Here is a 72,089-nt window from a genome sequence, read left to right as displayed (position 1 = left end):
GAATATTACAAAGAATAGCATGGTTCAAAGTGTATAAAATACCTGCTTCCATCCCCCCCTCCCCGCATATTGGACTAGCCTATCTTCCCTGTCAGTGATTCTGCGCCATGGTGTTAGCCAAGAAAATGAGTACTCCTTTTTCCTTTCCTTTTGTCCATTGTTCCCCTCCCCCAAGGAGGTGGTTATGGAGGTATGCAGGGAACGTTGCTCTTCGGTAGCATATACATAAATCTCAAGAGATTCAAACTCATGCAGTGAAGTGAATAAATACTTCGACATGAACTCAAGTTTATTCTTCTAGTAAAACATTGATATGATTCTACTGAATTTGAGTGCCCTAAGAGATTTTTAAGTCTTACTTTTGTTTAGAAACATTAAAATGCATTACATGTAAAATGTTTACTGCACAAAATTCCATCTTTTTCACATTTAGAGATGCAAATTCCTTAAGTAAGAGGCTGGATGGTCCCGAAAATTTGGAGAAGGAGGTACTTTTGTTGTTTTGTCTATTTTTTCGCCTTTGAGAGGGCCCCACGGAGAAAAATAGTATGTTGAGATAGATTCTGATTATTTCCTACCCATCTTTCTGAAAACACACACACACACACACACACCCTGCAGCCACCTGTATGGGAAGTATCTGGACTATTTGTGTGAAATATCCCTGGGTCTTGTCCCAGAGCTCAGTCTTTGGGAGAGGATCTTTTAAGAAAATCTCCCAGTGGCACCTAGTGGCTCAATCAGTTAAGCGACCGACTCTGGATTTCTGCGCAGGTTAAGATCGAGTTCTGCAATGGACTCTACAGTGGGCATGAGGCCTGCTTGAGATTCTCTCTCTCCTACTCCACCCCTGTTCACATGCATTCTCTCTCAAAAAAAATTTTTTTAATTAAAAAAAAAATCTAAGTTATGTTTTGGTGGGTATAAGAATTGAGTAATTTCTAAGAATGCCAAATTCCTAGCTTAAAGCATTTTTTTGGAAATAACCCTCAAACTTATCATTCCAACCCATCAAGGAATTATGTCAGTGCATGTGGATTCAGGATTCCCAAGTTTTTAGGACTGTTCTAATTCTGCAGTGTGTAGAGGTAACTGAAATCTTATACCCTTAGAGCCCTAGACCTGTAATTTCTATTTAATTAAAAAAAAGAGAGAGAGAGTAAAAGATGTATTTGCTTTTACTAACATATTCAAGGAAATGAAAGTGTATGCTGGCCAGAGATTAAGATGAATACATCACATTCTATGTGTGAAAGACACATTCTAGGTTGAAAGAATAAAACAGATTTTCAGGATTTAATCAGGACAGCAAAACTGTGAATATTTTAGAATAATGGATTTGTTTCAGTAAATTGGCCTTTGAAACTGGGAGAAGTTGGGAAGTCATGGTCTGGAAGGGAGATTTGAAGGCTCAGAGAAAGGCACCAGTCCCCTCTCCTGAAACACTGCCATGGCTGGAAAATTGGAGCACATACGGAGATTCAAGAGCAGAAATGAGACGAGGCAGGAAGGCGCACGAGGAAGTCGGTGGAAAGCCGTTGCTTCTGGATAGCTACTTACTTCTTAAAGTTTGCAGCCAAACTTCGCTGCTCATCAGGAATATCTGGACACAAAGTGGAAAAGAGTGAGGACAACCTAGAGCCAACAGGAGCCCTGCCTGAATGTCCTTCATATATTTGGCTGCAAAGAATTAGCTGCTGCTTCACTTACATTTGCCTCTTGCAACTAGAACCTGACACCCTGTAAGAGGGGGGAAAATCTGGGAAATACAGCTCCAGCTTAACTAAAACTACCATACAAACAAAACTTCACAAAATTAATAAATGATAATTAATTGATCATTTGAACAGCGTGATTAAAGAATAGAGCCAATTTGCCTTCATAAAATGTTTTATTCAATAACTAAGAATAGGAATCTCTTTTCAAGAACATTCTACACATTTACAAAATCTGACCAAATACAAGGACATTAAAAGAAGAAACTTAGAAAATGTCAATCAGAAGGTAATTTTCTCTGTTTACAATAAAGTGAAACTGGAAAACTATAATAAAGTAACTAGAAAATTATGTGACAGATTTTTAAATAATTTATGGATCCAACAATTTATAAAAATATATTTTAGAAGATAATTCTGATTACATGGAATGAAAAGTACTGTGCAGCTCACATTTTGTGAGTACACTAAATACCTCTTGTAGGCTCCATTTTTCTTTAAGTTTATTTATTTTAAGAAAGAGTGAGAGAGAGCACATACAAGCAGGGGAGGGACAGAGGGGAGGGACAGAATCCTGTGCAGGCTTCCAGCCATCAGCAGAGAGCCAGATAGATGTAGGGCTCAAACGCACAAACTGTGACATCATGACCTGAGCCAAGATCAAGAATCCGACACCTAACCCAGTGAGCCATTCAGGTACCCCACTTCCTTTTTCTTTTTTTTTAGGTTTATTTTTGAGAGAGAGAGAGAGCCCTTTGTGGAGAGTAGGGGAAAGGGGCAGTGAGATGGAGAGAAAGAGAATCCAAAGTAGGCTTGGCACTGTTTGCGCAGAACCCAAGGCAGGCCTCGAACCCAAGAGCCAAGAGGTTATGAGGCTTAATGGCTGAGACACCCAGATGCCCCGTTTTGCCAGTTTCTTTCAGGGGAAATGTATAGCCTTCGTTTGGCTATTCAAAAAGAACAAAAGAAAAACTAGGCTAAGCATCCAGAGAAGTTAGAGAATGGCAATATAAACAAAAAAGAAAGGAAAAGGAAAGAAAATGAATTTAAAGGGAGAAATTAATGAAAAAACTTACAGAAAACATTTATTAATGAGAACATGTTAGATTCACCCCTTTTATAATCAGCAACAAGAAATTACACTTCCAGTAACAATAGCCTGTTTTTTTTTCAGATCATTGAAACTCTTGAGAATAGCCAGAAAAAATTGGGTAAAATGCTTTAAAAATTGAAAATATCAGAAAATTACAAACCAAAGGGGGACTTGCAGCCTTTAAAAATCTGTATCTAGGAGAGGTAGGCTGGGTTTATGGTGATTTTTCTCTTTGAGGAAGTTTTTAAATATCTGGAAATTAAGTAACATAGTTCTCAATGCCATCTGGATTAGGGAAAAAAATCTCAATAACATTTTTATTAAAAATTTTAAAAAATTTTAATGTTTATTTTGGGGAGACAGAGACAGACAGACACACACACACACACACACACACACACACACTATGAGTGGGGAGGGGCAGAGAGAGGGAGACAGAATCTGAAACAGGCTCCAGGCTCTGAGCTGTCAGCACAGAGCCCGACACGGGGCTCGAACACAAGAACTGAGAGATTATGACCTGACCTGAAGTCAGACGCTTAACCAACTGAGCCACCCAGGTGCCCATAGGTAACATTTTAAAATGAAAATATTGACATTTCATGATTTGTGGAGGCAGTTAAACCACTGTTTTAAGAAAAAAAAATCTGGATTGCAATGCATACATTAGACAAAATTCTAAAACTCACTTAAGCATCTATTTCAAATATATAGGAAGAAAATAAGCAACATAAACCTAAAGAATGAGCATATAGCAAATGCTATATAGAATAAGAATGAGAAAAGAGCATATAGCAAATGCTAAATAGAAAGCAACCAGACAATAGAGAAAATTAACAAAGAGAAAAGTCTGTTCTTTGAACGAGCTAACAAAATTGATAAATGCCTTGCAAGAAATGATCAAGAAAAAAAGAAATCACAAATTACCAAAATCAGGAGAATATCTTCATGACTTGGGCTAGGCAAAACGATAACCATTAAAGAAATGATAGATACATTAACTTCTTTAAAACTAAGAAATTCTATTCAATAAAAAACACTTAGAATGTGAAAATATATGCCTCAGATAAAGAGATAGTAGTTCCAAAATGATTCATACCCAGAATATATAAATAATTTCTGTAAATGAAATAAAAAGACAGCCTTATTTTAAAAGCAGACAAAGAGTGTAAACAGACATTTTACAAAAGAAGTCCAAATTACAAATAAGCTATGGAAAGGTAAACAACATCGATGGTCATAAGAGAAATGCCGGAAATGCCCGGACGCCCCTAATTGACAGCAGACATGAAATGACTGGTAATACAAGTGTTAGGAGGGGGAGGAGCAAGTGGAATTCTCTATTGCTGATGGGACTGAAAATTAGTACCAACACTTTGAAAATTGTTCAGCATGAGCCACTAAATCCAAGCATTACCCTATGACTGAACAATTTTTAAATACTTATATCCATCAAAGGACATGTAAAAAATACCAACAACAGTTTTAATCACTGTATTCCAAACTAGCTACAATCTGAAAATCTACCATGTAATGGAGAATTGAGTTGTGCTGTATTAATTAAATAGAATACTAACAACAATGAAATCATGCAGTATCATTGATTAGCTTTCACAGAGCTTAAAAGAAGCTCAACGGAAAGGATACACTTGCATGTCTAATGGACATGTTTTATGATGTATGTAAAGTTTAAAAATAGTTAGGTAAAATGAACCTGTGATAGAAAGGTCAGAATAATGGTCACTTTTGCTGGGAGCTGGCATTTGGGAGAATGAATGAAGGAACTTCCTGTGCTGCTGAAAATGTGTTCTATTTTCATCCGAGTTGTGGTTACACAGGTAGATACAGAGAACACCCGTGGTTGTGGTTGTGGTTACGCAGGTGTGTACATAACTATGAATTCATTAAGTGGTACATATTGGTTCACTGTGTTCTGTGAATATTATACATCACTAAAAAAGAGTAAAATGGAAATTATCACCATGAATGGGAAAAGATAGTTACAACATATATTTCTGACAAAGACATATCCAGAATATTTTGGGAAACTGCTACAAATTTATAAGAGAAAGACAGACATCCTGATACTGAAAAGGGTCAAGAGGCTTGAACACACAATATGAAAAGAATCTTCAAGTAGCCAGTAAACACGTGGCAAAGTGCTCAACTTCATTATTATACAGGAAAATTAGGATGCAAGCAATATCTCTCCTGATCATGGTTGTAAAAATTCTCAACAAGATATTAAATCCAACAATATACAAAAGCATTGTACACCACAAGCAAGTGGGACTCGTCCCGGGAATGCCAGACTGGTCAGTCTTCACAAATCAGTTAGTTAATCCATCACATCAGGTCAATAAGCTAATGAAGAAAAATGGCACAATCATATCAATAGATGCAGAAAAAGCATTTGACAAAACCCATTTCCCATTCATAATAAAAATGTTAGGAAAACTACTTTTTTCATCCCAAAGTTGATAATATGGCACGATAATGATATTATTGCTATAATTTTGAGTCCATATATCCTTTAGAGAAACTTCCTAAATATTTGTGGGTAAAATGACAATGATTATATCCTTCAAAATAATCCTTGATGGGAGAGGGGAGGTTAAATGGGACGAGATATAAGTAAAACAAGATTAACAGGTGTGAGGATATATGTGTTTTAAGAGCTGTTCTTGGCATATGTCTGAAGTTTTTCACAATTAACAGTAGAAAAACAACAACAAACTACTGTCTGACTAGCAATTTAACTCTAGACATTTATGTTACAGAAATAACAAAAGAAAAACTTGTAAACTGCAGAGAGAGAAATTTGTGTAGGAAGTTGATAATTCAAGTATATTCTTTCTATTGGAGAATATAATGTAATAATATAATTCACTCTTTATGAGAGGCAAAAATTGGCAGTAACCTGAAAGTAGTTAGTAAAGATTAAATGATTTAACATTATGGGATATAACACAGTCTTTTTATTAAAACTAATATAGAGATTCTACAAAACAGTATTTTCATTTTATACAGTTGAGTTCACAATTTGACTCACATTAGAAGCTGAGATAAGCAACAAGAAATATGATTTTTGTCTATAATTACTCTTAGCTTGATCGCCACCTGCTGGTAGCAAGGAGAAATATGATTTTTAACCAATACCCAGTTTCCAAGTTAGTTGGATCCCAAGAAGTAAACAGTACTTCAGGTGAGTCTCAATAATTCCTGGATAAAAATGTTCAGTCTCTCAGGCCAGCCTCCCCTCTTGTTTCTACAGCGAAAACGGTATCCCAGTTTATTCGTGGAAGGAAATGCGGCATGGGAGAAGAGTCTGTTCTCGCACTGATTTTGGAGTGTGTGTGCTGCTTTCCACTGTTCTTTGGCAAATAACCCTCGCAGGTCTGGCCCCTGGGAGCACTGGCGGCTTCCTATGGCAAGCAGACCTGTGATATCGGCTCGGATAATACACGTCGAACAGCATCTCAGTTTCTGTCATAGCGCCCATCTAGCCCCCTGGCCCAGGGGCCCGCTGACCTCTGTGCATAGTGCCCTCAGCCTTCCCAGTGCGCACATGGCAGCTTCCCAGATTCTCAGTTTAGGATCCCCTATACACACAAAAGGAGGGAGGCTTGAAGAGGACACCCAGATGTTCTGTCTGATCACGCCCATCCACTCTTTGTTACGTTGGGCTGGTCCATATGAGGGCAGGGTCCTCTGTATAACTTCCTAGTTTCCTTTTGGAGGCTCCAACCCGAACATCAGGGCAAGCACTTCCTGCTTTGTGTTTCCCTACTTGTTGCGGAGAATGCAATAAGGATTGGGTGACGTTGGTCTTTAGGATGTGATTCTAGAGAGTGAGAAGATAAGACGGGGGATAAAGCATGGATTTATCAGTGGGCTACCATTATGGGACGTGAGAGTTCAGCCTCGCTGAGAATCCTCAGAGAGACTGTTGAAAACAAAGCTCAGAATTCTTACCCTGAGGGAGGGATGAGATGGGGTCTTTCTCTACCAACTCCCATCGCTCATTGATTAAAGATTGCTTCTAGAAATAACTCTTATGAGGGACACCTGGGTGGCTCAGTTGGTTAAGCGTCGGACTTGAGCTCAGGTCATGATCTCATGGTTTGTGGGTTCCAGCCCTGGGTTGGGCTTTGTGCTGACAGCTCAGAGCCTGGAGCCTGCTTTGGATTCTGTGTCTCCCTCTCTCTCTGCCCCTCCCCCGCTCATGCTCTGTTTCTCTCTGTCTCAATAATAAACATTAAAAAAAGAAAAAAAAAAAAAAGAAATAGCTCTTATGAAGTTTTACCTGGCCCTGCAAGCCAAGTACACTCCTGGGGCTGGAAAAATCATTCTGTAAAACGGGAAAGGGATGCAGGCATTTGGAGTGGAATGCCAACAATATCGAAACTGTCCACCGAAGCCGCAGGTAAACACTAGTCGAGTGAAGAACAATGGTGGGCTTACCAGTGGCATCTGCTTACATCCATTCACCCTATTAGGATACATAGTCCTCTCTGGACTGAAGCCTAGGAAGAGGAAATTGAAATTCATTTCAAATTTATACGCTTTCCTCCTTCTGATTTCGTCTTTTTGTCACGATCCTCCAAAGCAGTGAGATTTCCCACTTGTCATACTTTGCCTTTTACCAGTTTAATTCCATTCTTGCTGAAGATTTTTTTTAAATAGCAAACTGAGAATGTTTTTTTCTATGCACTGAAAAAACTCTATGGGTGACACCTCTACGCTTAGATCTTGGTTTGCAGAGATGGAAGACAAATGCATTTCTTTTTTAAAAAACAGCTTTATTGAAATATAAATACATAGTATGCAGTCCAGTCATTTAAGTGTACAATTCAGTGATTTTTAGTACATTCACAGATATATGATGATTAAATAATTTGCTAAACATTGATTAATTGCTACTGCAGCCTGAAAGTGGGCAGGTGGGGGAGAACAGTAATTATCAACACCACCTTTATGACGTTGTGCTAGAGGACTCATACAGGTGAGTATTAAATTCCAATATAATATTCACATATTACTAAGACCCTATAAGGTACACTTCTGCTTCTGGCATATCAGAGTAACTGGTCCTTGACTTGTCTGCAAACAGTAAACTAGACTTCACTGGTTTGGGCTTCGTGAGAGAGGGGGAAGGAATGAAGACAACTCTCCACTTCTGGCTGTCCACCCGGAAGCACTTTCACAGCTGAATAATAAGAAAAGGAAGCCCAAGCAGGGCCTGGCTTATTGAGTGGAGGTGACAGATGGGTTCAAGGAGCTTGGGAGGCTGATATTTGCAGGATGTACTACTGGAAAGGAAGGATTTACGGAGGAGAAGGAGTTTCAGAAATCTGCATAGGAACTCCCTGGATTCTGTTGCCAACTTCAAAATTGTGTGTGAGATCAGGCAAATAATTACAAGACAACTGCAAACTGAACAATTCTCAAAGCTCATGTTGGCATGAGAGATAGCAGAGTTCTATATATAGTGGAAAGAATTTGTGAACACCTGTGGCAATCAGTAGATATCCTAGAAAAGTCACACCTTAGTGTAACACTTTAGAGCTGTCTTGTGTGAGGCAGATTTAAATTAGCCCTGGATGACAGGCTACTCATAAGCTGATTTAACAATGCTTAAAAATAACTTATGAAAGAATCAGATGGATTATATAATAATATAACTGCATTTCAAAAACATTTTTTAAAGGAAGAAGGAAAAAATCTAGATATTCAACAGTGTAACATTTACAATGCTTAGCATGTAATAAAAAATTATCAGACATGTAATGAAGTGGGAAACTATGATCTATAGTAAGAAGTCATACTAGTCAACAGAAACAGATGCAAAAATGATGAAGATGATTAAATTATTGGTTTTTGACCTTATATTGGCTAATATCTCTATCTATCTATCTATCATCTATCTATCCATTCACCCAAGGACTTAAAGGAGAGTCTGCTTCCAACTCGTCTTATGAGTCCAACGTTACTCTGATACCAAATCAAAAGGAAATATTATAAGAAAATAAAAGCACAAGAGCATATTCCTCATGAAGATAAACACAAAAATCTTTAAATTGATGTTAGACCAAATGGTGTTTATCCCAAAGGAGCAAAGCAAATTTGGTTTCATATTCAATAGTTAACTGAAATAATTGGCCACATTTTAAAAACTAAAGGAGAAAAATCAGGCAATCATGTTACTTAAAATTTTGGAGGGAAAAAAGTGATAATTTAATACCTATTCATGAGAAAAGCACTCAGCACACTTGTAACAAAAGAGAATTTTTACAGTTTGATAAAGGGCATCAACAAAAACTACACTAACATCCAATGAAGGAAAAATTTTGAGCACAAAACTAGGGTTTTTCTTTTAATCTACTTCTATTCAGCATTGTGCTGAAGATCCTAATCAGTAAATAAGGCAAAAGAAAAGAAATAAAGGGCATAGAAATTGGAAAGGAAATAATAAAACTGTATTTGTCAGTGGCATGATTGTATATGTAGAATAACTTAATGAATATGCAAAGAAGCTAACAGAATTAATACTTGAATTTAGAAAGGTCTTAGCATTTAAGATCAGTACATAAAAATAAACTTTAATGAATAGTTGGAAAATGACTAAATAATCTTCAAGTTCTAAAATTACCTGTCTCAGCAAAAAGAATTGTCATTGTTTCAGCTCCCTCTATTTAAAGAAATAGAAAGGACTTCAGCCATCAAACTGTCAGCCCCTAAAAAGTAGATTGAAAACCTCTGTGATTCATGACTCACTTAAAAAAAAAAAGTGACATTTCCATCAGAGTTTTAAACCAGGCCAGTCTGATGGCAAAGCTGTACCACCGGAGCGCCTCTACTGCTGTCAAGGACAGGTGGAATTAACCCTGCCTGCTCTGCAATGGGCATCTCCGTTTAGGAATGCCAATTTCTTCTCAGGATGGTGAATTCTCTTATTTAAAACGTTAGAGCTGCCTTTTTGTGTTCACACAGCATTGCTGTTGTTGCTGTTTTCTTAGACTATAGAGAAGCACGTTAAAAGCTGTGAAGTCCTGACGGGTTTCTGCTCCTCCTTACACTAAAGTGTTTTTGCCTCCAGCCTCCCTTCACCTGATAAGGAACGGGGCTGTAGGCTTGCCTGAGCCTGAGCTCTTCGCTGCCCTTCTAGTAGCCTCGCTCCACCTCTGGAAGACCACCCTAGGGCTGGAAAGAAATTGGATTCTCTGAACCTTTTTCTTTTCTTTTCTTTTTCTTTTTTTTTTTTTTTTAATTCTGGTTCTAAATGGGATTGTAAAGGCTATAAGAGAGGAAATTATTTGAGGGCATTGGTGTTAGGCAGCTTTTCCCTTGGGCTTTCTAGTTCCTTTGGTTGGAGAAAATCTCTAATGAAGACAAGGTCACTGGAAACAATTGAATTGCCACACTATTCTGTGGCACAGATTGTATTCCTAGATTTGATCCATAAGCTGGATCATAGCTCATTCTTTCATTTAACCAACTAAATGCCAGGAGCTGAAAAAAAAAATACTGATTAGCAATTTTTAAGCACCTAACATGTGAGCTATGTGTTTTACATACAAGAACTCATTTAAATCTTACAACAATTGCTTGAGGTAATTCATATTATAAAAGCTGTTTCCTGTGAGGAAACACTTGGGCAGATGGAGGAGCTTGGCCAAGAAGGAAGAGAGAGGGGGCCAGGTGTTCATCCTAGGCAATTTGAGTCCCTCTCAAACTAGACAGAATTCTTGTCTCTGGGGAGCGGATACCTCCAAGGGGAGCCAGCTATCAAATGTTAATTCCCTAAAGTGATTCAGTTATTGTTTGTAATAGTTAACCATTATAGGATTGTAATAAGGTTTGAAAAAAAGGAGGACTATTGGATTCCATTGAGGAATTCAGAGAATGCCTGCCCATGGAAGTAAACCTTACTCTGAGACACGAATGTTTAGAAGTTAGGTAAAACGTGGCAAGGTGGGTGAGCTTTCCAGGAAGAGAGACATGCTCTGTAAAACTAAAAAAATAAATAAAATAAGAAGCAAGCATTTATTGATTGATTAATGACAACCAGGCTATACTAAGCCCTTTGTAAGGATTATCTTTTTTAATTCACACAGTCTTTAAGATAGATATTATTATTCTTATCCTTATTTCAGTTATGCAGAAAATGAAACTTGGCATAGCTAAGTAGTGTATCCAAAGCCACACATCCCATAAAGAAGAATTTGGTTCTAGAATTTGTTATAAAAAAGAAGGAGACTTGGATATACTTGTAATAAATGAATAGTATTTCCTCTGATCTCAGGTCTACCTGAACCCCAGACTGTGACCGCTTTTGGGCCTTAAGATGAATCATTCTAACTTTAGGGTGGGCCTTAAATCCAGTGACCAAAGTCTTTGTGAGAAGAGAGGACTAGAGACATAGAGAAGAAAGCACTGTGAAGACAGCCGCAGAGATTGGAGTAACCATCTACAGGCTAAGAGTCAAGGATTGTCACCAACTGCTAGAGGCTAGGAGACAGACATGAGATGATTTCTTCCTCACAGAAGGATCCAATACTGTTGACACCTTGAATTTGGACTTCTAGCTTCCTAAACTGTGAGAGAATAAATGTATGTAATTTTAAGCTACCCAGTATGTGGTAATTTGTTATGACAAGCCTAGGAAACTTACACAGTACCTTTGCCACAAGTAGAACCTAGTGATAAAGCTTAGAAGTATGTATTTATTCAATATTGTCTATTGTTTGCCTGTCTAGCAAGAGTTATGGAAAATGCACATAATGCAAATATGAACTGCATTTTCAAAAGACTGCAGGGTTGAAAATGACATTTCGTATAAGAATTTAGGTAAATCATCATCATCAACATCATCATCATCATATTAATAATTACTTTTATGTGCCAGGTGCTGTGAGATATGGCTTACATTAATTATTTAACTTACAAAAGACAGGTATAGTTCATTCCATTTGACAAATAATGAAACTGAGACTTGATGAAATTAAAAAAATTTTTTTAATGTTTATTTTCCAAAGAGAGAGGGAGACAGAGTATGAGTGGGGCAGGGGCAGAGAGAGAGGGAGATACAGAATCTGAAGCAGGTTCCAGGCTTGGAGCTGTTAGCACAGAGCCCTATGCAGGACTCTTACTCACAGAGTGAGAGATCATGACCTGAGCTAAAGTCGGACATATAACCCACAGAGCCACCCAGGCGTCCTGAGGCTTGATGAGCGTTAATTGTCTTCTCCTTGATTGTTTATTTCTTCCAATAAATAAAGGGCTGGATCTCACTTTCCAGTCAGGGGAGAAAGGAAGGAACTTCATTTAAGAGCATGCATTTGATCTGGGTGTGGAATGAGGAGCCGAGCCGTGCTGTGCACTGGTGAATGGAGGCAAGGGAAATGGAATTGTGGGTGAGTGGTAGTAAGCAGACAGCCAGAAGAGAAGGGAGTGAGGCTTTTGTAGGTAATAGCGGGCTTCAATTTGTTGGAATGTGTAGAACACTAAAAAGGAAAATTGGGAAATCAGTTTGGAATGGCATATTCAGACCAGCTATTGACTAATGAGCAAATGTCAGGAAAAACTGTGAAATAATTTTTGAAAGAAATCAAAGTTCTGAAAAATTTTGCTAACACAGGTGGAAAGCTCTGAGTGTTGCTTCAGGCAGATAAATCCTATAGGAGTGTGAAAAATGGGGTCAAGACCAGGAAAGACTAGTGGCCAAGGATCCATTTGGAAGCCACATCATAAGAGAGGGCGGACTCCATTCCCATCCCTCAGAAAACAACTCTAAGTTCAAACACCATTTACACATTTATTCAAAAATACCTGTTGAATATTTATGTTCTATCCAAACAGCGCTCTGTCTAATATGGCGGTGTCCTGGGTTTTCGTCCTCACTTAAAGGGAAATGCTCAAAATGTCTGGAGCCCTTTCAAGTGAAGAAGGATGTCCTCAAGTTTCTTGCAGCAGGAGCCCACATAGGTGGCTCCTGTAACCGTAATCTACAGAAAGGAATTCGTGATGTGATTTGATGGCATCTGTGTCATAAATCTGCAGAGGACCTGGAAGCAGCATCTGCCAATGGCTCATGCCATTGTTGCCATTGAAAATCTGGCTGATGTCAGTGTCACATCCTCCAGAAATACTGGCCAGGGGGATGGGCTGAAGTTTGCTGCTGCTACCACAGCCCCTCTTTCTCTTGGCTGCTTGACTTCTGGAACTTCACAAACTAAATCCAGGAAACCTCCCTGGAGCCACATCATCTGATGGTTACTGATCCCAAGGATAGCCACCACTCTCTCAAAGACATGTGTGTGTTAACTTGTCTACATCTCTCTATGCAATGTAGACTACCCTCTGCACTATGTGGACATGCCATTCTGTGAAATCAGAGGGTCTGATGTTGTGAATGCTGACCCAGGAAGTTCCAAGTATGTGTGGTCCCCTGTAGGAACCCATGGGAGGTTATGCCTGATCCCTACTTCTACAGGGATCCTAAAGAGATTGAAAAGGAAGATCAAGCTGTTGCTGAAAGGGCTATGACCAAGGAGGAAGTTCAGGGTGAGTGTACTGCTCCAACTCCTAAGTTTACTGCTACTCAACCCAAGGTCTGAGGCATCCTGGTGCCCTCTGTGCCTATCCAGCAGTTCCCTAGTGAGGACTGGAGTGTTCAGACTGCCACTGGGGACTGGTCTGTAGGCCACTGAATGGATACAGACAGCCATTGTATGGTTTTATGCTGTTCTTCCATAGGCTCTAATGCAGAAAAATAAAAATATAGTTGACTGAATATAAACATGTTTAAAAAAATAGATAATAAGAACAACAAAAAAACCTATTGAGGACCTTCTTTGTAGCTAGAGGAATTTAGATGCCAAGAATAGAATTGAAAATAAAACAGGCACCAAAAAAAAAAAAAGGAAGAAAGAACAAAAGAAAAAGAAAACAGGTACAGTTACTGCCATTTAGGAGTTTTCTCTAGCTGGCTTAGAAAGGTACAACAGAACACAAAGCTAAGAACCAGTGGATACTCTGACAGGCCAGTTGAAAGATGTTCTCATCAAAATCCACAGAGCCTGTGAATATGTTTTCTTCTGGAAGCTAGAGAAGACAAGAAATGCATTCTCCCCTATAGTGTCTGGAAGAATGTCGGTCTCCTAACACCTTGAGTTTGATCTTTTCACGTGTATCAGACTTCCAGCTATGGAGCTCTAAGATAATACATTTGTGCTGTTTTAAGCCACTAGGCTTATGTTCACTTGTTACAGTAGGAAAAAGAAACTAAAACACAGATCGTAAGCAGAAAGTTAAACAAGATAGCTGTTGGTAGTGATATGATCTTGAATGAAGAGAATTAAAAAAAGATAATATGATAGTAAGCCAGTGAATAGTCCCTAAGACAAAAACACAATTGTGTAACTTGTGTTACACTGTGTTCATGGTGTAGATAGAGCAAGAACGAGATTAGTTAAGATGAAGGTGGAGAGACAGGCTTCACTAGGGAGGATTCAGCTAACCTTGATCAGGATGGTATAAGGTGAAATATTAGATTTTTTTCTATAATAAATGTTATGTTTTTTCTATCCCTGAACCAAAGAAACATGAGACCTGCTTCAAGGTGTACTTGAAAGAGACTATCGTCTCTTTAAAAATATTAAGACCTATATTTTTTAAAGAAGTTTAAGGTTCATAGCAAAATCGAGGGAAAAATACAGAGATCTTGTATCAACAGCCCCACAGCTAATATCAACAACCCCAACTAAAGGGGTACATTTATTATAACGGACCTACATGGACACCTCATAATCACATGAAGTCTACAGTTTATATCAGGGTTGACTCTTGCTGTTGTAAATTCTGTGCATTCAGACAAATGTATAATGATATTTATCTATGAGTATGGTATGATACTTCTACTCCCGAAAAATCTTCCACAATCCACCTATTCATCTCTCCCCTTCTTGCCCGGCACCCCCCACAAGCCCTGGCAACCTAATCTTTATACTCTCTTCATAATTTGGCCCTTTCCAGATTGTCATATAATCAGGATCATACAGCATGTGGTTTTTCCAGACTGGCTTCTTTCACTTAGTAATATGCATTTAAAGTGCCTCCATGTGTTTTCATGGCTTGATAATTCATTTCTTTTGTAAGTTCTGAATAATACTCTGTTGTCTGAAAGTATCACAGTTTAGTGATCCATTCGCCCACTGACAGACATCTCAGTTGCTTCCAAGTTTCGGCAATTATAAATAAAGCTGCTATAAACATCCATGTGGAGGTTCCTGTGTGGGCATAAGTTTTCAATTGAGTTTTTTAAAAACTATAAATGGACACTGTTTCCACTTAAGTCTGAATGATTGAACATATAGCTTATGTCCACTTTTCCCTGGACGTTTCTGAAATGATAGTAAAGCTTTTTTTTAAGGTGTCCAAGGATAAAGAGAATGAAACATGATTATTCAGAGGATGTTAACAAGATTTGAGAAGATGGAAAGCTGAGGGACAAGTGGAAAGCGGTCTAGATAGTGGGGAAAGATGAAATTGAAACACCTTTCCGTGGGAAGCCAACAGGAGGCAAACTGACTCGTGCACAAACTCTGGAAAAACCTTGGGAATTGGTGTGACCACGTAACTCTGAAAGCAGGACTGTGGGCCTTGGAGGGTTTTGCTGCAATTTCGTATAAAGAGGATTTACCTACCTCAGCCTGTACATATAGGCAAATATACCTCACCTATGCAGAATACGGATATTTAGCCCTGCAGGATGGATTGCGCCTCAATGAAGGCAGGCACAGCTGAGATCTGAGGTGAGATGCCTTATAAAAATTGAGAGGGTAATGAAAGGTTGCATACTGAATAGCGAGACTATCTCTATCTCCTTTCTTTACTCAGCTTCTAGAATACTGGTTGCCAGATGTGTAATCTTCTTTAGGAAAAATCTTGGAAGACTCCTATATAGAGAAGCTCATGGGAAGCAAGAAAAAAGACATATTGTTGCAATCCAGAGCCCACAACTGAAGGGGTGAGTTTTCGTGTGCGGAGCTCAGTTGGTAAGCCCCCGACCCACACGCCTTCCTCTTGAGTACAAGTGGACCACTGATGACCCCTAGCTGTTTGAAGGAAGAGTCTAAGAGTCTAAGGGTGAAAAAGAGGAAATTAACAGAAAAACAGCGAAAAAGGAAAACTAAAAATAGTAACAGCATTTTAAACATATTAATATTAGCTGCTATTATTTTTAGTAACAGCTGGATCATACTACGGGAAAGAAGACCAATTTTAAAATATTTCATTAGCTGATACAGTATTGCAATATTGTTTTTTTAAAATGTCTATTTATTTTTGAGACACAGAGAGAGAGCAGGGGAGTGGCAGAGAGAGAAGAAGACACAGAATCCGAAGCAGGCTCCAGGCTCCAAGCTGTCAGCACAGAGCCCAACTCGGGGCTCCAACCCATAAACTGCGAGGTCATGACCTGAGTTGAAGTCGGATGCTTAACCGACTGAGCCACCCAGGCGCCCTAGTTGTTTTCTGAACTGAGAAGGCTGCCTCCATCTTCCCTCCATAGCTTCCCACATCACTGCCTGGTTTAAGCTTCTAAGTATGTTACCCCGGTTACTTATAGGGAAAAAATACAACTTTCTAATTAAAATCTGAGTTTTCCGAAATCAAGATCTGTGTGTTATTTTTCCATTTTTCCATTTCCCTGCTATCCAGCAAGACCTAGCTCTTAATCATAACGTAGAAATGTTGAATAAAAATGTAATGGAATTAACTTCAAACCCAAGGCTTTCTTTTGTCTTATCCAATTCTGCCTTTCTAATATGTTGTTCTATAATTACTTTTATATGACTCTTCTCGCATTCCAGTGTTTTTGATTTATATCTAGTCCTCGAATCTATCTATTCATCTTTTTTTTCTATTCATCCATTTATCTATCTATGAAGTAGTTTTAAGGTGACAAATTGGGATTCTCTCAGTAAGAAGTAATGAAAACCCCAATTCAAACTGGCTTAAATATTAGTTAAAAGGAACTCAGTGACTCAAAATTTTGGTTAGTCAATCTAGTTAGAGACTAGGTTTCAGGTGCGGTTTGATCAGATTTTAAAATATTTTAAATCAGCATGCTTTAGGTTAGCGTTTTTAACTCAAAGAAATCTTTTTTCCTTTTTACCACTAGAGGGCAGCGATTAGAAAAATACCCACCACTGTATTCATTACATTTCTGTTGCTACTGTTATTGCTGTTTTTTCTTCTCCAAATTTGTGATAGGGTATGCTTACACCAATGAAATATTCTGTATTTTAAGTATTCTGTCCTGTTAAAAACTATATACTCATACCTTTGTTTTGGAAAATGTCACGCTAAATGTTCTAGAGGTGAAATTTCCCTACCTCCTGCCTCTGATGGCTTAAGTAACTTAGAAAATGTGAATTATTTAAACAAAAAATATCCAGATGCTTGCAGACAAGTAGAAGATATCAATGTTAGATGCTTTTCTTCAAGGAAGATAATATTCCACAATCTAGAATGACAAACATATGCTATTCAAAGGGAGGGAATCAGTCACCTAGGCTCATGGAAATTTTTAAATAGGATCCCTATAGGACCCAAAAAGAGAAAGAAAGGCATTTCAATTAGGTAAGATTTCATTAGACTCTAAGAATGTTACATATCACTTATCTCTCGATCTCTTTATTTATCTGTAAAATATCTTGAGTCATGGTGATCTCTGCCTTGGTCTCCTTCATATTGAAGTGCTGATTTCTTTTATTCTCTTTACAAGTTGCATCTCTTGTCTATCCTAATTTCTCCCAAAATTCCATTATACAATCACACATTTACTCTGAGAAAATATTTTTGAGAGTTTAAAGAGAATTAAAAGTCCTTCTATAATTTTTCACATTACTTTAGTTCTATAGCATGGAATTCAAAATTAGAAATGCTTTTTGGGCATTAGAACAACTTGGTCTCCATTTACTTTAAACTTGGATTTTCCTAAGACTTAATGATATGTAGTGAATAAGAATTTTTTTCTCTGAGTACAGAAAGAAAGGGCTGGAGTAAGATGTATAAATCTTTCCAATGGTAAATTATACAGAGTAAAATGCACACCAAAAGAAGAACACATTGCATCAATGATTATACACATATATTTTTGGTAACTAAAATCTATATTTAAGATTACAAGTTGCTTTATTTAAAACTTACAGCTCCTAGTTTTTTAATCAGACAGATCACAGAAAAATAAAAATATATTTTATACTAAGCCTCTAAATATAGCAGTGCAGCATATTGGCTTATGTACACAGATGTGGAAAAGACAAACTAAATTATATCTTCTATCTCTGGCACTCAAGAAATTGTATAATCATAATTTCTTGGAAATGTCTCTGAGGCTAACACCACAAAGTAAAGTCAAATAAAGCTGAACTAAAAACTGTCCACTTAGGAAGCCTTGATAAGAAACAAGTCACAGATGAATCCTAGAGCTTATTTGTAGAGCCTCAACCTGGAAGATGTGTGTAATTATTAGAGTGAATGTTGATTTATGAATTCAAGTCAAATAATAAGTGATACTGTTAAAAAAAAAAAGCTTTTCAAAGCACCTTTTTCTTCAGGAATATATACTCCCTACACCTATTATAAAAACTATGATGCTGACTTCATTGGGTTACTATATTGCAGAAAAGGGCATAGCCCATCAGACATGAAAATTATCTGTTAAATGAATATTTGTTGAAAAAAATAAATAGAAAGTGTTGCATTTAAGATAGCCTCAGAATTAGACATCTTGAAGAATATTTTGAAATAAATTTGCCTTGAAAGTGCTCTAGCAAAAATTTATGAATAGCATTAAATATGAGGCCTCTAAGATATATTTTTTTTGGTAATTGGGAAGGAAACTTATCGAACTTATATTACTATTTCAAAATATTTTGAAAATTATTATCACAATTCATTCTATTGGGATTAGACACTTTAACTCATTTACACCCTGTGTCATTACTATGCCATGTATAAATCGTAATAGATTTAAATTTCCTTACAATAACTCTTTGGTTAACTGATTCTTACACAATCAACTTATTTCTAAAGACCTGTATACTTGCTCAGGCAATTGCAAATATATTGTGCACAAAAGTGACTTCATATTTTTAGTTGTAGATATTAATTTAACAAGTACTGAAAAGAGAGGGAGAGAGAAAGAATATGAGAGAAAGGGAGTTGAGAGAGAGAGAGAGAGATTCAGAGAAAGAAAAAAAGGAGACAGCTTTAATTACATAATTAAGGACAATTGCTTCTAAAATAATTGTATATCCTTCCACCAGAGGGCAACATTTGCAAGTCATTTAAAGGATCTCTCAAAAGTATTCCCTCACAAGGATATTAAAAAATACAAACCTACACATTGTTATTGGGTAATATCTTCTATAAATTTCAAAGAATACCTTAAAGATAATTATTTAAATAATTTCATATAAAAATACCAATCATAGTAAAACAAGCAATAAATTTATTCTTTAAATATGTAAGAAGATACAACTTTCAGAAAGAACCACAGTTTTCCATAGTATTGGCATTTTTCTCTTTTCATTATTAACCATTTAGCTGAAATACAATAGAACAATCTTATGGTGGAATAAACAAGGGAAATGTGGCTTTACATCAATGAATAAATTAATGAAAAAGTCATACAATTTTACAAGTAGAAGGTATAGTAGAAACCACTTACTATAAGCCTTTATTTGCACATGCAAGGAACTGAAATCTATTAAGTTAAATAATTAATTAAAAATTACAAGGATGAGGGTCACCTGGGTGGCTCAGTCAGTTAAGCGTCTGACTTCAGCTCAGGTCATGATCTCATGGTTCATGTGTTTGAGACCTGTGTCAGGATCTGTGCTCAGAGCTTGGAGCCTGCTTCAGATTCTGTGTCTCCCTCTCTCTGCCCCTCCCCTGCTTGCTCCTTCTCTCTCTCTCTCTCTTAAAAATAAATGAACATTAAAAAAGTTATAAGGATGATAATCTGCAGAATCAAGACCCAAACCCAGGTCAACTGATTTTCCCTTTCATACTCTACACTGTCAATAGTCAAAGTATGATTTATGAGCAAGTGGCCCTGAAAACTTGTTAAAACTGTTGAATCTTGAGCTCCATTTTAGACCTATTGAATTACAATCTGTGTTTTTTTCTAAATGTTTATTTATTTGAGAGAGAGAGAGAGAGAGAGAGAGAGAGAGAGAGAGAGAGAGAGAGAAACAGACCAAGAGTAGGGAGGGGCAAAAAGAGAGACAAAGACACAGAATCTGAAGCAGGTTCCAGGCTCTGAGCTGTCAGCACAGAGCCCGATGCGGGGGCCCGAACTTGGGAATGGCAAGATCATGACCTGAGCCAAAGCCAGACTCTCACCTGCCTGAGCCACCCAGGTGCCCCCAGAATCTGTGTTTTCTTAAATTGCAAGAAACTACACTAACTCCTGCTCCTTCTTCATCACTGCTTGCACGTCTTCAGGCAATTCATTAAGTCAAATTTTTCCCCTCAATAAAATGGGAATAAAATTAGTTTAGTCTGAAGAAAATAAGGAACAAATGAGATTGTGTAAATCAAAGTTGTTTGTAATTTGTAACATGCTACACACATTAATAAATTCAATGAAATCTTTTATTTTTAATAACTTTTTAATAGTTAATTTTTTTGAGGTGGGGGCAGGGTCAGAGAGAAGGAGAGAGAGAGAGAATCCCAAGCAGGCTCTGTACTGTCAACACAGAGCCCAATGTGGGGCTCAAACTCAGGAACCATGAGATATGACCTGAGCCAAAACCAAGAGTCCCTTGCTTAACTGTCCCTTGCTTAACTGTCTGAGCCACCCAGGCACCCCGAAACCTTTTATTTTTAAGAGTGCTTGGATAGAGGGGAAAATTCTTCTGTAGTAAGACTTGTCTAATAATTCCATTTAAAGCACTGTTAAAATTGGGTGGAAGAGAATGGAAGAGGTAAGTGAGGTAAGGGAGTGAGGAGGTAAGGGAGGTGTCCACAAAAAGCAAGTCTTTTCCATATCACTAAATTAAAACCATTTATGTAACTACTAATATTTTTGCATAAAGATAAATTTGGTGATCTTAAGGTTACAAAAGTACATGTTCAGTGTTTGAATTTGTGGATCACACATGAAGAAAATCTATTGGATGTGTAAATAGTGTCTGGATATTTGTTTCTTCTATTGGGAGCTATCAATTTAAGAAAAGCCTAAATGGCATTCTTTGGTCTCAGGTGGCTTAGTAACAATTCTTGTAATTTTCCACACCCAATATTTTTCCCTTGTTTATGACTGCTCAAGATGTCCCCTCTGGCTGGGATGCTTTCCAAGTATCACCGCCCCTCCTCGCTCCTCCTCAACTAATATCACTAGGCTGCCATCATCTTCACAGAGCTAAGTTTCCCTTAAAGTATTAAGACAGACAACGAAACATCATTTTCTAGGTTCTTTTCTATGTAGTTTCACTCCCAGGCTGGGTTATTTTCTTGTCCAATTTCATCCATAATTATTTGTAATTGTATTTATGTGTCTATTTCCCATAGCTTGTGAGATCTTTCTGGGAATATTCTCAGAACCCAGTGCAATTCTTGGCACTAAATGAGTATTTTTAGAATGAGTAAATCAATATTAGCTACAATTCTGATTCAAGTACTTGCCCTGCTATCAAGAGAATGGAAGAGCCAGATGACATTCATTTCAATAAATGTGAATGTAATTATTTTACTCTAGAAACAATGTTTTCATTGGGTTTATATTGCTTGGTGCTGCCACAGATAATCTATAGTTCAGAGTTAGCAATTAGGTTTATTGGTAGTTTAGGTCTCTAGTTATTTGAGGATGAAATGTAAGCAGGAGTGCTGAGGAGAACCAATTTTATATCACCTTCCTAGCTTTACAGATATTTATTTAACTTATATTTTTCACATCACCTCTCAGAATTCAGAATCATGGATATCCTTAAATGAATTTGGTCTATTGAGTTTGGTCACTAAAGATTTGAAAAACATAAATATTTTGAAAAGCACCCTAGATGAGTAAATTCCTAATTAACTTGAATCTTTTATTTGGAAGGAGGTAGGTTGGTAGGTTTTTTTCTCCCTCTTCTTATACTTGATCATCTTTGGGGATAGATACTATTTTGAGGCATTCTGGAGTTTAAGAAAAATCTGGTCCACTGTTTTATAGGGATATATATTTTAATACATGTTTATAAAAATGAAAGATGCCTCTAGTGTTCTTTTCTTCATTATAATTCATAATGAAATATAATAACTATCAAATTTAATAATGACAGATGGCTTTAGCTATCTTGATAATTTTTTTGGCTATCCATTCAGTGTATACAGATCCATTATATTATTTGGCATATTCAGGGAACATTCTTACATGATTCTGTATCTATATCCATACTTTTGAGATTTGGTACCAAAATCCCTAAGAAAAATCTACTCCCCCTGTTGGCTTAAATAAAATCTAAAGATTTTGACCTTGGCAATGTGACTCAAGGGCAGTCAGTTTTGTAATCACTTGGCTGAGTTGCATCTAAGAGGTTTGCAGTTCATGTTAAATGCATTAATAATTAACACTAAGCTAGCATAGCTTTCTTGCTTTGCTTAATGAAATAGATCCATTGATGCTATACCTATGTATATGAAAACAAAAATCTTGCATGAATGTCTTTCCATAATTCTGCTTTAGGGGAAGATGGCATAAGGAAAAGTATCACATTTTAAAGGGATGTAAGCATGGAAATAAATAAATAAATAAATCGTGGAAATATTGATAATAATTTGTTGACAAGTATAAGATACCACCACAAATTTTGTCAGTATATTGATAGTCTCATTGTGTGCTGTAAAGCAAGGAATCATAAAATTCCAAGGAATTTATATTAAACTGCCTATATTTTATTTAACCAAGGGCACTAAGGTTGCAGCTCATCTTTTCTTTCTTTCCCCTCCTTCCTTTCTTTCCGCTTTCTTCTTTTTTATTTTCATTCTGTTTTTCTTTCTCTTTCCTTCCTTCCTTCCTTCCTTCTTTTCTTCTTTCCTTCCTTTCCATCAGGAATTAAAACACAACACATGAACAGTATAATTATGCATTCTGTGTACATATGCTTTATATGCAAGAGAGCCCAAGTGCCCCAGAATTCCACAAACATAAATGAAATATGTTGTAATCTTCCTTCGCTGCAACATTGTCAGAGCTGGCGGTAGCGTGCTGAGCAAAACGTAGGAAACTAGAAGTAACTTGTCAATTTTTAATAAAGTCTTCCTCCCTTGAAGAGTCAAGGCACCATTCTCCCTGCAAACTCAGGCGATGATAACATACTTCCACTTGGTTTTCATAGCAACCGTTCCTGAAGATCCCCAGAATGGTCTTTGGTCAGGGCACCCACCCAGCTCCCCCAGAAAGTTGGCAACCTGGCCTGCCAAAAGCAGCTTTCCCTTTTCCGGAAACTTACTCTGTCCGTGGTGCTGAACAATTCTGCCGAAACGCGCCCTGAGGAGCGCTGTCAGCCGCGCTGAAAAAAATCTTCCCTGACGCTGCCCAAATCAGAACTGTGTATCTGTTATTTACTCACGTCCTCAAAGAGCAGCAAGCTTTCTCCATCTTAATTCGACACTACTGCAAGAGCAGAGTTGCGCCGGCGTGATAGGAGATCATAGTCAAGGAGGAAAAACTAACATCAGCATTGTTCACCTGAGACCTCAGATGCTCCCATGAGTTTTGGAAGTGCTCTGCTCCCTACAGCAAAGACACCATAAAAAAAAAATAATACTATTCTTCTGACTTTGCTTTTACACAAAGGTTCTGTGATATTTCCGTCCTACCGTTTAAAAGCCAGAAGATTTGACAACAATAAGGTTTTCAAAATCGGGAATTTGCATTGTTTTTCAGTGGACTGACTTCCAGGACAAGGACTCATCTGCACCCGCCCAAATACCATGGCAGTGCGTGCGCCCTTTGCCACCGGATCCTCCCCTTCCAATGAGACTTTCTGATTGTGTCTACCAACTCTCCTATTAGGAAACCCGTGGGTTGCATGCAGCTATTCTGTTGTATTCTCTTTCTCATTCCCTCCTCTCTCTCACTCACACTCTTGCTGGAGGCACACCAATACCGTTCTGCTGAGAAGAAAAAAACCCACAACTACCTTAAACGATTTTAAGACAATATGCGCAACTCTCGCCTTTCATAGCGATCACTATTTAAATCTGGCAAGAGCCTACACCAGTCTTTGCAAGAATGGAGTCGGTAAAACAAAGGATTTTGACCCCAGGAAAAGAGGGGCTAAAGAATTTTGCTGGAAAATCCCTTGGCCAGATCTACAGGTAAGAGAAAGCAAACCCATATTTGCCTGGGGCTTAGCATGAAAAAAATCTGCAAGGTTATTTCCATAAACCCTGGTTGCTTTGAGAGATTGTAATATGATCAGAAAGTCTTTTTTGTTGTTGTTGTTGTTGCTCATTGCTCTAGCGGGGCTGCTCTGGAAACCTGCTTATTTATTCAGGAATGTGCACTAAATGAACCTGTGTGCTGTGTGTGTGTGTGTGTGTGTGTGTGTGTGTGTGTGTGTGTATGTGTGTGTGTGTATGTGTGTGGTTTTTGCTTTGGTACCTGCAGATTCTCATTCTTTCCTACCTGGGATTTACCTTCTTTATAATTGAAAAATGACCAGCACCTGTTCAAAGAATCTTTCTTTTGGTGCTCATAGTGACAACAAATTCCTTTAATGCAGACAAATGAATTTAAAAAATACAACCCTAAAAAAAATTAACCAAGAAATTCCAAAGAGTAATGGCAGAAAGAAATTTAGATCTCAGCTTTAAAACCACTCAAGTAGAGAATCTCCTAGTGAAATCTTCCTTCTCTTCTGAAGGAGGAAGAATAAAAATATATCAATAATTAATAGCTGAAGCAGCTCCTCTATCAGAATCCAAAACAATGTATATATGTTTTAATTATTTGACTTCTCCCAGAAGTCTATTTCTTGCATGGCAAATGTCACAGTATTTATAAGAAAAAGCATAATAATAACCAGCAACATGACTTTAAAGCAGCAGAAATGATTTAATTTTTTATCCTCCCTGTCGTCAATGTACTAATTATGCTGAAAATTTTACAACTTTAAATCATTTTAAGAATATTATATAAATACACTTTCCTTAATATTATGAGTAAAATCAATAGGAGAAGGCGGAAACAGAAGGATAAATGGTTCCAAGAGAGTGCTAATTTTCATGTTTGGGAAAATGAAGCCTTTAGAAGTGTAGAGAAAATGTAGAGAAAATAACCAATGCACTTCCTGATTTTCTAAATCTCTTCAGCTCTGGTGGGCTTCATGTAGGCACCATCATGCACCTATGCGGCAGTAGATACCGCAAGGGCCCTGCAGTCCCGCAGCTGCCCTGGAAAAAAGCTGTTCTTTCCAAGCTCAACTGCCATCAGGTGGGGAGTTCAGGTGCACAGTCTAATGTCAGCGTATGAAGCCAATGTAAAAAGGAACAATCACATTAGTTGAATATTTTCTCCCAGAATAAATTGCCATGAGTTCTGACTTTGGGATTGAACTTTAAAAATCAGAATTAACATAGTGGCAAAATCATTTATGACTTATTTGCCAGGTGGTATTTTGTAAAATTTGGAAGTCTGACTTTTTTTTTTTCTGGTAGCCTCAAATTGCTTGGCAGTCAGCTCCCAACCTGTGTATTCTTGGAATTGATCTTAAAATTTCATTTGCTTTACTCCCATGTATGAAAATAATTTGTGTGAATATATCACTTAAAAGGGCACACAGAAAAATAAACTATACAGTGGCTTGAAAAGCATCTGCAAACTGTAAACGGAGAGGTTCTTTGTTTAAATATTGAAAGTATTCATCTCGAGAGTCCATGGTGAATGTACTGTTCACATTCATTCTCTCCTTTTTTTTTAATAGACATTTCACAGATATATTGTGGACTAGAACAACACCCCCAGCTTTTAGTAAAACCATTCCATCTCTCCGCTTCCCCCTTCTCCTTCCTCCTCCCCTCAAGGACGAAAACCAAAAAGGAATTGAATTATATGGGTGAAATCTTGTGAAATACTATGCAAATTAAAAAAGAAACCACACACAAAACAAAGCATAAATTTGAGATCTACTGTGGTGTGGAACATCTTACCAGAGTTGATTTGGGTACGTCTGTGTATCTGGAAGTCGCATTTTACGTCTTTGGAAATGTGCCCATGACATTTTTCAGTGTTTGTAACCGAGATAGTAATGACGCAAGATTGTGAATAATTAATTATTCATGTTCTGGCAGTAGGAAGCTTAGGTGTCGGCCATATGCTGCGGAGGCCTTTGTTTCAAACTCGAGTCACAAGGAAAAGAAAGTACGATGTGTAACAGGAGAGTAAACGTTGAACAGGCACCCTGGGACTGGAGGAATGGGCCATAGATGCGTGCGTGACACTTTCAGAGAGCGTTTACAAGACCTTCTCCGCGTGGGCATCGGTCAGGAGCGGCCTTAGTCCCTGGGGGTCCCCGCGCTCAGCCAGGAGGCAGGATTGCGTGTCTTTAACCCAGAAAGCTTCAACTTAAGCTGGGAAGGAAGGGGTAGCGCGGGTGCAGGGCTCAGCTGGGCTAGCCTGCAGAGGATCGGTCCTCGGGAAGCTGGTGGCTGGATAAAACTCCCTTCGCCAGGGGCGTAAAGCACTGCAGGTGGGAGAAGTCTACACAGTTGCTGACTAGGCGCCGGTCCAGGAACCCATTCCCTCACAAACTACCGACCTTCGGAGAAAGTTAGGCCCCAGCTGCCAGTGTCCATCTAAGCGTTGCGGGGTGGATCCCGAGGGAATGCGGGTTGGGTGCCGCGGGCCAGACGGCATTAAAGTTGAAAAGATGCTGCGGCAGGGAGGGGGGCTAGCAGGAGACCGGAGAGCCAGGGAGGTCCCGAAGCCTGGTGGCGCCCTAGCACCTGAAGGAGTCGTGCGAGGCGGCTCCCCCGACCCCCAGCCCTGACAGGTCCTGGGAATTGGGATGGGCCGGCGTTCGAGGTACCTAACGCGTCGCGTCCTTGCCTTTCCCCCGCTCTGCCGCGCAGGGTGCTGGAGAAGAAGCAAGACACTGGGGAGACCATCGAGCTGACGGAGGATGGGAAGCCCCTGGAGGTGCCTGAGAAAAAGGCTCCGCTGTGCGACTGCACCTGCTTCGGCCTGCCGCGCCGCTACATCATCGCCATCATGAGCGGCCTGGGCTTTTGCATATCCTTCGGCATCCGCTGCAACCTGGGCGTGGCCATCGTGGACATGGTCAACAACAGCACCATCCACCGAGGGGGCAAGGTCATCAAGGAGGTGGGCAGCCACTGGCCGTGTGGGTTCGCAAAGCCGCCTCACCTGTTTGAGCTCCATTCCCCCACTGAAAGAGGAAGACCTGGAGGCTCGTTATCCCCTGCTAGCACTGCCTTGCTAGACTAGGCATAGATCGCGACAGCCTTGGGGCCTCCCTTTTCGCTTCCGGCTCTCTGGGCATTCCTTTTCTCACCTGCAAAGTGGAAAATAGCATCTACTCACTAGATTTTTGTCAAGAGTGACTCCACACCAGAAGTTGGTGCTTAATAATGCACGCTAAATTTAAATCGAAATATTTTTCTTTCACTCGGAGGAAGGAGTAGGCAGCATATCAGTGATAATGTCTCCCCGATTTCCTCCAATTCTTGCCAAACAGTCTTGATAATACAAATGAAACAAAACGAAATCAAATTGACTGTGAGCATTTCGGCAGTGTCCACCGAAGGGCCTTTAGGAGCTGTCCACCTAACTGGCGGAGAGGAAAGCAGCAGCTCAGGAGTGCCTTGAGATCACTGGGCATCCAGTCCCGTAATCTCCTGATGGTTGTGTTGGGGTGACGCCTAGGGAGAGGAAGGTCAATGTCAAAGTTACTGAAACCGTGGGTCTAGAGTCCCAGTTCTGGGATCTGAGCAACCATTAGCAAGGCAGAGCCAAGGTTGGAGGGGGTGGGGAGAAATTCTGGAACTCACTGTGGATGAGAAGCTGTGAGCGCCTCTGGTCCCCAGTATTCCCAGAGACCCGGCAAAGCACATTTAGTTTCAAAACACTACTCAAAGAGAGCAAAAGGATTCTCAATTCCTCAAGAGGGATTATCGTTCCTCCGCTTTTCTGATGTAGATACTTTAAGGTTCACCCAGCCTGGTGAGGGCGGATTTAGGCCTTGACCTTCAGACACACCGCTCGCTAGTTTTTCCGACCACCCCAGAGGAAATTCTCCTCTTCACTTCCCTAGTTTACTTCAAATCTTTCCCGGCTACGCCCATCCCCATTTTGCCTAGAGCATCCTTTCCTGCAGGTCCTCCGACCTCCTTACTTTCCATCCCCAGTCCCCCACCTTCCTTCCTCAGAATTTCCCCGGTGGGATTTCATTCCGGAAGAGACTCCACTACTGCTTTAGAACTGGCTGGCGTTGTAGGTTAAACGGACTCCCGTCAGGGGTCTCTGTCCCCAGCCAGCAGGTGGAATCTCTTTCTGGGGAGTTCTAATTTTCACAACTGGAAGCTGGAAGACTCGTCCTTCATGGAGGTGATCAGATCTGTAGTTGGGGAGCAAAGCCAGAGAGACCACTTCGCCGTTAATTACAATACATTTCAAATGAGCACGGTTTTCAGTTAAAAGAAGCATTTCTTCTCTATATGAAGGTATAGATTCAATTTTGTTAGAAAACGAAAGTTCAGCCACCTCCACCTCCAGAATGCAGGGAGTACCCCGGGGATTGAGGGCTCCTGAAGGTGAGTTTGCAGCCCAAACACTGACTCTCCTTTTTTCCTCCACCCTGTTCCTCCCCTCCCCCCGCATAGAAAGCCAAATTCAACTGGGACCCAGAAACTGTGGGGATGATCCACGGTTCCTTCTTTTGGGGCTACATCATCACCCAAATTCCGGGCGGCTACATCGCGTCTCGGCTGGCAGCCAACAGGTAACGCGCCCCCCGCATCCCCCCCAGGACTGGAGGTAGTGATGCCTAGTGCCCTCAGAAGGGGCATCAGAGGCTGGGGGCAGGGACCACAGCCCCGCGGGGACTGGAACTCTTGGGCGAGGTCTCCTGGTCCGTTCGCACCTCATCTCTCGGGGCTGGAACTGTTGGTGCCTGGTTCCAGAATTAGGCACCCAAGAGGATTTGGGATCGCGAGGCTAGGCGCTATTTGCCGCTTCCTCTCTGCCCTGGCAGAGCCAACTTTTCGACAAATGGTCGACGTGCCCTAAGGCCTGGTAGGAGCTGACGCCGGGCAGGGAGTGACCCCTCCGGGACTGAGCGGCTGGGTGCACAAAGGCGAGTGTGTTGGGGAGGGCGTCACGTGCTGAGCTTTCGGCCGGGCGTCTCTCGGGTGCCCGGCTCCCTGTGGTGCTGACCTCCAGGCAGGGCGCATCGAACGCCGGGCTTCCGAGCCCGCCCAGATGGTGCTCTGGGTCTGAAGGATTTGTTTCTATGGAGGCAGGCGGTGCCGGGGGTCGGATTCCACCTGTTAATGAGCTCCAGTGAATAGGGGCGGGGGTGGGGCTGGCGCTCAGCTGTGTCCCGCGGCCTCCTGCAAAGCAGCGATGGCTGCAGTTGAGCTTCCTAGCGTTTGCTCCAGGAATGCGGTCGGGGTCACCTGCCGAGACACTGCAAAATATGGGGCATAAGGACTGATAAGGTTAGGGATGTCAAGGAACACTACCTGGCCACTGGCGGATGGGAGGCAGCTTTATATGCTTCCTTGTGTGTATTAAGATAAATAAAATCAAGTGCTTCCTAAGTCTAAATTAGAAAACTGACAAAGAATGCATGCATTCTGAGAAAATACGTTTCCAAGTATTCCAAGACTTTAGGTCTTTCTTCTGACCTGTATCTATGACCTTTCTCCCTCCCCTCCAAAGTCAGATTTTCTGGGGAAGAAATCTTGAACTGGGCACTTCTCTAGTCTTGATCTCTTTGCTTTTGTAAACTGGTCCCTCCTCATTTCTCAGTAAAGTCTCCTACGCCTCTTCCAGTGGCTTTTGTCACCTCCAATCCCATTCACCACCAGTGACTTCCTGCCTAAGATTTTTCAGTCTTCTCCAGAGCCTCGGAAAGAATTCTTAGAAATTTATTTTAGATTTAGCAATCCTTGGACCAAATTTTGAACAATTCTTCAAAATGTCAAAAGAAGAGTGCAAAAGATTACGAATAGTACCTTTTGAATATCATCTTTGCCTGGATATCACAGTGGTCAATATTAAGCCCCAACAGGAGACAAACTATTCTTTTAAAAAAGGAATCAGCGTAAAATGAAAATCATCAACTATTTAGAAAACCCAATTCTGTAGATGCTATAAATCGAGTTAAAGACAATATGTTCTTAAATAGTACTAGTGATGTAGTAATGAGTATATTATATTTTTGGCTTTCATATCTCTAATACATAATGTCTTGAATCTTTTTTCCTCTAAAATTTTTTTCTAAAACAATATAAGCTTCCCAGAAAGATAATCCAAAAGTACATATATAAGTATTTTCACTTCAGTAGAAAAAACAATCAAGAAATCACACACACACACAAACAAGATACAGGAAACTCAATATAATGTGAAATGAAACTATAATGACTGTGCCTTTGAGTTTTTTTTCAGAGTCAAAACCTTCAGCTTGCCAATTGTTAAAATGCTAACATTTTCCTGCCAGGAAAAAACACCAGGGATGCCCCAGCTTTCCCTCTTTGTAACACCAGGAGGTCAGTAAACAGGTTTTCCTGGTTTAAAAAAAAAAGGCTAGCTCATTGCTATCATTTGTGTTATGTTTATTAAAGACTAATGATGACTCGAGTCCTAATTTACTGGTAGATTTTCCTTAAAGGAAAAAATTGTGAACTTTAGAAGTCATATTTGGATCTGAAATGGATATCAAGTTAGAGAAACATAATATTTTTGTAATATTTTCAATGTCTTATGTTCTCCAAGACTGAGGAAACTAAGTTAAAATTTGTTGTAAAATATTACAAACACATAGAAAATGCAGACTAACTTCCTTATCAGATCTTAGGATTTTGACATATTTGCTTCATTAAAAAAAATATAGCAAAACATTATAAATACAGTGGAAGGTTTCTGTGAAAAGAGGTCTAAGAGAAATAACTTTTCCTTTTCTCATGATAAAAGTAATGTATACTAAGTAATAAAAATATATAAGAAAGAAAATATAATAAAAATAATAATTTAATCATCACAGAGACCCAATTGTTAATATGTTGGTAAATGTCCAAGTAGTCCTATATATGCTACATAGAATTTTATCTTGGAAGGTTTTTTTTAAACACAAAATCTGCAAGATTTTAATAATTGGTTTGAAAGATGTACATTTCCTATGATGATCCCTTTCAAAAACAAAACAAAAACAAAACAACACAGCAAAACCAGTTTTCCACCTACAGATATCCTGTGCCCATTCATGTAAGCCTCTCCCTATAGATCATCTAATAGTAGAACAAGATTCCCCTTGGGTGGGATGCTGGGGACAGAGTCCTTTCTGTGTAGGTATAAAAGAAGCTCCCTTTGAAAGGTGTTTGTCATCACAGTCGTGGGCAGGACTAGAGCAGAGGAACTGAGGTGGGTGGAGATTGGTTCTCTAGGGAGAAGAGCTCCTGGTTACACCCCCTTGCAAATTTCTCAATGAAAAACACAGCAGTGATTTCGCCTCTCCATTTTGTGCTTTAAACAAAAGCAGCAGCACACTGATTCAGAATACAGATTCTTGGTCCCTTTTCTGTTCTAAATTCCTGCTTTCTTCCTCATTGAGAGACAAAGCCAGGGGTGTCAAGGGGAGAGAAATCTCAGTCCCAGGGGAGGACTCTTGTATCATTTTTTCCTTTGTCTTGTCTTAAAGAGCTATATACACATCATGGGTAGGAGAATTTAGTCACCTCCACAGAGGGCTTTGGGGTGAGGAAGCCAAGGAAGAATCTTTACAAAATCTGTGGTGTTTTTAGATGAGAACATATTTACTACAGGGATAAAAATGCATTAGGAACAAATTCATGTTACCTTTAAACAGTCTAGACATGGTCTTGCAGTAATCCAGATAATTACAAATGTGGAATTGCTAAGGATTATTTTTTATCTTGTATTTGGACTGATGAGGAACCTAAGCAAGCACTTAACAGGAGAAACAACAGAATTTTGGCCAAAGGCATAACCAAAGATGGCCAGATTTATGTTTATGTCAACGTTATGTTTTTCATGGGCAATGTTGTCTTCACAAAGGCTGTTCTTCTTTCTGTCTAGGGGCAATATTATTTAAACCTATTTAAAAGTTTTCCCTGTCCTGCTCCTGTCCTTGATCTTCCAGTGCACTTATTGCCAGTGATCATACTTATAGAGCACTTATTGCCAGTGATCATACCAGTATTTTCCTTGTTTATCTGTTTGTTTTCTCCACTAAAATGTAAGCTCCATGAAACCAGTCTGTTGCGTCCATGTATTTCTCACTGCTATATCCCTAGCATTTCATAGAGTGCATGGCCCATGATGGATACTTGTTAGATAGGATCAAAAAAAAAAGGCATACTTCTTGTATGACATAGTGGTTAAGATACAGGTTCTAAGCACAAAACATGTGGGTTTAGACTCCTGAATGTACTATTTAATAACTGAACAACATAAAACATTATTCAACAACTCTGAACTTCAGTTTATACTTCTGTAAAAGGGGATTAATGAAAATACTTACCTGATATGAGTATCATGACCACTAAGAGAATATGTATAATGTTCTTAGAAGTGCCTGTCCTCTTGATAATTGTTGGCTGTTATCATTTATTATTAATAATATCCTGACTTCAGAAGAAAGTGAAAGAATACATAATGTCTTATGGTCATTCAGTATTACTTGTGTTTAAATCTGTCTTAGGCATTAGTAATGCAAAAGGATTATTTTTATATGTGATAAAATGCATCTTTCCACCTGTTAGGTTTCTACCTTTAAAATTATTTTTCCATACACATTATTTACAGCTAAAATTATTATTCACTGAAAATGCCTTACATCTCATTTGAAAGACTGTCTTAAAAAAGTTTTTTGATCAATGGTATAGAAGGTGCTAGTAATTCAGTGCATTCAGTCTTTGAATGCTAATCAGGCATTTTAAATACACTTAGAGAAATCCATTTGAGTTTGAGGGTAGATTTCTCTGTTGGAAGTTACAGTTTATTTGTCCCTACTCCTATCCTTTATTTAAAAATTGTTTAATTCTGGTGTAACACTTTGTTTCTAACTTGACCTTTGGTATTTGAATAAGAGATTGAACAGTGGACTTCAACTAACAGAAAGAGCCCACTTAAAGTGGGATAAGATTCATCTAATCTAATCTTATGGTTTAGAGACCAGGAAAGGAAATAGAGAATCAGGAAGATGGTGACTTGCCCAAGATTACAGAGAGATTGGGACTAAAACTCAGGTGTCCAGGAATGCATGACTGAAGGCTATCTCTACACTGAAATTTAACCTCTCTGCCTGATACCATGTGCTTCACCACAAAGTTCATTTTCAGCAGCAAGCTGAGCCGTCTGCTCACTCAGTGAGTGCCTACCATCTATCATGCCCCAAATCCAGGACAGAAATCCAAGAATTAGAAAGAGAAGCCTTTAGCAGGCCCAAGGGATCCTTAGGTTTTGGTGGTAGGAGAAACATACTGTATTTTTCTGTGTGTATGTACAGACTCCCAAAGAATTGGGCTACAACACGAACGATTCTGTTCTTTTCTTTGCAAAAGACAAAACTCACACTTGGTAATGATTTGAACAAATTGTGATTTTTCTATAGGAGAAAACATAGTATTTAGAACATTTTTTCCCTGCCTAGCCCTTTGGTCCTGTGGTCTCTTGCAAGATTATAGAGGTTTGAGCATGAATGTGAGTGGGGGGAGGGATGGGGTACTTCAGATCTTTTGTCTGCAAAAAGGAAGGGATTTTTCTTTGGGATTTTGACTGACACAACTTAATTCATACCACTAATATAAAAAAAGAGAGAGAGGTTTATACTAAAAAACCTACAAATTCAAATGCATAGATTTTTAAAACTGTTACTGAATGTTGAATTTACAATTATAAAAATGAAATATGATATGCTTTAGGTAAATAATTTGACTTGCCTGATTCTGAAAAATTCTCATGTGAGAGGGATTTTCAGAAAGAGAGGAGTGAAGATATTTTAGATGCACCATCTTCATGTTTTAAGCCCAGAAAGGAACAATTTTACTGGTGTTATTTTTTTCCTTCACAGAAATAAAACAATGAAGATGTACTTTGTTTACTGGAATAAGCCTTGGAAATAAATTCTTAAGCGTCATTACCAAACACATACACAAACATTCTCTCTCTCCCTATCATCCATCATCATTTTTACTTCTCTACTTACCTATCCATTGCAACCTCTATTGCAGGCAGGGATTCATTAACTCTTCCACTTAGAAACATTTGCAAACTCCTTTTGTGTAAGAAAATAATTTAGACTATGAACATAAAGCTGCTGCAAGAAACCACCGTCCTACTGTGGTAGAAATGGTTTATCATTATCCAGTCCTTTAGGGCCAGAGGTGACTCTATTTCACTCATTTAGCAACCTATCAAGCAACTCGCCACCTTCCCACTGTGGGCTCTCTAGGTTATGTGTCTGGGGCAGCACGGAAGAGACCTTCCTTTTTCTGACAAAAGAAAATTCCCTTTGCACAAGATAAATATATGGATTGAGAGGGGGAGAAGTCCCTAAGGGCTTGCACGTGGTTTGCTGACATGAGTTTTTCTTTCCTTCTATTCTCGCCTCTCACCCTTTACTAGCTCTGGCTTCCCCTGCGTCTGCCACATCCAACTATTGCAGTGTAGAGGCAGCCTCTAGAGGGGAGGGATGTGATTTTGAGGGAGGAGAGAGTCAGGTGGGCAGCTGGTAGAATGATTCTCCCGCTGCCATATGCCACTGTTGAGGCTGTCTCATTTCTCTGTCATGAGTGATGAAGTCATTTTTACAACTTAATGATGTACCAAGGGACCCAGAGGGCTGCCTTGTGCTTGTGTATTCCTTTTTAAATATGGGACCAGGGCATCAGATGTGACAAAGGGAGGCGCCTGAGCCCTGATTTGATTAGATTAAATAGATTAAACAGCCTGAATCAGTCTATTCCTACAGACCCTCTAGGAGAGGATTAGTGCCACACCTGGGGTGAGGAACACTAGTTCCGTTAAGGGACAAGCCACTGCCCAAATGGAAATGGATTGATTGATTCAGGGAAAATGGATAGCATCTGCAGGAGTGACAGGTCACCAGTGTTCCTGTTACCTCTTCCGGGAAAATCCTTGTGGGGTGGGCTTGGTAGGTGAGGGTGTTTGTGGGTGGGGGGAAGAGAGCAATAATATGACTGAGGATTCACAGCTAACTCACTCTGGCCCACACTGAATGTTAATCATCATGCAGGGGGTGATGCACGTTTTCAGCAATTGGATTAGCTTTTCTTAACATTTCTGTATCAAAAATACTATATGCTTCTCAGTTTGGGGAATCTGTTTAGTAATATAGAACCTCTGATCACACATACATGCACACACGTGTGTGCTCACACACACACACACACACCAGTGTTCTTAAAATTATTTAGTGTAAGAGAATATAATCATTTCACACTGGAATACAAAGAAATGTGTACTTGTGCGTGCGTGTGTGTGCGTGTGTGTGTGTGTATTGTGTAACAAGTAGAAGAAAAACAAGTAGAAATTAGGATTTAACTTGAAAATAGGCAAATTGAATTCATTTTAGTGTGTCATTTGCTGCAGGGGAAATCATGAAGAAGACAATAATTTTAAATAGCTTCCAAGTGGTTTATCATTTTGAAAAGCAATCTTAATAAGCAAATGGCCCTTATTTTATTTCACAGAGGTTATAATGATGTTCTGTGAGAAATAGAGAGCAACCATCAGTTTCTAATCCTGTTCTTAAGGCATTGGAATGTTCAGATTTTTCATTTCTTTCTTTCATTTTCATTTTTCATTTCATTTCATTTCTTTGCTTTTTTTTTTCTTGGCCCAATTACTGATGCCCATCTCTGACTTATATTCACACTCGAGTGGGTTTTTCAGGTAGGACTTTAGCTGTCAATTATAAGGAGAAGGACTTTAGGCAAAATGAAATATGCTAGTTGAGATCAGCTTGCTGTATGGAATTTGAAGTTTGGCAATATTTATTTAATAACTTTATGGCTTGATTATTTGTTCAGTGAAGTTTATTGCAGAAAACATTTTTTTTAATTTGCCAGAATTTTCAATGATGGTTTATTTTTTAGATGTAGTACTGACATGAATATATTGCCTACTATTTTATTTTTTGATATAAATACTGCCTGATATTCTGGAGAACCTAGGTTTGCAATTCAGAAAGTAAAATAATACTTTAAAAATGGAAAAAATGTTTATTTGGGGAAATTTATTTCTAGAAAATGTTTTTTAATTTAAAGCACAATATTTATTTGCCTATACATTATTCACCTTTACTTGGAAAGAGTGGTGGATCAGACCGTAAGTGAGTTTCTGAACTGACATGGGTTATAAAGCAAACAACAAAACAAAAGAAACCTGAAAATATAAATCAGAAATCAGCTTAATTTTTACAAATGTGTAATTGGTTACCTATATTGAATAGAATCTTACATTTCTATTCCATAATCACCATTCATTAAAACATTCTCAAATAAACTATGTTATTATTTGACGTCATTAAATTTAGCACTTGACCTGTTGAGAAACATTGAAAATATCCCTGAAAACACCCACAATAAAATTTCGAAAGACAAAAATAATTTGTGAAAATGAACCTGAAAAGCAGCATAGGCCTACTGAAGTCAAGAAGTAACACAATTGCTTAATTTATATGATGGAGTAGAGGACAGCCTTCTCTTTCCCTGTGTTAAAAAGAATCAGATATCTAGCTTTTAGATTCATGTGGGGAAAAATAAAGCCAGCCCAACTGACTAGAAACATAGAGGAGACACTCTATTCACAATGGAGAGGGCTGAGTAAATATCAGAAAAGCTTTCCAATCAATGTAAAGTAGATCATTCAGGGATAAAGTTTCTATCTCTCCTTAAATAGTACATTTATTGGGGTAGTAAGAGAGAGGATATGGGTTATAAATTGTTTTTGTTAATTGCCTTAGTTCCCCATTTCAGGAGGCAGATGAAATTAAGATTGAATAGAATACTACATACATGTGTCACTTTTTATACGCATGATCTTTCTTCATCATAGAGCCACTCTGGAAGGCAGACATTCTTAACACTTGTGTTACTGATAAGAGAACTGAACACAGGATGGTTGTTATTTCCTCAAATATCACTAGCTGGTAAGAGGAAGAGCTGGGGTATCAACCCCAGTATGTCTGATTCCAGAGGATATGCTTATTTTCTAAACACATTTCTCCTGTTAAATACCTTTACTGTGTGTTCTTTAAAACATTTTTCTTTAACAGTGATTTAAAAAATTTCACTCTATTACTTGGTGCTGGGCTAGGTCCATAGGAAAGAATATGGTTGTGGAATAATTTAAAACATTTTTTTGGGCATGGTTTTGGTTTTTAGTCATCTTCTAATCAGAGGATAAACCTGGAAAGCTTATTATGGTGGAAACTGTTTCAGGACAGCTGTGCTATGATGTGCAATTATGTGTCAAAGTTGAAACCAGTGCTAAAGATCATGAAACTCACATGAATATTAAATGGATAGTCTATTCCTTCTGTTGAAATATCAAACATATATTCAGTACTTATGTGTGTTTTTGTAACATCAGGCCAAACAAAACTAATGACTATCAGGCACAATACAATATACACAAAGACCTTAAATATTGATAAATGGTGGGATTCTTCAAGACTACAATATGTCATCTCTGAAGCATCACCACCTAATTTAATTATGAAGGCAGAGCTTTAGAAAGAGTGGTTTCAAAGTCTGATGAGGATGCTGTGATAAACAGCAAGTATAATGGCAATTGGTTTCAGGAGATTCTACAGTCTTATTTAGAAGACTGAAGGATGAGGCCAGTCTGGGCCACATACTTGAACTCAGCAACTATCTCAAGTGAGGATTTATCCACAGGAATACTCTAAATTCTGATCCATAACTGCCATCCTACAGTTATTCTATGAGAGTAACTCAGCTTCCTAGGATTATTAGGATACCCAGAATAGCAGTTCATGCCTACTAAAAGCTCAAGAACATATAAATGGTCAGTTGATTGAAAAAGATATTGGGGTAACAAAGGTTCAAAGAAGAATCTGTTATCACACACATACATCTCAGGAATGGAAATTATCATTGCCTTCTTTTTAGAGTCTTTCTATAAAAGTAACCGAATGGTCATTTCTTAAGAGCATATCATATACAAATCATTCTGCTAGTATCATGGGGGTTAAAGAAATGAAATTAGGACCTTGACTGTGTTCTGCAAGAGATACAAATAATGCAGGGGGTATGGGAACATGTGATCTCTTGAGTTAAGTCTCATGAAAGCAATCCACAGTGCTTGAGAAATATCTGAGAGGAGATTAGCTGAAAAAAGAGGTGTGTGTGTGTGTGTGTGTGTGTGTGTGTGTGTGTCTGGTGGGTATTTATTAGGGATAGGATAGAGAGTTACCAAGACAGGTATAATTCATTTAAACAATGCTGTACATTAAAAAATTGTTTTGTTTCCTGCCAGATATTTTAGATGGTCTATTGAGGCACAGACTGACAGGTTGATGCAGCGAGAGAGAGGGAAAGGGAGAGAGAATTTTCAGTATATGTCTTCATGTACTTTAAGCTGCTAGAATCTGAAGATGACATCTGAGTCCATTGTTATAAAAATAATACTATTTAACTAGGGCAAAATTATTCTGGTAAGAAAAAAAGGGGGGGGAAGAGAATACCGATTCTCTGGAAACTCTATTGAATGTTGAGAAATTCCTGTACAATGATAGGTAATGTTTATACACCACAGACACACTATGAGCCAGGCACTCTCCCCTTTCATTATTGACTTATTTAATCTTCTTGATAGTCCTTTGAAGTATGAAAACTTATTATTTCCATTTTACAAATGGAAAAAGTGAGGCTTAGAGAATTTAAGTAATAACTTGTCCAAGGTTGTACCTAGAAAGAAATTAGAGTTGGAATTTGAATTCACACACTGTAACTGCAGCTTTTATTCTTAGTGTTATGTCATGCTCTTTATATGTCCCCAAGAAAAATGTGGCAGCTGCTCAGTTGCTTTGGCCAGTGGAGGGGAGTAAAAATTAGGCCAGAGAACCTCACTTTTGGTCTTGATCCAACCATCAAATTACAATTTATGTTTTGTGAGAGATATTGTCTCTTTCAGCAGGCATTTCCATTCCATTCTTGCCACTCATCTCTATCATTAAAGGCAACCCCCCTTTTCTAGCTATGTCTACCACTGTCCATTTTAGGCTTGTCTGCACCTCTGTCTCAGATGTGTCCTTTTTGTGATGTCTTAGAGGAACATCTAGCCTAGTCCTACTAAACTAATGATTCTCAAGGCAGGAAAAGTAACATCAGTATCACCTGGGAACTAGTTAGAAATGCATCTAAGTGGCTAGTTCGTTAAGTGTCCGGCTTCGGCTCAGGTCATGATCTCAAGGTTCGTGGGTTTGAGCCCCGCGATGGGCTTTGTGCTGACAGCTCAGAACCTGGAGCCTGTCTTTCGATTCTGTGTCTCCCTCTCTCTCTCTGACCCTCTCCTCCTCATACTGTCTCTCTCTCTCTCTCAAAAATAAATAAAGCATTAAAAAATTAAATAAAAAGAAATGCAAATTCTTAGGACCCAAAGAAACTTACTGAACCCAAAGCTCTGAAACTCAGCAATCTGTGTTTTAACAAGCCTGGTAAGGTGATGATCATCATGAATGATGAAATCTAAAAATCACAATTTCATACTCTAGAACCTCAATTCCATATTTAGTTCTATTTCTTCCATTTCTCTTTTAAAACCTAGACTTTGCTCATAAAAAGACAAAACTCTCCCTAAATAAGGGTCTCAATTTAATGACTTTGTAACAACTTAGGACAGGAGTAGAATCCATTTTTACTCCTCACTGTTGCTATCATCCATTATTCAGCAAGTTTTTGTCTTTCAAAATTGTTGTTATTTTATCTGGTTCTACCAGAATAGTGTAAGTATTAGTTCTGCTGCTATTAAAGTACATGGAATTTAGCAGTTAAGTATCTAGGATCTACAAACAGACTGAGTAAATATAAACCATATTCTCCATTTATATCTATGTGACTATAGCAAGTTATTTAAACTCACTTGCACGTAGTTATTCTATTTGTGAAATAAGGATAGCAGTATCAGCTTTCTGATATTATGGTTAGTTTACAATGAGAATCTAGAACAGTGACTGACATATACTAACAACTCAATAACCATTGGCTATTTCTTATTATTTTTACTTAACTGACTCACATTTATGAATTTATTTTTATGTGCCAAGCACCAGCCTAAGCCTTTTAAGTGCATTGTTTTTAGTCTCACAAGACTCTTGTGACATGTAATATAGTAACATCATCTTGGTACAGATCTTAATACCTCTTAAATGCTTGGGATATGCCAGAAATTCTTCTGGGTACTTTACTTATAATAGCACATAGGTTCTGTTAATGTCCTCATTTTGTAGACAAGGAGTGAAGCATAGTCAGTTAAATAAATAGCTCAAGATTACTCAAGTAACACATGACAGAAATGAACTTCAAACCCAGGCAATCTAGCTTTAGAATCTGTGCTTTTGACCATTACACAGCTCTGCCCTTTTTTATAGACAAGAAATCAGACATCCAGAGAAGTTAAATAACTTTCCAGTCACACAGTTATTAAATGACAAAGCTAGAGTCTTATAAATTTTTTTGTACCATGTTTTTGTCACTGTGTCCCCTTCTACCACCACTAGTGACTTTGGCATCTTGCTTCTCTACAATCCATCATCTTACCTATTTACCTGGGTCTGGATCCCTGTATGTCTTACTGGCCTTAATGATCCCTTGCCCCTTAATGCCAATCAGCTTTTGTGTTTATTTCACTTTAAGGGCTTGATCATTGGTTATCTTCTATAATCACTTTAAGCTACATCATCTCCAAGATATCATGGACTTATAGACTCTGCTCTTCCCTTCCTTGTTCAGTCTGCATTTCCTCACACCCTCCTTACTAATTCCTTGTTCATAATCTCAGCCTTGATATTCTTATTTCTCTTGCTCAGGTACAGGGTGCCACCATGTCCAGCCATTTTAAATACTGACCTAGTTTCTGATATATAGTGAAATCTCTTCCATGATTTTGAACTTTTTCTGATCCATTTCCTCTTTTTGGAATTTCCTCTACCTCCTCCTTCTGCTCCTCCTCCTCCTCCATCTCCCCTCCTCCTCCTTCTCCTTTTAACATTCATCTTCCAAGACCCAACCTAAAAGTATTCCTATGAAGGGCTTGCTTCCTGGTCACCCAAGCTGGAATTGAATTTTCCCTCTTTTGCTTTTCATTTGTACACCTGTTATGAGCTTTGGCTTAAGCTGTCGCTTGTTACTTCTTCCTTTCTTCTCCTAATGCACCAAGAATCATCCTTTTACTTTCTCCTGAGTGCCTAGTAGCACCATATTGGTGAAAGAGAACAGATTTTTATTTCAGAGGGCCTTAGATTCCAATCTCCACTCTGCTGCTTGCTTTTATTTTCTACAAGTCTTGTATCCATTTTCCTATTTGTAAAATGAGAAGAAAGTGTGACTCAGTGAGGTGAAGATTAAATGAATTAATATAGGTAGAGAGAGTACAGTAATTGTTCTGTAAGGTTTAGCTCCTTTTCCTCCTCAGCACAGTGTCCTACTCTGAATACAGTCTCACAAAGAATTGGAGTGTGAATGCATAAATGAATGTTGAATGAAGTGGCTGCTTTAATTTCAGCTGTGTGTAGCGCAGGAAGAGAAAGGGTGAAAGCTTCCCATATGGGGCAAGAATTTTGATAAGCAGATTTGTAAGTACTTGGATATTGATTTGGATAACAATTAGGTAAAATTTAAAAAAGAATATGAGGTTCTGAAAAGTCTGGTGGATTTCATTTTTAAATAGAAAAAAGTCAGTGCACTTTTATGATCCAATAGCAACTCATAATGAAAAGGGGATAGTTAAAAGAATCTAGGAATTTGCAAGTAGGAAGCATTTAAACATGTCACATGATTATATTATTAGAAGCACTCTTCAGGGCAAGAATGGGAAGTAAACTTTGAACGTGATCTATTCGTGTTTTATTTCAGGAGTAGTATGGTGGGTTCAAGTAGCTTTGTGAAGATTACTATTTAAATTTACAATTAGAATCCTGAAACACATTGCTAACTATATGTATGCGTAATCAGATGAAAGTCCTAGTGGTAAAACCCACTGGCTTTGGAATCAGGCATACTAGATTTGAACCAGGGTTCTTCCACTTGGAACTGGTTAGCAACGTGGACAACTGATTTTACTTATCTGAAGCTTAGTTTATTCACACATAAAATGGGCATATTAATAATATACAGCAACCAATGACATTGGTTGTTAAGTGGTTGTGGAGATTTTATGGCATGTGAAGTGTTAGCTTGGTGTTTTGTAAGTTGAAGAAGCATTTATTAGATTTAGGTCTAATTATAATGGACACTTACTGAACAGCTCATAATTGATTCATTTATACTGGTGGGTGATTTTGTCCCCCCAAGGGACATTTTGCAATTTTTGTAGACATATTTTGTTGTTACAACTTGGGGGTAAATGCTACTCCATCTAGTGCATAGAGACCATGGGTGCTGCTAAATATCATACAATGCACAGACAGCTTTCCAAAACAAAAAAGCATACATCCAGAAATATCAGTAGTGTGGAGGTTGAGAAATCCTGAGCTATAGAATGGATAGAACTCATCTCTCTCTGACATGTCTAGAGACAGTCATATTTTAAAACATTTCAAATGGGGAGAAAGTGATGGTTAAAAGTTATATGCATAGAAAATAAACTTCATGCATCATTCTTTCAAAAAATTATTGGAAAAGAAGATACACATATTAGATAAGCCTGGATATACACATTATGGTGATTTTTTTTGGACAAACTTAGCATGCAAAATTACCACCTGGATTTCCTACTAAAACACAGACTTTCAGGCTTCACTCCCAGCACAGTCTGATTTGAAAACTCTGGTGTGAAAAATCTGCATTTTTAATAAGCACTCCAGGGAATTCTGTTGCAGCTGGTTCATGGACAACAATTTGAAGGGATTCTTTTGAAGAGCTAAATGGGGTGGATGCCTAACTCATACAAACACTTTCAAAGATCCTGTCGCATTATGTAGCTCTGGTTCTCATTATCCTTAAAGCTTGAAGCAGGGTCAGTCTCTTTAGTATTGGTGATAATAAGCAAAGTGAGATACAACTATAGAAGGATACAGCAGCAGGAGACCGGCAGTACCTAGTCAGCCTAACCATGTGACCAAAACTTCAGGGTCATCTGCCCTTCCTGGCTTTGTCCTCTGTTACACAGGAAAACATTCACACTTCCAGGACAATAGAAACGTGTTCTTCAGACTGGCCTTTGGAAACATGCACCACTGACCACTAGGTCCAGGAAACATGCCCTATACATTTTCCTCCTGTTTCCTATCAGTCTTAAAGGAAACCTCCTAAATGTCCTGGGATTTGCACACAACAACATTTGGACTGCGTTTTTAAGAGAGGTTAAAATTCTTTAAACTGAAAGGTAATAATCGATGAAAATACATTTTAAATCAATTTTTATAACAATTTTGGACTCTTATTTTATGCATTTCTTTTCTGAAAAATTAAGTCCATGTTTGGCAGAAGTTTCAATGAGAGTAATCATTTTTAGAAATAGAAAATTCCTCTTTTGTGACAGACATTTAGGAAATAAGTCATTCTTTGACTCAAACATAAAGATACCTATTCAGCAAACAGCAAAGAGGAAGAATGAAACAGGATATTTACCTCCTGAAAAGCCACTGAGGACAGGCTGATATTAGGTTACATGAAGTAAACAAAAGTATTTGACCTGACTGATGATTCATAGAAAAACAGCTCATCCCTTCAGCTTTTCAGAAAGTCATTTCTCAAATTTTAAGAGCTGATTAATAATGATTAAGGCCCCTTTCAGAAACTCCAGGCTTTGACTCTTACACTTACATGTGCCCCATGGAAGAATCAAAGTTTCTATGAGGCAACAATCTTCACTGAATTCAAGGTTTGATGGTCGACTTGAGAAAACTTGCACAGGAAGCCTGGGTGGCTCAGTCGGTTAAGCATCTGACTTTGGTTCAGGTCACCACCTCACGGTTTGTGAGTTCAAGCCTTGCATTGGGCTTTGTGCTGAGAGCTCAGAGCCTGGAGGCTGCTTCAGGTTCTGTGTCTCCCTCTCTCTCTCCCCTGCTCATGTTCTGTCTGTCTGTCTCTCTCTCAAAAATAAATAAACATAAAAAAAGAGAGAGAAAACTTGCACAGGACACACAAATTAGCTCATTAGAGATGGTGTGTCCTCATACTTCTCTGTAGGAGAATACTTCTAAAGCTACCCAGTTAAGGGAATATTTTTTTTTACTTAGTATAAACATTATGGAAGATATGTTGAAAATAGAGTGGAATTTTTGCTTGTAGATGCATGAAGACGTGAGCACCACAGGGCCAGCAATTCTTTTCTGAATCATTATGTGTATGTAGGAAGCTAGAAGTATGCCTCAGACAGTATCCCCACTCGCACAAAAAAGATAGAAAAAAAATGTTACGTAATAGTTATTTTCACTATAAATACATGTGCTGTTGGATCTAATCATGAGATTTCTTGGGGCATTTAAAATGTAGTTACATTCATAAAAAATTTATGTATATGCAGCTTCTGAGGAAGTTGCAAATAGTTGTATGATGTGAGACATTCAAGCATTTATTATTTTTTTGACAAATTTTCAGTTAATATCTACTATGTGTCAGACACTGTGCTGTATTGGGGATACAACAGTCTATCTGAAAAAAAATCCTCTTGCCCATATGCAACTTATATTGTAGGCTGAGATATAAACCAAAAACATATACAGTGATTTGTTAAAAATTGCAATTTTTGCTTAGATTCATGAAGAAAAGAAATACAGGTAAATATAACTGGATTTCTTGAATCTTTCTTTTATTTCTTGTGTTTCAATAATATAACATTTCAAGATAATCACAGTCTTTATTAGTAGTGGCTAGCCAATCAAGTCCAGAACACATTTTATTCTTTTAGAAAAAACAACATACCTTAAAAATTTTAAAAAATTAATGTAACCTGAGATATTTAGATCTATTAACTTCTTTTCTTTTTCAGGGTTTTTGGAGCTGCCATACTTCTTACCTCAACTCTGAATATGCTCATCCCATCAGCAGCCAGAGTGCATTATGGGTGCGTCATCTTTGTGAGGATATTGCAGGGACTTGTTGAGGTATGGAACCGAAGGATGGCACCATCTTAAGGTTGGCATGTTAATCAGAACTAGCAGGTTATCTCTGTCTTGATCTACAACTAAGCATTTTATAAGGTTGTGTCTACACAGCATGCTTAAAAAATTGGAAAATTCAGGCAATCAGATATTTTGTGTTTAAATAATGCTAAAGTACAACAGTGGCTGCTTGCCTCCCCTTCTTGAGAATTGAGTGGTATTAAAGAACTGTTTAATGACTATCTGACTTTAAAAAAAAGGATAAGCACTTATGTTAATGTGCTGTGATAAGAATTTTTGAATCCATCCTTTGCTGGTGATAACCTGAATCAATACCTGTTGTGAGTTTTATTCAAAGTCCCTGTTGGACTTGAGTCATGATTTGAGTTTTCACTAAAATATTTCATTGACTATATTCTTTGGGAATGCAGGATTCTCTTGAAGGATAGTGGGAGTAGATAAATCAGATAAAATATTAAGGCCCTTCTCTCCAAAAGGAAAGACAAACTTGCTAGGATCAAAATAACACAAAATGGATAATTATTTTAAAGCTGTTAAGTTCTAGATACTACTTTTAGAAGTGTGAGCTTCAAGGATCTAAGCTTTACCTTTTTCTATATGGATTCCTTATATCTGGGAATCACTGTGTTTAATGCTTTATGAAAAGACCTTCCACATTTCTCAAGCTGTTCAGAGTTGCAGATGAATGGAGTAATACTTAGGAGGTGGGGAGAATTTGGACAGGACATGAAAAAGAAGCCTTTTTAGTCTTCTAAAGTCATGTCTAAGTCTTCTTGTCATGTTTAGTCTTTTAAGTTATGTCTTCCTTGATCTTGGCTGAAAGTTTTTAAAGTAAAATTTGAAGGAATTAGCAAAGATCTGTGAGTAGCAGCTTTCCCTAATACCTTGGGCTCATTTGAAGGAGACAGCCTCAGAGAAGAGAATGTGCTTATTTTTCAGTGACCCTGCATCCTAAATGGTGATGTATATCTTTCCCCATCACAGGGTGTCACCTACCCAGCATGTCATGGGATATGGAGCAAGTGGGCTCCTCCTCTAGAAAGGAGTAGATTGGCAACCACCTCCTTTTGTGGTGAGTACCACGTGCAGATATAATTATGGTAGGTAAAAGTTTAGGAGCAACTTGGATGAGAACCGGAAGTTGATAAAGTTCATCTGTAAAACCATTTGGAGTGTGTTTGCATGTGTGCACGTGCACATGTATGTGTATATGTGGGGGTTTCTGACCCTCAAAGTTTTTTTTTTAACTTTTTAACATTTATTCATTTTTGAGAGAGAGATAGAGTGTTAGGGGGGAGGGGCAGAGAGAGAGTGAGACACAGAATCCGAAGCAGCACCAGGCTCTGAGGTGTCCTCACAACCCCATGGGGGGGGTCTTCAAATCCACAAGCAGTGAGATCATGACCTGAGCTGAAGTCAGATGCTTAACCAACTGAGCCACCCAGGCGCCCCAGACCCTCAAAGGTTTTTGACCACCATTTCAATTTCCCTAATCCTTATTGGTCTCCTTAAATCCTCTATTTCTTCTGTGTTTTGTGTTTTTCTAGAAGTTCATCCATTTTATATAAGTTTTCAAGTATATTCATGAATAATTTTATTATAATCTTTTTACTCTATTTTTTTATTATACTCATTACTTTTAGATCTCTTTTATGTCTTGGGTAAGTAGGTCATATACATTGTGTAGTCCTGTATCACTGGCTGTGTATATAGATATATATATATATGTATTTGTAGATACAGGTGTACGAGTGTGCATGCACCTAGGTGTGCAAGCACCTCATCTCAAGAAACATGAGATGAAGTCAAGAATTTGTGTTTATTTCTCTTACCTTCCTCCCATTCTCCTTTCTACTTTAGGTTCATATGCTGGAGCTGTGATTGCAATGCCTTTAGCTGGCATTCTTGTACAGTATACTGGTTGGTCCTCAGTATTCTATGTCTATGGTATGTTGCATTTCTATACAATAAAGTTAAAAGAAATGTATGTAAACTAAACAAAGTGATAGATCACTGAATATACTTTTGCATTTACTCACATTTTCCCCATTAATAATCCTTTTGTTTTTCAAATATTTTGGGAAGATCAAGGAAAATGTCATATCTTTTTATTCTCCCTACCTTGGTATTTATTGATTTTAAAAACAATTACATTGCTGGTGGCAACTTTGTTGTGATGTATGACATATGTTGTCCTTGACTATGAAGAAAGTTAAATTAGCTCTTGATTCATAGCCAGTTAAGAAAGAGCTAGGCAGCACCCACTTCTCTTTCTTTGCTACTGTTCTTTTGGTTATTTCCCGGACCCTGCCACGTCCAGGCTGAAGAGGGAGAGAAAGCTGGATGGGAATAGTGGTGCTCATACAGCAGTGCAGTTTTGTGGTGAAAGATTAACTATCAGCTGCAGCAGTAGCACGTTTGTGTCTTCATTATTCCAGGATTCAATGAGATGAAACCTTCAATTGGAAATAAAAAAGGACCAGAAACTCTTAAGTCTAAAGTCCCTTTCTGTTCATTTTATAACCAGAACCAGAAAGCTTATCACTTGAAAGTACCCCTAACGCCTCTCTCTAGGAGATTTTTCTTTTTTAACAATGAGAAAAAGAGAAATATAGGAGAGCTGGATTCTGACTGATGTCACTGATTAATACCATCTTTGGATGTGGGTTGGAGAATTTGAAATATTAATGAAGTCATGAGGTAGAACCAGCAGTCTCTGGCTGCTTCCAAATTTGGCATGATCCATTCCCATTTTAAACTGTTCTCATCAGAGTGAATTCTCATGTTTGCAGAATATGATTAAATATGCTTTCTAGTAGGAGCTCTTCTGATTCAAAAGCCATGGATGGGTTTTAGATTCATGAATGCCCAAAATTATAAGCCATATATGCATCTGTACATTTTTTCTGGGGCAATATTTTTATCAGATTTTAATCCATATCTTTCATTAGATTTTCAAGAGTCCATAATTCAAAGAAGTTTAAAGCAAATATGTATGGTTTAAGGCAAATGTAGTAAAGTTGGGATGGCTGGCCATTAAATCCTCTGATTTGTGCCTTCATTGAATCCCTTACTTAATTGACAATATGATGTGACAGTGAAGGAAGAATATTAACTTCCCCAAAGCACTCATGAAAATCAATCTCATTATGTAAGTCATATCTCATTCATATTTATCATTGAATGGTACAAAGTTTAGATATTAGATACTCTGAAAAGATCACATTATAGTAGTTGCTTAATGTGTGTACCAAAAATTAGGTCTTAGAGCCAGACACACATTCAGTATTAATAATTTAAAAGTTAATAAGAACTGCATAGTGGCTTACATTAAAACAGATAATGCATATATAGCAACTAACTGAATGTCTGATACTATTAATGTATTCAGTTAGTGGTAATGATAATTACTACTGAGTTACAAAAGCTTCCACTTATTGAGTGCTTATTCTGTGCCATTCACTGTGCTAGTTACTAGTTTCATTATCTCCTTTAACTCTTCTTTGCCACAGCCTTATTAAAAAAAAGAATGATCTCATTTTATAGTGAAGGTTTATAGAGATTTAGTCATTGATCAGAGCATATAGCTAATGAATGACACAGCCAGGACTTGAATCTGGGAGACCCATATTCCAAAACCAATACACTCTACCAAATGTTCAATACTATCTAACCCCTAGTTGTGTTTGCTGTCATGTTTGGTAAAGAAAAAAAAAAGCATGGCACATCAAAATCTGTGGTATTAAGAAACAAATCTTAGAGATTGAACAAGCAGGAAAAAAGTATTATAGAGATCAGGAGCATTTAGATTGTTACCCAAGGGAAAAGAACAGTAGGAGGCAAAGATAAAATGACCAGCCTCTGGGAAACCAGAATAAATCACTTGAAATTTTTTATTAATACTTTTTATTTTATTAATACTTTCATTAATACTTTAGATTTACATTGCCCAGTAAGGACATGATTTAATACTGAAAGTGCTCAAGAAAGGGATGGAGAAGAACATGCAAACAGTTTATTGTATTTAACTTTCATCTGTCCAAAGGGTGATTAATAATAGGCAGCAGTATGTACTGAAAACAACACAGTATATAGTCACATAAAGTGTTAAATGTTACTACATTAATTATAGAAGCCCACTTTTGAAAAAAAAAATTTAATGTTTATTTTTGAGAGAGAGAAAGACAGAGTGTGCATGGGGGGAGGGGCAGAGAGAGAGGGAGACAGAATCTGAAGCAGGCTCCAGGCTCTGAGCTGACAGCATAGACCCTGAAGCAGGACTTGAACCCATGGACCCTGAGATCATGACCTGAGCTGAAGTCAGATGCTTAACTGACAAGCCACCCAGGCACCTCAGAAGCCCATTTTTTAAATGAATGATAGCCACTCAGGCCAGAATAATCTAGATTTTATTTAATAGTCTGTTTACTAGATCTGGAAGTGCTAATAGGAGAATGAAATGAGTATTTCTTCTTTGTGAAAATATACTCATATGTTTATATGGGAGCCAAATAAGAAAAGAATTCAACCTTTGTAAAATTCTTTGAAGACAGGAATTTTGTCTTGTTCACTATATATTTCTCACTTAGCAGTGTCTGGCATAGTAAGTGCTGAGTAAATGTTGGATGTATGAACATCTTCCAAACCACACCATTCAATAATTATTCTTTGTGAGTTTTCCATGTACCACCATTATTTAATAGAGATAAAGAGGTAAAACTACAGGACCAGCCTTCATAAAGACTAGTGGCATAACACAAGCACAGATAGCTGAAGTCAGTTGGGAAAGCATAAACTCCAAATTATATTCTACTAGAATGTGGCTGTCATGAGATTCCTATTGTTTTATTCCAGGAAATGATGGTTAAATGAGGACATTTATGATGGATTTTGAGTTTCTTCTTTTGCACTCTTGCTTGCAGGGAGCTTTGGAATGGTCTGGTACATGTTTTGGCTTTTGGTGTCCTATGAGAGTCCTGCAAAGCATCCTACTATTACAGATGAAGAACGCAGGTACATTGAAGAAAGCATTGGAGAGAGCGCAAATCTTTTAGGTGCAATGGAAGTAAGGATTTTATTATGGTGTATATTCCTGTTCTTCTTCATCTCACCTCCTTTTGACCAACCAAACTACTTCCTGAGTCCCAATTCAATGAAACCAAATTGGTGTCAATCATGATTGTTTTCTTTCCTCCATCCATCTTTTCTGACTTAGGAATGATCACTATTTCCTTTATCTGTAATTTCTTTTTTTCTTTATCTCTTCTTAATCATCAAATTTTGGCTATAGCTATGACTATAAGCCTAAACAAGCCTTTATAAACAGTTCAATACGATCCATAATTTAAGCAAATTCAACAAATACTTGTTAATTTCAGATCCTAGGAAATTCCAGATCACCTAACACAGTCGTGAAAAGGACTCCTATTAGTTTACTGAATTATCTAAATGTGGGTTTTAAACATACGTATTCAGGCTACATGTGGTTAAAGAAATATTAAATCATTAGAATGTCAATAATAGATAGTTGACATAAAAATATTTTTAGCATAGTACAATACTATTATGATAAACTTATTAATTTTCAGGATTATCATTATGAAGATAAAGTATTCATATAACATGAACCCCTTTTCTTATTCTGATTTGATTTCTTAGATGGAATCTATGGAGAGAGAAAATGTAGTTTCTGTGTCAATAAGGCAAATATTTTAGTCCCTGTGACATTAATATATCATAAATATTAATTGATAAATAGCCATATGATACTAGTAAAAAATGGGGACTACAACTAATGTATTTAGATAGGTGCAATAATTCAACACCTGAACAGTAACTCAGTTTCCTTCTACTGAGTGTTAGAAGGTACCATGCAGGGCTGATGAACCATTGTCTCTTGTACATTATGCCTCTCTTACTTTTAATGGTTCCTCTCCACATTCTAATCTTATTTTATTCCAGCAGCTTGTCTACTTCGTTTGTTAGGGAAGCTCTGTCTTTGACACCTCATCCTAGGTGAAAAGGTCTATCGCCTACTGTTACTGAGGCCATTAATGAATAAGAAAAATCCCATATTGGATATCATACAAAAGTGAAACGTCAGTACTTACAATACAGTAGTTCCATGAACTGGACAGACTGGCATTAGACATTTCTCTTTCTTGTTTCCTTCTGTAGTGGACTGATGGTTTCTAATAGTGGCTACTTAGGATACAAGCGGTGATGTGGGGATGGGGTGGGTGTCGGCAGGGTACTGTGGTGCCTGCCAGCAGTGGTTTTTGTGCGTAGAAGCTAAACATAGGCTGATCGATGGTGAATTCAGGCTTTAGCATCAATTTCTAGCCAAAAACTGATCTGATCAGCCTACATTTTCATTAATGAATATACTTCCTTTACTTGGTTCTTGAGAGATTGTGTGTCTAAATCAAACATAATGTTTTAAACAATCAAACATTTAGTCTAAGTGAAAACCAACATCTTGAAATGACCTTCAAAAGAGTTGATGGTAGCTTGATAAAAAGGCATGGATAATCTCAAACTCATTTCCCTACCTTACTGCTCTTCTAAGAAAAATACTTTACTTCTTACTGATGTTTTATACTTTCATGTAGCTTCAAGAGAAAACTAAAAATGAAATTGTATTCTAGTTATTGTACTTGTACTTCAGTTATTTTGAACTTTTTATTGTGAACAAATTGAATATATAGTCAAGCAGAAAGAAATAACAGAAACATCCATGTCGCCATGACACAGATACAACAGTGGTTAACAGCTTGCCTTACCTACTTCGTTTTACTTATTTCTGGATGATTTCAAAGTAAATGAGATATTATAACACTTTACTCACAAATAACTTCATATGCATCTCTAAAGAAATAAAAATATGCTTTCACTATTTAACTGCTTTATTTTACTTAAAACAATTAAAAATAATTCCCTAATGTTACCTAATACTTAGATCCTGTTCAAATTTCTAATACCTGTCCAAATTTGAATACCTTGTCTATATTCATATGTCCTGTGCAGCTATTTCTTTGGAATCTGCATCCAATTAAGGATCACATATTGTAACTGACTGTAATGTCTTTTAAATCTTTTATTCCTTAAAAAAATTAAATATAACACGTGTAAAGAAAAATGCACAAATCTTAAGCAAACTACTTGCTTAATTTTTGTAAACTAAACATACTTAGGAAGCAAACAGCCAGGTCAGTAAGTGCCCTATTATCAAAATACTCTAAGCCCTCCTACAACCCCTAACAGTTTTTAAGGTATAAAATTAGATCTATTATCTTACATTTGATGAAATGTTTTACAACCTGAAGAAAAAAGTTCTTAGCAGAGATACTCCAGGTCTGAATAATAGAAACACGTTCCCCGCAAGAGTCATTTACTTTCAATAATATTCTGAAGTTATTTCTCATACAAACATAATAATACAATGCTGACATCCATGTATTCTACAATTTTTATTATCTGTGGGATGAGAGTATTTTCTGGCATTGTTTTCCCGGAGCATATTGAATTTTAAGAAATAAGTTCTTTAAATCCATCTATGATGTTGTTATGGGTATTTTTATTCAAAGCCACAGGTGCTTATTATATGTTATTAGGCCATGTTTTAGTTTTTATTTGTTTTTCTTTTTTGTCTTATATATATTTGTGATCACAACAATATAACTTCTTACCATATTACTTTTAAAGTGATCTTAAAAGGCTTAGTTAGAGTCACAATCAGTACTAGCAATTATGAGGTTCTATATCCAGGAATAATTACTAAATCTGTGTAAAAAAATGTTTACCTCCTCTTTTACTAATTTGATCCCATCAAGGATCCCAAGCTACATTAAACAGTTATTTTCAGGCTACCTTTTCTACACTGAACTGTATTTTGACATTCAAAATAAAGTCATTGAGAAAGTGTTTGAGAATAGGAGAGACATTTTCAGGTCTAAAAATATTAGTCTTGGCAGGGGACATACCTGCTTTATATTTGGGCATATATAGGATCTTTAAATATACTAGATATAATTTTTTAATGGGTATCATAAGCAAAGCCAATCATGTTTAGGTTGTTAATTTTGAATGTTTTCAATATCACAAATAACTAATTATGATCTGTCCGTGGTGTGCTGGGTGGCCACTCTAATCCAGCTATATGCCATGTGAATTTTATAGAACCTTGATTTTCAGCATCACAGAATTTATATTGATATCCATTGTCTTTCAAGAGAATTTATAAATTTGTAAGTCATATTATTGACTTTAGAAAGGGTCTAGAATATTGTACTCCTAATTTTTCTTATTTTTCTTCTAACTATATTGGATTTTCAATGTTTTAGATATTTTGGAACTAACACAGTCATGGATATGGCAATGATCTTTCGCTAAGTCATGATCTATCACTGCAAAAAACACCTTAGAAACTAGGATCTGTGCTTTTGGAATTGTTTTCTATAAACATAGGATGTCATATATTCCTAAAATGGGAACATTTTTTTTTCAGAAGAAGAGGCTGATATCCTTTTTTTCTTCCAATGATTATTCATGCAACAAAGGTTAATTAGGCTTGCCATGAACTCTTCATTACCTCCTTCGCATGCCCCAACATACACATCCTGAAAATGCAAAGCGCTTATTATTCCCATTTAAGTTAGAAAATATTTTAAATGGTCAGAATGGCCCTCTGTTTGGGATTTCAGAAATTCAAGACTCCATGGAGGAAATTTTTTACGTCTATGCCTGTCTATGCAATAATTGTGGCAAACTTCTGCAGAAGCTGGACTTTTTACTTATTGCTTATTAGTCAGCCAGCATATTTTGAGGAAGTCTTTGGATTTGAAATCAGCAAGGTATGTAAAAATTATCCTTGTTTAACTAGTGCTTTATTTTTGTGTTCAGCTAAATATTAAATTTCTTTGCCAACATTCTATCTTCTCAATTTTATGAATTACTCACTTATGTGTTCATCTATTTAACAAATAACTTGTGGGAAACAAAGACTAAGTAAGGTATTTGAGTGTCTGCTTCATTCAGCTGTCTGCTAGAAACCACTCTTTATTGATGGAAATACAGACAAGATCAGCCTGGTCTCTGCCCTCATGGAGCTTATATCTCAGTTGAAGTGGGCAGCTCTGGAACCTTTCCCCTATAAAGAAACATAATTCTGTTTAAGTCTTTAAGAGACAATGGAACAGTGAACAAAACAGTACTTTACTAAAATAGAATTGTATTTATACAATTACCAATCTTTTTTTCAATGCTTTCAAAAATCTGTCTGGATATCTTTTCTGTATAAAAGTGTAGTCCTGATTGATAGACAAATGGATAATGAAGGCCACACACACACACACACACACACACACACACACACACATTGGAACATTAGACGGCCACAAAAAGGTTAAGATTTTGCCATTTGTGATGACGTAGACAAGCCTAAAGAGTATTAGATGATATGAAATACGTCAGGCTTTGAGAATGACAAATACCTTATGATTTCACTCATATGTGTAATCTAAAAAACCCCAAATGAATAAACAAACAAAAAGCAGAATCAAAAGTGTAAATACAGAGAACAAACTGGTGGTTACCAGAGGGGTGGGGAATGAGGGATGGGCAAAATGGGTGAAGGGGAACAGAAGATAGACTTCTAGTTATGGAATAAATAAGTTATGGGATTAAGTGGCATACCATAAGGAACACAGTCCCTGATATTGTCATGGCATCGTGTGGTGACACATGGTAGCCACATTTGTGAGAGTAGCAAAATATATAAACCTGTGGAAGCACTTTGTCATACACCTGAAATTAATGTAACATTGTGTGTTAACTACACTCAAGTAAAAGAAAAAATTAAAAAATTTCCTATAAACTTGAAAAAATCTGGCTAAAAGATTTGAGGTAGCAAAAAAAATCTGAAAATATTCTTGTGTGTCATTTATTCAATTTATTCATTTAACAAGCATTTGTTGAGTATGAGATGTGTAGGATTCAGAAGTAAAAGCATGTTCCTGTCCTCAAAAGAGTTTTCAGCTTGGTGGTATAGATGAAAGCAATTAGTTACCAGTTACAGCACAGTATGCTAAATGCTAGACATTCATTCATAGCTGTGAAAATGTAATCATTTTGAGACTCTCTGTAAGGATAAAATGAAAATGAAAATACTACTTTATATTTACAGAAGGATTGGAAATTTACAAGGTCCTTTCATATTCATAAACAATTTTGTTTGGTTGACTAGCTGGATAACTGTCATCATTTCTATTGATGGGGAAACAAATTAGGGGAGGTATTTACATTGCCTAAGGCCACGCTGGTAACATATGCCAGAATCAAGTTTAAGCCCTGATTCTTTAATTTATGTTTCAATTTCCTTTACTATGCTATTCAAATTCAGGTAGACCCTATATTCATTTAAGCGCTTAGTAAAGTATCCGTTGAATACCATCTCTGCCGAGCCCTTTGCTGAGTACTGAATACACTTGTCTGTGCTGGCAATGGACTTGCCATTTCTCTTCATGTCATTACATACGTCCAGCTGGGCTCGCTATTCATATTATGTCTCTACTTGAAAGACTATCTGAGGCCTGGAATTGAAGAAAACCTGAGTTTAGGAGAAGCTATTCTAAGAGCTCTTTTGTAATCCCTGTTTCTAAGGAAACTGTTTCCTCCATTCCTGAGAAGAATGGCTGCTTTAGATAGGCCTCTTCTCTCTAGAGCTGATCAAACATTGCAGGGTAGCCTTTGGAAGCTCTGAGAGGTGCTATACTCCTCAACAAAGGCTGCTGGAGGTGTGAGTCCATTTTCATAATCTAGGACAAATATGACACTGAGAGGCTATTAATAAAGTCAGGTCTCATGGGGAAAAATTGAAGGAGCCAACTGATGTTAATGAAACTGTGTGGTCATTCGGGCTCTGTGGCTCCATTTAATTGAAAATGCTTGAGTAGAAGCAATGATATTTTGCAAAAACTAAATATAATAACCAAATAGGTTGATTTGATTCACTTATTATATTTTTAACTAAGATTGTAAGTAAATTCTACACACACGGATTGGCTTGGAAATTTTTATTATACTAGCTTAAAATAAGTCACAGAATTTCTTGAAAAATGAAGAAAGGAGGTAGTAAAAGAAATAGACATGGGCTTTGTATCCAGGTTGACATGGTTCCAAATCCAAACTCTACAATAAACAATTGATACATAACCTTGGGCTGGCGTTTATATGATTGCCAGCCCCAATTTTCTCTTATATAAATAATTGCATTAATACTTTCTTTCAGAATCTCAGAAAAATGTGAGCAAACTAAATATTTAAATGGAGCGGGCTCAGTTAGTTAAGCTTCTGGCTTTAGATTTTGGCTCAGGTTGTGATCTCATGGTTGGGGAGATCAAACCCCAGCTCAGGCTCTGTGCTCACAGCATAAAACCTACTTGGAATTCTCTCTCTCCCTCTCTCTGCCCCTCCCCCTGCTCATGCTCTCTCTCTCTCCCTCTCAAAATAAATAAACATTAAAATATATTTAAATGGAGGATAGTTTTCTCCAGACTTAGTTAAACTGAGTATCTTGCAGACTAAATCACACGTACAATAGCTTAATCTTCATTTAAGTTAGACTGACTCAGTAAAGCAGAAACATACATATATATATGTGTATATATATATATGTAGTACTTATCTAGAAACATTATTAGCTTCTTGAAAATGGTATGTCAAGGGAGGGGCAGTGCTTGGATTAACCAACACTTTGAAAGATCAGGTTACAAGAAAAAAACCAAGTGAGAGGACACATTGATTCCTTTTGAGCATCACATTTAGGGGCAGAGGAGAGTGTTAAGTGACTGCTTTTTGTTGCATGGTAGCCTGCCAACTAGTTGCACATAGTTATTGGCTGGGAAAAAATTGTGTGTTGAATTGATGCTGCTAGGTTAAATCCATACTATTTCATATGAAATTAATACAGAAACTGTATGCCACTGCAGGACAATGTGACCAAAGATTAATGTTTGACATAAAAAAATACCTAAAATTGAAGAACTGAGCTTCATTTTCTGAGATAAATTTAGCTTAGAAACTAAATATGAAACTCATAATAGATACATATTTAAATTGTACTTAAAGTTTTTAACCTTATTAAGAATTTTTTAAAAATTAAAAAATGTAGTCTGTTCTAACCTTATCAAATATATTTCTTCTGCCTCTGAGTCTGTCTCTGTCTCTATTTCTCTCTTTCTCACTCACTAATGATGAAGTTTCACTAATATATTTAGGAATGTAAGATGGACACATAATGTGAATCAGTATGTGATAAGATTCAAGGCAATTTAATTCATAAACTCAAATATTACTGACTCATCACACAGAAAAAAAGCATTGTCTTCCAAAAGACAAAAAGTAAATTTACATAGATTTTCTCATTTATTCTGTGGAAGTTATTGCTTATTCTAGGAGTAAGTGATCATTTGTAGACAGTATATTGTTTCCTTTCTTTTTCAATAAAGAGTTTATGATGGATTCAGAAAACCAAGACCATTAACTTGCCTATATTTCCTATGGTCATGTATGTCTCTTCTTTTTTTCCCTTCAGGTTGGCATGCTATCTGCTGTGCCACACTTGGTAATGACAATTATTGTGCCCATTGGGGGGCAGATTGCAGATTTTCTAAGAAGCAAGCAAATTCTTTCAACTACTATAGTAAGAAAGATCATGAATTGCGGTGGTAAGTACGTAAGTGATGTTAAGGACATGATTGGCTATGAGCTGCTGATCTACATGAGTGAGTAACTTTTTCTGTGCATATCAAATATGCATTTCAATTTGTGTCTTCATTGTTTATTTATAATCATTTCTCTATCTTCAAATTTTCATAACTTCTAGTTTTAAGTAACTATATAACTAACTTGTCCCTGCCCACCACTGAAACTTAAGATTGTTTTCAATGTTTTTATTAAAATGAAAGGCTTCAGTAATCCCTGTGCTTAAACTATTACTGTTATTACTATTCTTATTTTTTAATTTTTTAAATGTTTTTATTTATTATTGAGATGAAGAGAAACAGAGCATGAGTGAGGGAGGGGCAGACACAGAATCTGAAGCAGGCTCCAGGCTCTGAGCTGTCAGCACAGAGCCTGATGTGGGGCTCAAACCCACGAATTCTGAGATCATGACCTGAGCCAAAGTTGGATACTTAGCTGACTGAGGCACCCAGATGCCCCGTGTTATTACTATTTTTAAGATAGACTTCCTGAAATGGTTTGCTAGGTCAGATAGACATGAGCATTTTTAGCAGTTTTAGCTCATTGGACAAATTTAACACAAATTTCTGAAGTGTTTCCATGTGTTTGTTTCTGAAGGTTTTGGCATGGAAGCAACACTGCTTCTGGTTGTTGGCTATTCTCATACTAGAGGGGTAGCTATCTCATTCTTGGTGCTGGCAGTGGGATTCAGTGGATTTGCTATTTCTGGTAAGATATATGTTTTTAAATTTATAAATGTAACATCCTGATTTTTGCTGTTATACACACACACGCACACACGCACAAATTCTCCTTTCCTCTTTAACATTCTGATTGTTGAAAAGTTACTCATCATCTTTTTACTAGAAAATAAAAAGATTAAACATTTAGAAATCATTATTTGGATTTATACTACTAATTTCTCTCTTGTTTTTACTCCTCCTTCTCCTCCTCTTCCTCTTCCTCCTCCTCCTCCTCCTCCTCCTCCTTCTTCTTCTTCTTCTTCTTCTTCTTCTTCTTCTTCTTCTTCTTCTTCTTCTTCTTCTTCTTCTTCTTTTTCTTCTTCTTCTTCTTCTTTTTCGAGAAAATCTCACTGTTGTGTGAGCATCACATTTTAAGTATTGTATAATAAATCATACCTCATTCCACTCCCATTATATCCCTGAGCTAGATTATGAAAAAATACTTATTGAGCACATGCTGTATACCTAGTATCTTCTAAAGAAGGTGATGAGTGTGGTAGAGAATATTCTACAGTCACCCACTTCTAAAACATTGATGATTCTCTGAGTCTAAGCTTTTGTGTATACTTCAGGTTTCAATGTTAACCACTTGGATATTGCTCCGAGATATGCAAGTATCTTAATGGGAATTTCAAATGGTGTTGGCACACTGTCAGGAATGGTTTGCCCTATCATTGTTGGTGCAATGACAAAGAATAAGGTAAGATGGAAATGTTTAGTTTTAGAAGATTTCTTTCATGGTAGAAAAGAGTTCCTGTGTTCTGTTTGACATTCTCTTTGTGGTCCTGTTACCAGACCTATGAGGAAGGGAGATAATTGATGCTCAGAAGAAAATCTCTCTCGAAGAACTCTGAGGAAGCCTCCTTTCCCAACCAATAAGCAATATGCTTTCCAACACCTTTTAATATTTCTTATATTTCTGGTTTGGCAAAATAACAATAAAAAACATTTTTTCTTTTAGATTATTGGAACATGCAAATAGAATTCTTCTGAGCTTTATTTGGAAGTGCCAATTCAGACTCCAGTTATCAATGGAAGATTATTATTATCAGCTATTTGTTCTTATATGTAGAGCTTCAAAATGATGGTTCACCAAAAGGAAATAAAACAATTAAGAGAAAAAATATAAGTAAATCAATGGAAATTAAAAGAGATTATGGGTTTTTTAAAAATTAGCAGACCACACATATAACTGGAGTTTCATTTCAGACCCTAAGATTTTAAAAAAATGTTAATCAATGAAAAGTCATAGGATTATGGAAAATTTCTATCACAGAATTTGCTTTATATAATCAGAACAGGGGTTCCCCTTAAAGATAGCATTGTCTGAAAAGCTTGATGATGGAGTATTCAAAGAAGATGTTATGCTTTCTTTAAACACAGAGAGTTTGTTCTCACAATGCCACTTTTTGTCACTACAGTCACGTGAAGAGTGGCAGTATGTTTTCCTGATCGCTGCCCTGGTCCACTATGGCGGAGTTATATTTTATGCAATATTTGCTTCAGGAGAGAAGCAACCCTGGGCAGATCCTGAGGAAACAAGTGAAGAGAAATGTGGATTTATCCATGAAGATGAGCTCGATGAAGAGACAGGGGACATTACTCAAAATTATATAAATTATGGTACCCCTAAGTCTTATGGTGCCACCACACAGGCCAATGGAGGTTGGCCAAATGGTTGGGAAAAGAAAGAGGAATTCGTACAAGAAGAAGTGCAAGACTCATACACCTATAAGGACCGAGATGATTATTCATAACAAAGCTAATTGCTGGGTTTATTTTTAGTGTTTGTGATTAAATTAATCGTGATTGCACAGAAATTTAAAAAAAAGTGATGTAAACACATAAACATATCAACCAGGTAAGTCTTGCTGTAAAAATGAATCAAAAAAACAAAAAAAAAACTCATAAAGTTTCCATCAAGTGCAATCTGTAGAAGTTGTGAAATGCCATCATTTCCATTCAGGTCATCCATTTTTGCGTTTCTGATTTAACGGTTGACTATTAAATTGTAGAAATGAGTAGTTCCTCATTGGATTCATGTGAGCTAAAATTTATCACCATTTAATAAAGCACAACTGAACCAGTTGGCACATCCCATCCTACAAAGGTTAGGAAGCCAAAGCTACTTGATCATGCAAAATGCACTTATATATTTGTTACACTGTATTGCAAGGTATCATGCAGAAGTCCTGTTAAGAAAACTGAAGATGTCATGTTGGCTGTATCAGGTGTTGGCAACATTTATTGACTATAAATTACGGAGTTGATATATATCTCTCAATTAGAGAAGAATATTGTGGGCTAGCAACTAGCAAGGTGTACTAAATAATTATTGTTATTACATAATGTGGAATATTTTGTTGGTTCTGAAAAGAAGTATCTTGCAGTGTTTTATATGAAATGCTTGTGCACATATACTTATATCTGTGAAAGAGAACTTGTAAAGTGGGGGGTATGCTTCATGTTCTTCCATTCATTTACCTAACAGTATCAAACACTTCACACTTCAACAAAACCTGATGTTTCATGTAGCATATCACATAACTTTTTTGCAAAAAATATAAAAAGTAAATAGACTTTAATGTATTTTTTATTACAACTTTGTACTGGTTGTAACTTGCATTAGAAAAAAAAAAGATACACACACCATAAAGAATCTAATAAGAAATTTACTATGGAGATATAACCCTGAAAATGCAATATTAGCAACAAAAGAAATAGAAAATGGTTTAGATATTCTTCTTCCTTAATAATGAAATATTATATTAAACTTGTGCCACAGAGCTATATGTAATATGAAAAGATAAACTTAATAGAGATATTGTAAGTAGACAATTTTATTATTTAAAGTCCCATTTAAAAGATATTTGTCTTAAATATATAGGACAATAAATTATATTAAAAATTATATCTATATATATCTGTATATCTTATACATATCCATACACAAAAACATAATAAACAATCTTCACAAAAAACCAAAAATAGCATACACCTCATGTTGGGTTAGGGGACTGCAATTTCTACTTTCATAGAGTCATAGAATTTTAGATGGGGCAGAGGCATTTTGCTTGTCATTTCTTAATACAACTCAACAGGAATTGCAACATTTGTGTTCCAAGCAATAAGTGCAATGCATACAATTTCCTGTCTGTATATTATCTTCATTTTGCTTGTGGTAGCTGTTTGAGTGGTTGGAATAATTATTTTTTTCTTTTAAAAAGTTGACATCAGAACTCTTTATAATGTTCTAAATGATAATAACGCATTTTCCAATTCAATGCAAAATATCATTGGTGTATTTAATTGTCTCTTCTGGATATTTGATCTGTTCGTTGTACTGTGCTAGTGACTGGAAGCCTGCTACAGCAAATAGAAAACACATTTGTTTTAAAGACGCAAACCATCCCTGAACCTTAAGAAAATAAAAACATCCTTTGCTTTGTGTCTCAAAGTGATGTAATGTGATCATAGCTTTTGTTGTGTTGAATGAAAAGATGTGGACTATCATTTTGTTGCTGCAAAAAAAAAGTGTTAATAAAATGCTCTATTTATCCTTTTGTAAAAATGCAATACATTAATTTGGGTCTATTTTATTTAGTTTGTAACATTAAGGTGAATTTAACTTTTGTGTGCTCCAATGAAGTGAAATCTGGGCTCAAGAATAATAACCTTTTTAGCTACTTGAGATTTAAAGGAAGAATGTGGCATTCTTTAGATTATATGGTATGTGGTTCCATAAACAGAGTTTTATAATAAGAAATAGTTCTCTCAGTCAAACTCCATCTTTCGTTGATAGACTTCTAATGTCTGTGCTAAGCTTAAAAAATTTAAGGAAAAAATTCAAAAGTTGTTAGGTCAAGGATTCCATCTAATTTAGATTGTATTTTTTGGTTGTGCTGGACACTGTCCTAACCTTTCTACATAGAGTATCTCACATAAGTCCACAATTACCCAAAGTAGGTATTCTTTTTATTCTCAGATTATAAAGGAAGAAACTGAAGTTTGTAAAGGTTAAATAAAATTCCCAAGGTAAAGCAGAGTAACGGCATTATATTATTTAATGTGTCAGCCAAATCAGCAAGCAGTGAGAGAGATTTATCAAGGTAGTGGTCAATGGAATGTCTGTGTCACTGGAAAAGTGATCACTTCGCTCTGATTCCCAATTTTACAGATGTGTGGAAAAAGACCATAATTATATGGTCATATATTCATCTTAGATTCTTAGAACTTTACTGCTCAATAGGATCTGGGATGATTAGTTAACACTACTTATTTAACTAATGATGACATTGAGGGTCAATACATGAAACTGACTGGATCAAGGGACACAGAGCATGTTATGGATATGGAAAGAAGTAGCTATGGCAAGCTGTGCTTTGTTTTTATTTTTATTTTCCTTTTTAGCCAGGACTTAATTTAAGAAGTTCATTGGAGAATACTTACTGATTCAATCACTACCCCATATCCACGACTCACATAAGCTCAGAGTGTGGGTGTGGGTGTGAAGCGGTGGGAAGTGAAGGCATGTATTTTCTCTTCCTGAAATACTCTGCAGAAAGAGACAATAGCCAGAGACCCAGCCTAAGTTTTATGGAACCTCACATTCTCTCTTTGCTTAACTTTGACAGGAATGAAAGTGTCTTGGATCTAATACTTTATAATTTCCCCAAATCTGTGATACAAAAGTTTACAGTTCCTGTAAGAGAATCATTCTAATGTCTCCAGATATTATCACTGGCTGCCCTCATTGCTTTTACCTCTTATCTCCCCGTTCTCTTCATTCTCCCTTCTTCCTCTTCTTTTCCTCCTCATCCCAAAGCCTATCCCCATTTGGAGTGTTATATGTTTCAGGTATGTCGTAATTTACAAAATGCCTCTCTTATGCGTTACCCAGTTTCATTCACACTTCTGCCTTGTAAAATTGAAAGGCCACATATCAATGTTAGTATTCCTATTTTCCACGTAGGGGAACCGGGTGTAAGACAGTATAATTAACTTTCTAATGATTCCCTAGGTAGGGCTAGAATGAAATGTAGACTACTGGCCACAGCAAAACAGTGATTTATTTTTATCTTTAAATCACCTTATTAGTAGTATGAGGGAGGGAAGCTTCATTAAGTAAAGGATAGTATTAAAAACATTTTAAATGAGGATAACTGATAACCTCACTATCCAGAGATAAGCACCCTTAACATTTCTGGAATCTTTTATAAGAAAACCACACAGAAAATATTGCAATTTTCAAACTTGAAGTCATACTTGATCTATCATTGCAAATTAATTTTCCCACTTAACAATATTGCATGCATAGTCTCTTATTTGAACTAGAGTTCTAGAGTCTAAATGAGTTGTATTTAATCTATGTAACCAGTACCTTGTTTATGAAAATTTTATGTTTACATCTTTTTCCCCTTTATCTTTCTGCTTGTGTGGATGATTTTGGGAAATGCAAAGTCACATATACACACTTTTAACTTCTATAACCATGATGGATATTTATGTTACTATCTGTAGCTTGTTATTCCTGTGTTTGTTTACAGAGAGTGCTCTTGGCAATTGGCTTTTCTGCAGCTCGTCCACTAATTTACATATTCACTTAATAAATGTTTATTATGCACCTACACTGTGCAAGTCACTGTCCATAGAGTGGTGAGAAAACAGCCCTTGCTGTCATGGATCCTGAAGTCCAATCTCCTCCCAGAAGTGTCTGCAGCATGCCCAGCTGCCCAGACGGGCCACACTGATGTGATAGAGAAGAGGCTTTTGGACACCAGGTCTTCCCTGAGAAAAGTTTTTTCTTAATCCCCGAAATTCCCAAACGTGGGCTGCCTGCAAGATGCTCCCCATGGCAATTTTTTAAACATTTAAAAAATGTTTACTTATTTTTGAGAGAGAGAGCGCGAGCAGGGGAGAGGCAGAGAAAGGGGGAGACACAGAATCTGAAGCAGGCTCCAGGCTCTGAGCGAGTGCGCAGAGTCTGACACAGGGCTCGAACCCATGAACCCTGAGATCATGACCTGAGCCAAAGCTGGATGCTTAAGCGACTGACCCACTACCCACGTCCATTTTTTTTAAGTTTCAGGTCAGGAAGGTTTTCTCAGCCGTGGAGATCCCCACGCTGCATGGGGTTCCAGGCTGTGCGGGAAGATCGGCATCAACCATCTCCCATGCCTGAGTCTCCGCAGGAGAGGAGATGGATGGGCTGAACTTCTTAAGCTCCTTTTCCTGTTCTCCTTCACATTTCTTTCTGTTTGTTCCTCTCCCCTGCCCCCCACCAGGTTTCTAATGACCTGTATATTTTCTCTTTCCATTTCCCCCCCTTCATCTACATACTGCCTCTTAGTCCTAATGACACATAGTGACTATTGATATTTCATTCTTACTGTGGTGATAAAATGAGCAAGGCTGATTTTTTATTCTTTTCTCTCCATCCTCATACAAGACCTCGCACCTGAATTTTCATTCAGCTGCTGTCAAAAACACTTTATTTTTGAGCTATGCTCAAGCTTCTCCAACCTTCTCCCGTGAATGCAGCCAGGCACCTAACACCCACATAATCTGGACCTATTGCCCTGCCCCTTGTCCAAATTCAGCAGCTTTTATTGAATGATTTCACCAAGGGCAAACAAAATGAAGAAACCTCCCCAGTTTTGTTAAATCACATTGGAGGACATGTTTTACTACTTTGCTCAATATGCATTAGATGAAGATCCTTGCGTTTCTAAGAGTTTGAGGAATGCTTTTCGTGGTGCATCAGTGCACTGTGGGCAATTGGAAATGAAAAGACATGGGACCCCACCTTATCTCCTTTTCTTTGTTTCCTCCAGAAGCTTAGAGACATGCTATTTGGCTCAATTGCTGTTTTTATCTTCATTCCTCATTTTCATTTAGTTTCTGTTTTTCATTGTTTGTTTAGTTATATTTAAAGGAGGATGTGAGTAAGCCATGTGATGATGATGATGATGATGATGATGATATTAATAAAAGGAATCATTTATATAGGGCTTGTCAAATTCCAGACACTGTCTCAGGGTTTCATATACACATATATAACTCATTTAATCTTCAAAATAACCCTTTGTGGTAGATATTGTTGTCAACTCTGTTTTGTAAATGAGAGGATGTAAGCACAGAGAAGTGAAGTAACTTATCCAACGTCATATAACTAATGAGTAAAGTTAAAACTCATCATCCCTACTATTGATCGCCTCTAAATAGCTGTGTGATTTGGGGAAGTAACTTAATTTCTCTGATGTCCAATTTTTTTCCCACCAATAATACGACACTCTATTCCCTAATTTGTAACTGGGATTGTGATGGCATAAAATGCCATATAAATTGCATAGCAAAGCACCTTGCACATTAGTATTTAACAAGGGTCATTTTGTTTGCACCTTTCCCCATGGTGCTAAGGAAATACAAGGTGTTAATTCTTCAAGTATGACCTCAATGTCAGATTCATTACAATGGGTCATTTCGGAAACTATCTTCAGATATTTTTATCTTTACATTTTGCTAAATGGCTCAGAGTGGTTACCTAAATTATTTTTCTCTTTCTAGCCTATAGATTTTACAGAAAACAAGTGTAGAATAATAGGCATTGTAGGATGCTATTTATGTAAATTATATATTTAACAGTTGATATACTGTGTAGTAAGAGGCTAAAGACATGGATAGGAGGAAACACATGAAAGGATTCATAGTGGTTACAGCTGGAAAGACGGAGGACATTAGATTTGGAAAAAGCATAAGAGAAATTTCAAATTGTCATTTTTTTTTACCTTGGAAAGATGATCTGAAGCAAATATAACATATCAGTATTTGTTTATACTAGGAATTTATATATGGATTTTTATTATATTTTTCAGACAGTTTTCTGTATTGCAAAATACAAAACAAGCAAACCAGATAAGATATTTTCCCAAGAGAACACAAGTCTTATTTCTCTCCAGGTTTTTTTTCTTTTTCTTTCTTTCTTTCTTTTTTTTTTTTTTTTTACATCTCTGGGCTGCCAATGAAGATATTGTCATGATCTTCCAGAGCATTTGACAGCTTTCAAAATCCATAGCATTTAATGCAACAGCTTTGGGAGAATGTTTTTATTTTATAAAGTCAAGATAAAGGTAGAATTATACACATTTATGAATAGGTTTATGAATCCAAATGAAGTTCTTGGGTATAAAGCCAACAAAAGTGTGCATGAGAATAAATGTCACAGATGAGAGCCTTCTTTCTGACAGATCTCAGAGTCTATTGGACTGCTTCTCAAAGATTAAAAAAGGGGGCTGGGGCTGGGATAGTAAAAAAATCAGAATTATCTCGATTGGATTCCTAAATCTGGCACTGCCTCTTTAATCCACGGCAAGTCATCTCAGCTCTTTGGACTTCAGCCTACCCACCAGGAAGCTAAAGGAATTGATTAGCCTTGATGTTTTCTTTTTTTGTTTGTTTGTTCAATTTTTGAATGTTTATTTATTTTTGAGAGACAGAGAGAGAGAGAGAGAGAGAGGGAGAGAGAGAGAGAGAGAGATCGAGAGCGAACACAATCAGGGGAGGGGCAGAAAGAGAGGGAGATGGAAAATCAGAAGCAGGCTCCAGATTCTGAGCTGTCAGCAAAGAGCCTGATACAGGGCGTGAACCCACAGACGATGAGATCATGACTTGAGCCAACGTTGAATGCATAATAGACTGATCAACCCAGGCACCCCTGGTATTGATGGCTTCTAAAGATCCTCTTGGCTCTGAAGCTCTGAAGTCTCAGTGACTATTCTTACAAATAGCTGAGTTCCTCAAGTCAACTTGAAAAAGTATAATTGTTCTCAGAACTCCATTAAATATAAGACTAAATTTTTTTCTTTCTGTCTACCTTCCTATTTGACATTTAAAAAATCTTGATGGTTACTGGAGATTTGCTTTATCCTGGTGGGCTTTTTTCTGTGATGCTATTTTATTCCTGACTCTTACAAAAGTTTGAATTTGAGAATTTCATGAAACACCTTTATTAAGTAAACATTCTGCAATGAATTGAAATGCTTATGTGAAAAGCATGAGTCAAAGTTCTAATAACAGGTCACACTCAACTTTTACTGGTTTAATGGGCTATATTATAGAATCCTGGCACTCTGAAGGAAGAAAGTACATGCTCAAAACCCCTTCATTTTATAGATGAAGAAGGTAGAAATGTGAAGTGACTGGCCAAACTCTCCCCAGCTAGTTATTAGCAGAGATTAATGTTAGCCTACATGGTAGGATTCACAGCAGAGCTTTTGAGGTAATTAAGAGCCACTCTTTCATTCAGGAAGTTAGGCAGTGTGTCAAGCAATAAATATTTATTGAGAATGTATTATGTGGCAGGTACTAGGAATATGGTGGGGAAAAGAGCTAAATGGATCCTGCCTTCATGGAACTCTTAATACATGGAAGTGACAGATAATAAAGAAATGAACAGAAAAACCAATTATGATTGTGACAGATACTATGAAAGAGATGGATAGGTGCTTTGAGAAGTTCAAATGGAGAACTTGACCTTGTTAATGGGTGAAGGAAATTTTCTCAAACTACCTAAGAGTTAGTGAGTATACACACAGAACAAGTTAAATGTATTTAATATGTAGAAATGCAGGGCACCTGGTTGGCTCAGTCAGTGAAACATCCAGCTCTTCTTGACTTCAGCTCAGGTCATGATCTCATGGTTCATGGGTTTGAGCCTCACATGGGGCTCAGTGCTGGCAACATGGAACTTGCTTGGGATTCTCTCTCTTCCTCCATTTCTGCCCCTCCCCTGCTTGTGTGCTCTGTCTTTGTTTCTTGTCTCTCTCAAGATAATTAAACTTTAAAAAGGAAGAAATATCAATCATGTAAGCTTAAATCTATCATAATAAAATAGTTTTTAAAGAGTTACAGTATTTACTCATTAATTACTTCATTCAACATCTATTAAGCTATGTGCAAATCTATTACTATATTATGAGATACAAAAATGAATTAGGCATGGTCTCTGCTCTTGAGAAGCTACTGGTTTAGACAAGATCGGGTGGGCTCAGGGTGGAATGGCCATAGAAGACAAGCTAATGGTTTAGAAGAGAAGACAAATAGAAACAGAAATAGCTGTAGAAAGAATGTTATCAGAGCAAAAAACAAAAAAAAAAAAAAGAAAGAAGAAAGAAAGAAAACAATGAAAGAGCTTCATGTATGTAGAATGTCTTACTTGGGTAGCAAATTCTGCATATCAACCCATATTCACCATTATTCCTGACATAAGTACACCACTGTGGAGTTTCACTTTTATATATAATTTATCACAATTTGTAATTAGGGATTTATTTATTTGTTTAACATTAACATATTTTCCCCACTAAACTGTGGATGCTATGAGGCAAATCTTATACATTACAACATATACATTAGAAACTCAAAAAATAATTACTGGGAGAATGCATGGTCATAGTTGATATGTAAGCAGAATATCCTCCTCCTCATTAAATAATTTCTTCTTTTCAAAAGGGAAGTCTGAGACAGAGAGAAGACATTGAACTGGACTTTGAAAGCAGAGTAGTTGTTTGCCCACCTTCTAAGGAGAGGAAAGGCATAGTGGCAGAGGACACATCATTAGCAGATCATGGATGTGTAGCTACTGTGGTGTGTTTGGAGGAGTGAGCAGGTTGTGTAAATGGAATATCAAGTGTGCTTAGGAACAGACATGAGGCTGGAAAGGATGATTAGGCTGGTTGTGCACTGTCTCCAGTGCTAGACTAAATTGTTCAGATGCTATCTTATATTTGAAAGAATTTTTACTGGAGACTCAGACGAGCATGTCTGTCTTACGGGATGTTGCCCAGGAGTGGGGAGGGACTGGAAGCAGGCTCTGTGCGAGTGCCAAGGCAGACATGATGTGGGGGAAGATGATGTACTCTGGGGATCATAGTGTCTTTCCAGATGTTAAGATAAAAGCTTGTTTCCTTCATTTCATATACACCCACTCACAACCCAAGAGCAGGATGTGGATAATCAAAATATATTGGCAAATAAATGATTCATGCTCTCTGCACCTTGCATAATGACTCCAAGGCAGAGCGATCCACTTGTCCCTGGCATTCACAACTCTAGACAGAAAGAACTAGGCACACTATTTATGAAATAATACTTTTCTCTTTTCTTTCTTCCCTTTCAAAATCCTGTCTGGATCTCAAGGTTATACACAAGGACAAGACAAAGAGTCTCAATCTTTACTTTGTTTTCTCTCTCATATCTAGGAGCATATTTGTTTCAGAAGTAACCCCACATGTGTCTCTTTTGTTCAAGGACATTAAAGCACTCAGTTCAGGGAACAACAGGCTCATCCAAATGGTAGATTTGAGTTAATCTTTGACCATACTCCATCATGTTTTGTGCTTTTTTATTACTGTATTTCTTACACTTTTTTTCTTGACAGAGTTTGGTTCTTTATGATATGTCTGGAAACATAAATAAATGCTGGAAGTGTAACCATTGGGCTTTTAAAGTCAAAATCTTAGTTCTTCATCAGTAATGGTGGACATTATAGTTGCCTGCATTAAGAATTTATTTTTAAAAACATTGAAAGGGATGGGTGATCCAAAATATTGCTCTTACTAGGAGTTGCCAAGAGCAATGTTGGAGTTGGCTTCACACCATATCTTCAACTACTTATGAGAAAACCACTTCGTTTCTCTGAGCTTAGTATCCTTATCTTCAACATGGGCATAAAAATGCATAGCTCACTACATGTGGTAATTTTAAAACATGTTTATTTATTTATTTTTGAGAGAGAGAGCAGAAGCAGGGCAGGAACAGAGAGAGAGGGAGACAGAGAATCACAAGCAGGCTTCCTGTTAATAGCACAGAGCCAATGTGGGGTTTGAACCCATGAGTCATGAGATCATGAACTGAGCCAAAACCAAAGGTCAGTCAACTGACTGAGCCACCCAAGTGCCCCCAAACTGTGGCAAAAATGAAGCCAGATGATATAATTTGTGGACTTTGTAAATCTTTATAAGGTGCTAAACAAATGAAAGGATTTCAAGTTTCTCCATTTGGGGGAAACTATGCAAAAGGCTATGCAAAAGGCTCACAGTAAAAGGCAAGTATTTAACTGGATGTAAACATATTAGCAACTATGAATATTTTATGATACATTACAGGTTTTCAAAATGCCTTTGGTCATTCTCCCTGTTAGATCCTCACTCCAGTGCTATGAGGTAGAATGGAGAAGGGTCATTATTTTCTTTTTTTTCAAATTAAAAAAAATTAAGACTCAGAGGTAGTCTTTGATTTGGCGAATGTTGGGCTAGAACCCAGGACTAGTACTAAGCCAGACACACCGTGGTACTCATTTTTTTTTTTTAAAAGAGTGATATAACAGCTTTATTTTAAGATAATATTTACAAGACACCAGAAAATACACATATTGGCAACTAGTAAGTTGTTATCTAGAAAGTGTGACAGATACAAGATCTTCCAAAATATTTGTCGGGGTAAGTGGGTGGCGCACTTTACAACACTGACCTGCGAAGAGCGGGGGCACATGGAGTAGTCGCACCAGGGGAAGGGTTGACAGCTTTTTTAGAAAAGCAGATCCCGGGGCTCCAACCCCAGATTGAGTTGCTAGGTTTTCAACATGCAAACCAATACTTAAGCACTACGTGAAAAAAATAATACAAACTAGTATCTTACAGCATCTCAGCCACGGCTTTGGACGGAGACCAGCTACATTCGAATCTGAGCTCAGAAAGGAGCAGCACCCTTGGAGAAGCCTAGACAGAGGACGGCGGTGGCGGTGGCGGTGGCGGTGGTGGCGGGGAGGCAGGCCCCTCCCTCCCTCGAGTTCCGGGCCTGCGAGGGAGGCTGTATTTCGGCCCCGGTGGTTTCTGAGTGGGATTGACCGAAGTAAAGTCAATCCTAGAAAGAGCTGCTCTCCATACAGGGTAGATCCAATGGGGACATTTTTGGATGGGGGTAGGCAGTAGCAGCTATATGACTCCATGAAGATCCTGTGTGGGATGAGGAAAAAGAGGCATGGAAAAGAAAGAGAATGGTTCTGGAAGGCTGGTATGCCATGTTTTGTTTTGCTCACTGACACCAACTTACTTTTATTTTCACGTAACCTTTAGTATCTGTGCTTCCCCAGCGTACTTACTGAAGGAATGCATCCTGTGTCATTCTTTTCATGTTT

At 37.4% G+C, this 72,089-nt stretch overlaps 1 protein-coding gene across 2 annotated transcripts; it reads left to right on the top strand.

Annotated features, from left to right (window-relative positions):
* Positions 1-23,958: 23,958 nt before the first annotated feature.
* Positions 23,959-60,806, top strand: SLC17A6 (solute carrier family 17 member 6). 2 transcript variants are annotated; one of them, XM_029956952.1, is made up of 12 exons: positions 23,959-24,189; positions 26,944-27,196; positions 28,714-28,832; positions 45,278-45,392; positions 46,395-46,482; positions 47,271-47,357; positions 50,333-50,475; positions 54,113-54,262; positions 58,003-58,135; positions 58,770-58,880; positions 59,467-59,594; positions 60,316-60,806. In XM_029956952.1, exons 1-12 carry the CDS (start codon positions 24,104-24,106, stop codon positions 60,649-60,651), a joined length of 1,749 nt encoding a protein of 582 aa, XP_029812812.1. In that variant the 5' UTR covers positions 23,959-24,103; the 3' UTR covers positions 60,652-60,806. The 2 variants fall into 2 exon arrangements, with proteins under 2 accessions (XP_029812812.1, XP_029812813.1); XM_029956953.1 differs by having other exon boundaries at positions 60,401-60,592.
* The last annotated feature ends 11,283 nt before the right edge of the window (positions 60,807-72,089 follow it).

Source organism: Suricata suricatta, chromosome 11 (assembly GCF_006229205.1).
Source record: "Suricata suricatta isolate VVHF042 chromosome 11, meerkat_22Aug2017_6uvM2_HiC, whole genome shotgun sequence".
Lineage (NCBI taxonomy): Eukaryota > Metazoa > Chordata > Mammalia > Carnivora > Herpestidae > Suricata > Suricata suricatta.
Note: the sequence above shows the minus strand (reverse complement) of the source record. Positions and strands in the feature narration are given on the sequence as shown.

Coding starts and splice junctions, on each gene's coding strand:
- SLC17A6 (XM_029956952.1), top strand. CDS start 24,104: ATGGAGTCGGTAAAACAAAGGATTTTGACCCCAGGAAAAGAGGGGCTA. Junction 28,833..45,277: donor TCTCGGCTGGCAGCCAACAG/GTAACGCGCCCC, acceptor TTTCTTTTTCAG/GGTTTTTGGAGCTGCCATAC. Junction 50,476..54,112: donor ATCTTTTAGGTGCAATGGAA/GTAAGGATTTTA, acceptor TTGGGATTTCAG/AAATTCAAGACTCCATGGAG.